The 72,089-nt window shown below is 37.6% G+C and overlaps 3 protein-coding genes across 5 annotated transcripts; 1 reads left to right on the top strand and 2 right to left on the bottom strand.

Annotated features, from left to right (window-relative positions):
- Positions 1 to 1,438: 1,438 nt before the first annotated feature.
- egf (epidermal growth factor) lies at positions 1,439 to 15,262 on the top strand. Its single transcript, XM_056770025.1, is given in 23 exon segments — positions 1,439 to 1,574; positions 3,149 to 3,348; positions 3,431 to 3,612; positions 4,552 to 4,779; positions 4,861 to 5,066; positions 5,521 to 5,634; positions 5,731 to 5,853; positions 7,136 to 7,258; positions 7,374 to 7,499; positions 7,626 to 7,762; positions 7,917 to 8,065; positions 8,156 to 8,260; positions 8,595 to 8,818; positions 9,042 to 9,341; positions 9,638 to 9,763; positions 9,864 to 9,980; positions 10,211 to 10,336; positions 10,444 to 10,566; positions 11,026 to 11,194; positions 11,483 to 11,647; positions 12,916 to 13,015; positions 13,100 to 13,202; positions 13,644 to 15,262. Coding segments are annotated over 23 exon segments (3,546 nt in total). The 3' UTR covers positions 13,808 to 15,262.
- A 5,603-nt stretch (positions 15,263 to 20,865) lies between these two features.
- elovl6 (ELOVL fatty acid elongase 6) lies at positions 20,866 to 36,477 on the bottom strand. The gene is made up of 4 exons (XM_056770322.1): positions 36,211 to 36,477; positions 28,879 to 29,010; positions 26,833 to 26,984; positions 20,866 to 22,585 (listed from the first exon to the last, which is right to left on the bottom strand). Exons 1-4 carry the CDS (start codon positions 36,291 to 36,293, stop codon positions 22,152 to 22,154), a joined length of 801 nt encoding a protein of 266 aa, XP_056626300.1. The 5' UTR covers positions 36,294 to 36,477; the 3' UTR covers positions 20,866 to 22,151.
- A 7,771-nt stretch (positions 36,478 to 44,248) lies between these two features.
- On the bottom strand, positions 44,249 to 54,430 carry pitx2 (paired-like homeodomain 2). 3 transcript variants are annotated; one of them, XM_056769777.1, is made up of 4 exons: positions 54,403 to 54,430; positions 50,325 to 50,393; positions 46,334 to 46,533; positions 44,249 to 45,410 (listed from the first exon to the last, which is right to left on the bottom strand). In XM_056769777.1, the coding sequence occupies exons 2-4, from the start codon at positions 50,368 to 50,370 to the stop codon at positions 44,847 to 44,849; spliced, it is 810 nt and encodes a 269-aa protein (XP_056625755.1). In that variant the 5' UTR covers positions 50,371 to 50,393; positions 54,403 to 54,430; the 3' UTR covers positions 44,249 to 44,846. The 3 variants fall into 3 exon arrangements, with proteins under 3 accessions (XP_056625755.1, XP_056625754.1, XP_056625752.1); XM_056769776.1 differs by lacking the exon at positions 54,403 to 54,430 and adding an exon at positions 52,445 to 52,781; XM_056769774.1 differs by lacking the exons at positions 50,325 to 50,393; positions 54,403 to 54,430 and adding an exon at positions 47,104 to 47,627.
- Between the last annotated feature and the right edge of the window lie 17,659 nt (positions 54,431 to 72,089).

Raw genomic sequence — 72,089 nt, forward strand, 5'->3', positions numbered from 1 at the left:
ATCTAAAAAAAGTTACAGATTGCATCATTAAAAAATGTATTACTATGTTAACAAATATCTAGCTTGACCAGTCATGACTTGATACTTGTGCAAACTATACTTGAAGTGGGGTTTGAGTTTAACTCTATCACATTTATATTTAGGCATTTGGCAGACACTTTTATCCTAAGTGACTTACATTACATTTGTTTCTGACTATGTGCAATCCCCTGGGATCGTACCCATGACCTTGGCAGTGCTAGTGTCATGGTCTAACCACTGAGCCACAGGATAGCCTATCAAGTTTAAATATCAGTTCAATTAGTTTGTGAATTTTGTCACGGGTGATGTCATCTCTGGTCCTATGAGTTTGTTTCAGAGCAGACATTGTGCTGCATTTCTTTCCCTGCTTAAGTACAACAGAGAATCTGTTGTGTCTGTACCTGCCACATTTTTCCCAGAGCAGCGTTTCTCATTCCTGTGACAATATGACAGTCATTCAGATAATAGGACAACATAATACATTTAGGAAACAGAGGTAAAACACTTACAAGCCCCACCCCTAAACCCAAGACCTATTTCTCATACTAGACAGAGACTATGCAGACACAACAGCACATTTGTGTAGAAAAGTAAAATAGTGCTCATAAACCAAACAAATAACATAATACTTTATAATTATGACAAAACGTTTGTGTGAGGGTTTACATTTAAGGTTAGAGGATATGAATGATCACTGTCCTGTTGTGGAAACAATATAAGTCTTTGAGATATCCTGACTAATATAATGAAACAAACATGTTTGTGTATGTATATGTGTGTGTGTGTGTGAGTTTGTGAGGGAGGGATGGGATGGGAGAAAATGTGTAAGGAGCATCTCATTACTCATGAACAGCACAAAAAAGCTATGGGCCTGATCTAATGACCACTCCCACCAAATATCTGTCTGACCAAATCACATGCACAGACTTCAGGACCAAGAAAGGCCAGGAGGTGAACTGGGCTGACCGAGGGCTATTCTTCTGAGCTGAAGCAGAGCAGTTTTTGTGTACCTTATGGACGATCTGAGTGTTCAGACTTTAGACATACACACTTTTACCAGGAAAAGCCTCTTTACAGCCGTGGCTGGTCTCACCATGTGTCAAATTTACCATGGGACTGTCAGGAATTTCATACTTTGCTTCCAAAACAGCTAGAGAGAAAGAGGGCTGGAGTGTGTGTGTGTCTCTGTGTGTGTGTCTCTGTCAGGGCTCTTCACAAACCTGGCTGTTCCTGTGGCTGTAACATCACTTTTAACCATTTGAAGAGGACGCCTCTGGGATGTAGACTGGGGAAACGTTTTGAATATTGTCTTGGTTGAAGCTATGTGTAAAATGCATGGATGTTATGGCTGCGTGGTATGGTGCCGTGTCCAAGGAAACACCTAAGAGACGAGAGCTGTAATAATTGGCACAAGATTATGTTTTGGGGGAGGATAGCAGCCACCTTTCAGCTGTGGTTCTGGATGGTGAGAATGGGCCCTGCTCACGCGTCTGCACAAAGAGCTTTATGTTGGGATGGACGTCCCTGGGCCACCGGTAACTTCAGCTGTGTGGGTAAGTGCATGTTGAGATCCTAAGGGTTTGAATGTGAGTGTGTGGACGTGATGAAGTTAAACAATTAAAGGACACACTTTGCTTATGACATCACATTGCTATTGTGGCTGATAATAGCATTATATTTGAAAGGTCAAGCAATATAGAAAGTTCACCTGTTTGCTTATTATGTAAAAGATTATGTGTGGCATTTAGATTGTTTCTTTAATATCAAATTGAAAAAGTTCAATCTGCAGAATTTGTATTTTCCAGAAAATATATAAATGTGAATGTAATATATGATGTTATATATAAATGTATAAACTTTTATTTACTTCATATAGTCAAATCTGAAAGAAATTGCATAAAAAAATATTAAATGCTTTTATCACATACCTTTGAAAGGTCTACAGCAAGAATGTTTTTTGCAACTTTTGTCAACAGCTGTTCCGCATCAAGAAACTTTAGTGATTCATAGTATTTATGCTGATCAGCATAAGTCTGTTAAATGTCTCTGTGAACAGAATATACTGTAAATGCATCCTGATACAGAATATAAAATTTGCCCTTGTTAAATAACATAACTAAAGTTTTGATCAACTTAAATCTTTCAGAATCTCTACAGAAACATTTGAGAATTTGTAACAAGAAATCAAACAACCCAAAGATCAAACCTGCATTTCTTTTACACTTCTAAATGTTTCCAGATCCCTGACTACTGATGGGAAACTGCGTCCCATCCTCATATTTAAAATGTTGTGTTATTTGCCCATCCTAGCAACATGTCCGCGTCTTTGTGCGATACACTTAAACATCCTGAGCTAGAAGGCCACTATTGTGGTGTGTTGCTAAGATACAGACACAGGCTTCTGTGAGGCATAGATCAGTGAACCCCTCCCATTATCGAATGAAAAGGCTTGGGTCACAAAACAACATTCATTTATTATTTGCATGACATTTTAGGTGCTAAACTGGTTTGGCAAGAAAAAGAAATAATTAGCAATTTTATGACCAAGAAAGAATGTATTTGTTGTCCGACAGGTCGTATTTATCAAATGCTTTGCTTTAGGGTCACACCACAGAGATTTAGGAAGAAACATAAACGCTACGGCTAATTCATTTGATTTATTAAAATACCATGAATGACACAATAAAATGAAAAACCAAAATTAAACCCATCACTTGTTCCTTAGGACCCTGCTTGCATATTGCGCATTGTTCAACGATATTCGATTTTTGAAGTTTAACAGAAAATAATGTTCACAGACTGATAAAATAAACACAGCACTCTGAAGGATTAAATAATAAATATAATAATAAATAAATAAATAAAAATCATTTATAGTTTCCCAATATCTCCATGAACACAAAATGTGATTAATTCAACCAAAGCATGTTTCTGATTCAACAACATTTGTTTTTTCTAAAACAAGGTTCCTCACTTAGAGGCTGGTGATTGGTTGATAGGAATGGTGTTTCATGAATGATATCTTTGGAATTTAAAATGTTTTTGTGAATATTTGATTTGAAAGATATTGAATGTATATATTTTAAATGTTTATACATGCATTTTGCTGCATTTTATCTCTTTAAAGATCCTGAGCCTTATCTGTTAACTGGCGTTGGAAACAACATTATCAAAATGAACTTGGATGGCAAAGACCAAAGAAGAATCGTGTCTGGTGTGGGAAGGTCCATCTTTCTGGACTTCCACTTAGGTGAGGGGACAGTGTTCTGGGCCGACACACATGCAGGACTAATAAACAGAGCAGGTCTGGATGGGACAAACAGACAGGTAGTATCCAGGTACCATCAATGACTATACGTGTTTGGTGTGTATATCAGCCTCTTATTGCAGGTTTGGTTGATTCTTTTAGAAGCTTCTCTCATCAGTAAAAGGAATCACAGGGCTGGCTGTGGACTGGATTGAAAACTCAGTGCTCTGGAGCGATGCGGAAAACGGAACGATATGGAGAGTGGACACAGATGGAAGAAACAAAAAGACTGTCCTGCAAGACCTGTCTCAGCCAAGCAGTGTTGTTGTTGATCCAAATGAGAGGTACAAAAATGACGCATATCTGAAGGAAGAACCTAAACAATTAAATTCAATGAAGATCTCTACATTTAAAAAAAATGGCACATCATGTTTTTATTATAATGAATAACAGAAGTGCATAATTATTATAAATAAGTGTATTATGATTGTATTGTTTTATTTAACTATATTTTATTTAATAAATGTGATAAAAACAGTACGGTGACACATTTAACAAATTCATATAGGCCTCAATAAAGATAGTATTTATAAAGTTTTTACCATTAAATATACAAAATGGCCAACACTTGAATAGAAACAGACATAGGAAAACAAATCTGGCTTGCGGAGCCAGAGGACAAAGCTTTGTGCCACAACAACATGTTTTAAAAAAAAATACGTTTTCCCTCAGCAGTGTGCTTATTAACTATAGGAGAGAGCAAGAATGACTAAAGGCTTTGTCACTTTCACATTTCTATTCAGGACTGTGTTGGTCAACTCCTAGTTTCCGTGCGAGCTATAAATGCTGAAGCATTCAGACGGTCACATTCTTTTAAACATGGCTGGCACATAGGTGTAATTCTGAGTGTTTCACAGAAGCACAGTGTCCTCACTTCTCTTTCAGAGGACCTGTCTGTCAAATCTAGCATTTAAACAGAGATAATGTAGCATTAGCACATATTTTCTAAGGAAAATAAACAATTTTCAGATTTTGTAAAAATATGTTTGTATTTTTTTGTATGTATTTGTATTTTATTTATTCCTTATTATTTTTTACATTTATTATTTATAAAAAAATAATTTAAATGATCACAGTATTTATTATGTGGTTGCATTAATAGACTAATTATATTTAAATTGTTTTAAATGAGAACATAAATAAGAACATTTGTTCCCGTATACATGTGTATTTCAATGTTTTTTTAAACAGAAATCCAAAGATGCTAACACTTTTTTTCCCAGATATATTTTCTGGTTATCAGATGGACCCACTCCCAGTATCCAGCGTTCAGACACCACAGGTGGTCAAAGGACAACATTGCTAAAAATTGCAGACAAACTAAAGGTTTTTACCATTGACCACAGGGACAGAAGACTGTTTTGGGTTGAACAAGGCATAAGACGTCACACTGCACTTGGGTCCTGCAATTATGATGGGAACATCATCAACGTCTTCAATCAACCCTTAAGGTAACATTAAATCAGCATTAGAGTACACATTATCTGCATTTTAACAGTATACATCAATGGTGAAGACCTTTCTACTCCTAGATCACAGTCTCTAAGGATTACAGTTTTCCTGGATTACGTGTATTTAACAGACTCAAAGTCAAAAAGCATAAAACGAGTAAACAAGTACATAGGGGGCCCAGGGGAGAATGTCAATTCCAAACGGATGCCACACCCCCCTGCTGATGTCAAAGTGGTACATCCCATCAATCAGCCGGTGGTGGAGAGTCCTGCATCTTTCACTTCAGGTTGGTAATTGAAATGGAAATAATGGAAAAATGAAATGTCATCGGTTCTCAGATGTCCTCCTTGAGGTCCTACACATCATTTTAATTGTTTAGGTATTTGATTACTTAATGAATAGTTATGGTACTTAAAGAGACAGTTCACCCCAAAATGAAAATGCTGACATCATTTACTCACACTTGTCATTTTAAACCTGCATGACTTTCCACAAAAAACAAAAGACGATTTTATAAAGAAAGTTAGTTACTGAACAGCAACGGTCTCACTGACTTCTATTGTATGACAACAAAACCAATGCAAGAAAATATGTACCAACATTCGGTTATCAATATTCTTCAAAATGTATTTTGTGTCCTGCAGAAGGTTTTAAATGACAATAGTAAATGATGACAGAAATTACTTTAATGTCAGAAAGCACGAGGTGAATGATATGAGATTTTGTGTATTGTTGTGCAGGTTGTAATCCACAGACAGAAGAGTGTTTAAAGGTCTGTTCCCATCACAGTGACACGGGTGTTTGCCGATGCAAGGTCGGTTTTTCTCTCAGTAAAGAAGGAAACTACTGTGAAGGTACAACTTCCATTTCCCTTTGAAACAAGCACAAGCAACAATAATCATCCAACAGAGGTATCATGAAGTTAACTTTTTCTTTGTCCTCTCTTTCAGATATAAATGAATGTGCCCTGTGGAATCACGGCTGCTCACTGGGGTGTGAGAACGTTCCGGGCTCTTACATTTGCACCTGTCCTAAAGGTTACCTGCTCTTGCCTGATATGAAAACCTGTCTTGGTAAGAATAGAGCATAAACGCATGAAAAACAAAGCGTATGTTTATATCACTCATATCACTTTGTATCTGAGTTTGGGAAGATGTAGGTCTCTGGACTTTATTGTTCTTGCTGTAACTGTGCAATGAGGCAAAGCTGGACCGGTGGCACAGTGATAAGATGATGAGGTGACATCAGTAATAAGGAACATATTTAGTCAGCAGCTTTGCCTTGCTAAGCAGGTCAAGAGCACATCCACAGCAAGATTAACTCTCAGTACAGTTCTCTCACTCGCAGACACACACATGCGTTCAAGTCTGTTCTTGTGTTTCCAGACAGAATAAGGAAATAAACATTATGATTCACAAATTTAAAATCTATTATTATGAAAGAGAGTATAAATTTGAATGCAAATAATGAATCTCAAACCATGTCTGACACTGAGAGTAATACGTCAGTATTATAAAGTAATCGTCTCTCAAGAACCACGGTATGAACAGTTGCATCCCAGATCATCACAAGCTGTCAGGCACTCGGAAGAAAGAGACCCATTTTGTACTTTCACCTTTGTGGGGGTGGGATTATGGCCGTGACATCATAATGGGATTGTTAATAGTGTCCTGCTAAAACGATTGTTTCCCACCAACCATCTGTGTTCTTCTTAATGGATTTTAGGACTGGTGTTTTGTAAATATCAGATGATTTGATTTGGGATTATTTGGTGTCAAAACAATGATTTTTGAAATACCACAGTGCAGAGATTTCTGTTATATTAGAGGTCAGAGTTAATCAACTGAGGACATGGAGTTTGGGACCTTAAAGATTGAGGCCAATAGCTTTAGAGTTGTCTGTGTTGTCTTGTCATCCTGTGGCATGTTGTTCAGCCAAACCACATGCACGGATTATTGAATGGGTCTGACCAGCAGGGGGCATAATGAGCTAACAACATGTTTTCTAGAACTGTGTTTTACTAAGACATTCTGTTTTATGTTGAATACTTTGCTGTTGGTATGACAGTTGTTGTCCTAACTATCAAACATCAATGAATAAAGATACTCAATGCTGAGGGGCGACAGATAACGAATAAATGAACTAAATAAATATATACATATAAAAACGTGTATCTTTAAAAATAAAATGTATAAAAGAGCACTTTTTGAATGGTTGTAAAATGTGATAACTAAAGTTTCAAAGCAAAGCTTATTTTGTCCTTTATGCTTTGTCAAATTTATGAATCTAGACCATTGTAAGAGATTTTCCTCAATTTACTATTATTTTTATGTCATACTGTATATGCCTTTACAGAAGCTAAACCATGTGTGGAGAATAAGACCATCTGTGATCATGCATGCGTCCATACAGCAGAAGGAGATGTGTGCTTGTGTCCAGAGGGATCAATACTAAAGGCAGATGGACGTTCATGCACAGGTGAGTTTATTTTTGTGAATCATATTATCAGTGCACATTTGCTTAGAAAAACACACCACTGTATGAAAACCAGTGTGTATGATAAAAAAAATATCACCGTCTGCGTGTGTTTCAGGCTGTTTGTCAGCTGATCGTGGAGGTTGCAGTCATATTTGTGTGACATTATTCCCGGGCAGGTGGGCATGTGAGTGCCTACCTGGATACCAACTACAGCCTGATGGAAAACACTGTGCTGCCACAGGCAAGTGACACTGCACAACCTATTTACCCCACTTACCTAGAGTTATTGGGTCAAGCGCGTTAATCGGTAAATTCATTTTAATTTTAATGACCTAGTCTGCAATCCTCTTTGCTTCGTTTCTAGCAGGGCCTCCACCATACCTGTTATTTGCCAATGTTGTGGATATAAGAAAGATGAACATAGATGGCACACAGAGCAAGAAACTCCTGGAGGAGGCAAGAGGCACTATTCTAGCTGTTGACTATGATCCAGTGGAAAACAAGGTGGGTGATCAGGTTGATGACGTCAATATAGTTATGATTGAGTGTATTATTGCCATCTAGTGTGCATGGGGTGTAAGCGCAAGATGTGGTGAGCAGTGGTCACTTTATGTATTTACTGCCACCTGGTGGCCACATCTTGATGTGTTTGTTTTAGGTGTATTTTGCAGATAAAGGGCTGAAACATATTGAGAGGGCTTCAATGGATGGAGGTTTGAGGGAGATGCTGTTCTCCACTGGATTAGATTCACCTGAGGGACTGGCTGTAGACTGGATCAATCGTAAACTGTACTGGACGGATAAAGGGTGCTGGGTTATAGACAATGTAGTATACAAATATGAACTTTCTGCTAAATATGCTGATTTACTCAATTGACTGAACATTGTTTATTTCAGATTATCTTCTATTTCCCGCAGTAGTTTAAATGGGCTTGATAGAGAAATCTTTTTAGATAAAGGAATCCAGAAACCCAGAGGCATTGCAGTACATCCTCAAGCACAGTAAGACCTTTCACATTTGAAATCATGTTCATATACAGCCTTACTGATAATGTCAATTTTATTTTTTTGTCATTATGTACTTGCCTTCTTGTTATTCCGAAGCTAAATCCATTGAATGTAATAATATGACATCACCAAAAATGATTGGCCATTGTTTGTCATATGAACAAACATCAAACCTACCCGAAACGTTACACTTCTGTGGTGTGACATTTGTCAAAAAATTAATAATGGCTTGCGGATTTTTTTTGCTGTTTCGTAAATCAACTTTTCTTGGCATGAAATAACCATACATGTAGACTCATGAATGTATTTTCTATGTGTATGTCTGGAGGAAGGTGTACTGGACAGATATGGGAAATCATCCAGTGGTGGAACGTTCAGGTTTGAACAGAGAGATGCGTGAGGTTGTCGTCAGCGCTGGACTGGTGTCTCCTAGTGGACTGTCTGTGGACCACGGCTCTCAGCGTCTGTTTTGGTGTGACCTGAGCAGTGGTCTGATTGAGTCGGCCAACCTGGACGGTTCTGATCGCCATGTACTAAGCGAGAACCAAGTAGGTGAGGCTTCTTTGCCAGATCACGCACAAACATTTATTTGGATTGCACAAATACATGATGTATGCATGGAGATGAGATTATACTGGCGCACGCAGAAAGAGACCAACAGTTGCTCCACTATGTTACAAATTGCTCTTAACCAAACCCTGACTCCACCATGATTCTCAGTGCTGTTTTAGGTCAGTGCAAGAAAATGAAATTCATCATCTCTGCTTTGGTTCAGGTCATCCTTTTGCTCTTGCGGTGTTTGAGAACATGCTCTGGGTCAGTGATCAGGAGAATCACCTTCTTTACCGGCTGGACATGAGAACTGGACAAAGCGCTGAGCGTCTGCAGGTCAAGTCAATTCAACCGGCTGCTCTAGCTGTTGTCCATCCTCTCACCAAACCAGGTGTGGTTTATTATTAACAAGATGGTACCGCTGATGACAAAAAACTCACATGTATTGTTGGTTCAAATAATGTGACTTTCAACAAACTGAGAAGTTCAAAAGTTCTTCAATCAAAATGAAATTTCTTTCATGGTTTACTCACCGTCATGTCATTCCAAACCTGCATGACTTTCTTCCTTCCACAGAGCAGAGAAGACGATATTTTTTAAAATCAGACTACATTGACTTTCATTGTGTGGAAACAAAACCCCTGAGACATTTCTCAAGACATATCTTGTGTTCCACAGAAAATCATGTTTTAAATGACATAAAGATAAACAAATGATGGCAGACTTTTTGGGGGGTTAACTATCCCATTATTTAAGATGGTATAGTGTAAAAGCATTTCCACATGTGCAATACAACTAATATTGTAATTTTTCACCTAGAGTCGGGTGACAATGCATTAAGTCTGAACAATAAAACACTGAATGATGAGAGCACACCGCTTGCCATATCAGACATCCATTCTGAAGGAGACCCGCCAGTGCTCATGACTGAAAAGATGGTGTCAGGTACAAGCGGATCCACCTGAATCCAATTCAACATCTGTTTCACAATTCTCCATTTCTCATAATCATCTCTACATAACTACTAAGATTTTTTCTCTCTCAGACCAGGATGATTGCTATTCTCTTAACTGCGGTGTGAATGCTCAGTGCACGCTGGAGGGAGGCAGAGCCATGTGTCAGTGTGTGAGAGGCTTCACTGCAGATGGGCGGCTGTGTGTGGGTGAGTTTAAGCATCTGTATGTGTTGACACTGAATGTCAAATGATTTTGATTAAGTATGGACTCAAACACATGCTCTGTGATGTATGTGTGAAGCTGAATTTCTGTGTGTGAGTATTGATGTGTGGGTAGAGTATTTGCTATTATTGGAAGTATTGATCAAGCTTTATGTAAATGCGGGTTTGTTTACATGTAGACCCACAGTATTGACAGTATGTGTGTGTTTGTGCAGATATTGATGAATGCACAGAAGGCCTGGCGGAGTGTAGCAGCTCTCATTCTCACTGTGTGAACACAGCAGGTGGATATTTCTGCCAGTGCAAAACTGGATTTAGCAGAGATGGTCAAATCTGTATTGGTGAGACAAAACACATATCTGGAGCCAAAAACACAAAGGAGCATAATGGAAATTAAATTAAACATTTTTCATACTGTTAATATTGTTTGTGTGTCTTTATATTGTAGATATAGATGAGTGTCGATTGGATATGCATGACTGTGATGTTAACGCCGAGTGCTTGAATACAGTTGGAAAATATCAATGTAAATGTCGGTCCGGCTACACGGGCAATGGATTCAGCTGTCAGGGTAAGATTCACCTCAAATAATGTTTTGTGGCCATTTTAAAGGGAAAGTTCACACAGAAAAATCTCTGTCAGCATTTATTGAGCCTTATGTCATTCGTTTCTTTTCTTCTGTGGAACACAAAAGAAAATACTCTAAGAAATCCTTGCGGTTTTGTATCCATGCAATGGAAGTCACAGGTATTTGTTCACCCACGTTTTTCAGCTTCTTTTGGGTTCTGAACAAAAACCTCATATAGGTTTGGAATGACATGAGGGTGAGTAAACGCGGAAAGAATTTTCATTTTTGAATGAACTATCCCTTTAAGTTCTGTGTTGTTCTGTGTTGGTGTGTGTTGTGCTTGACACCATGAGAAGTTGCATTATAACGTGAGTCATAATGCGCTGACATTTATCAAACAATGCGTGATACAACATGATGTGGCACAGTGACCCCATTTTCATGCTCTGTTTCCTGTTACAGAGGAGTTTAAGGGCGCCTCCTCCTGGCTGAGTACAGGTAGTCCGATTGATGTGACATCACCATGGCAACGCAACAACTCTGTGAAGAGCTGTCCTTCCACACATGACTCCTACTGTCTGTATGAAGGGGTCTGCTTCTATTTCCCCGAGATGGAGTCTTATGCCTGCAAGCAAGTGTCTGCACTTTAGCTTTGCCAGAATATTGCACACTTTTATTTTTGGATTTTCTCAATATTAGTCCCTGGATGCTGGACAATGTTCTTAATTTTCTCAAATCTCAAGTCTACTGTATGGCAGTGTAGTACCTTATAAGGTTTGCTGTTATTAAGCATTGGACTTTGATGAAAAAGACACACTAAACGTGTTCTGCAGACTATTTTATTCTCTTTTTCCATGTTCTGTATGCCCTGGCAGGATGTACTGAATATTACTTTTGATGTGTTTTTGTGATTTTGCAGTTGTGTATCAGGGTACTTGGGGGAACGCTGTCAGTTCAGTGATCTGGAGTGGTGGGAACTGCAGCAGGCCGAACAAGAGAAGAAGAGAAACGTGGCTATAGCCGTGTGTATTGTGCTGCTTGTTACTCTGCTCTCCATTGCTGCCTGCGTCACATACTGCTATGGGTGAGAGTCAAAGAAGCAATTGTTAACATTTTCATCGAAATTATACTTGGTAATATTCAACAACCTTAAAATATAATTCAAATAATAGTTGATGCCAAACAATAGGTGCAATTTTTTTAGGATTCAACACATCCTTCAAATCCCAATTCATCATAAAATCATTAATAAATTCATTTCTGCTTGTCTAGGTTTATTTCCTTCCTTATCAGGTGAACAGCAGGTAGAAGTGGCATTAAATTGTTTATTTGGAGAGGGTGGCTGGACCCAAAGCCAATGAAAGATTTAGATAATGTTGTTTTTGCCTTGAGCATGTTGAAAAAGACTTTAAACACACACACACACACACACACAATGCACTCCTCTTCAAAATCTAATTCTGTATGCCAGTGTTTGGAAGGCTTAGTGGCATTGAGCAGCGGTGTGGTGATATCTTATAGTCTTAAAGCAGCATACTTATAGGGTTTCTCTCACTCCAGGCGCCTCAATACAGCAGTTGCACGCTTTCAATTACATGCTTGGTTTAGCTTGTACTACAGCAATTACCCAGCAAAATAGGTCATTCCTACAGCCCAAAATGGACCCGGTGATCTATAACATTATTTAAAAGCTACACGAGCGGCAATTTCTCTCTCTAAAATTGCGTTTTTCACTTGGTTACTTGTGTTTACGCGACCGTAATTTTTTCGGTATTTTTCTATCTATATCAAGTTTTCACGCACTGTAGCCCGCACGCTAATACACGCACACACAAACGCAAAATTGGTTTATTCCAAAGCCCATTATTGCCCCAGGTGTCAAGTTGAGACACATCAGATACACGTGTTTGTAATAATGCTACTTATCATACCTTCACGACTCGCTGCCATTCGCCGTATTTCATTCCTTCTCGACAGATTGGTTTTGCCCTCTGTGTTAGTGTCGGAGGATTCAGATCCATGAACAGAGAAAAACCTCAGCGTATTATTTACATAGATATGAGAGTTATGTAAACCCTTTCATATGAGCAAGTTCAATGACATTTACATTTAGCCTTTCAAGAACAAAAAGGATCTATTGAAAGGTCTTTTTTAATGGTATATTGAGGTTGCATGACCAATGTCAGGTTCAATAAAACTTTACATTAGATATGTTAGATTAGAGACATAGACTACTGTGTCTCAAGTGTTTCACTGATTTGAATACCCAAAAATTGCTAAATAGGTTTTGCACTTATGATTAAATATTGTAATGTATTATATTTCATGGAAATACATAATGTTTTTTGTCAGGTTTAAACAACATTTTGGAGCGTGTCTCTCTGATGATGATGTGGGTGACATGAGCATTAGTGAGGACAGCATGACTGAGACAACAACAACCGCCCCACAGGTAGCGTAATATTTCCCAGTCTGTAATGTGATTTGCATGCTTTTCTTTTAAAATATTGTGTATTTGCACTTTTTCTTTGTGCAGATCTATGTAGTTGTGGACACTAGACCCTGTGGTGATGAAAGGGTTATTCATGTTGTGGGGTGTCCAAGAAGAACAGTATGCCACTCTTGTTCCTCAATAGCAGGTACGGATTAAATTTTCTGACTTCTCATATTTTTTTATGCCAGTATTAGGGCTGTCAAACGATTAATTACATGCAGAATAAAATTTTGTGTTTGCATAATTTATGTCTGTGTACTATGCATATTAATGTTGTATTTATAAACACATAAGCATGCATGTATACATATATAGGATATTTTTACATATATTTATTTATATTTACCAATAATTTAAATGATATATACATTTATTTATAACGTTCTTAAATGTATGCATGTGTGTCTATATTATAAATACAACATTAATATGCACGGTACACAGATATATATTATGTAAACACAATTTATTTTCGATTTCTATTTTTGACAGCCCTATAGTCAGAATAGATACTGGCTTTCTCACTCAAGATTATCTTTGCCACGTGTAGTGGTGATTTGTTGAATCATGATTTTTTTTTTATTAGGAGCAAGTATTGCTTCAGTTGAGTCTGGAACACTTCAGAAAAACAAACATGACCTGGACGCTGCCAACTGCTCTGTGTCCTGCAACACAGACACGCTGTTGCTTACAATGGAGACCACTGATAACTTAATATCTCTAGAAGACTCTCTGTCAACACCCCACTGATTCACCCGAAAGCCTTGTTCAGAGGCTGGTCCGTGAACTGCTAATGTGAATATGTTAAATGTAAAATTCAATGTCATTGTGTAGATGAAATACATTCAAAATGAGGTTACAAGAAACAAGCTTACAGGTTCGTAGCACCAGTGATTTGTCAGCAGATTTAATTAAAAAAAACGGTCACTCCTATTCATCTAAAAACCAGTGCACACCTTACAAATGCTTTAATGCAATTCAACAGGAGCTTTAGAATGTATTGAGATCATTTAATCTGACAAGGTCATCTGAAGAGTGCTAGAGATTCAACTGTAGTGAAGGTTGCTGTTTGTTCTACTCTTCGAGTCATAAGACATGCTAGACGTAGTATAAAACTATAGTATAACACTCCTTGTGTTGAGTATTTTCTGTATATAGTAAATGAAATGCATAGAGCATATTTTGCAGGATTATATTGAATTTAAACCTAAATACAACATGATGGAGTTGTAATTTTGTAGTAGTTTAACAATTTTTGGTTTGAGCATGCATGGAGGGAAAAATCCAGCGTAATGATCAAAAAACATGTTTCTGACCTTTTTGTTTGATTTAGCTATAACAGACTCAGGATGAATCTAATTGTTTTTATTGTCTAATTGTTTTATTGCCCGGATTATATATATTTATCAGCAATTAAATTAGACCTTAATCATACATCACAGCTCCTATGATATTCAAATTCATGGGGAAATAGTAATGTTTTTGCAGCAAGCCTATATATATATATATATATATATATATATACAAATGTATCTGTTCTACCAACAGATAATATATAAATACCGGGATTATAGGGTTTTAACCTACTTCTGCCGTCTGAATCTAAAGTCCAGAACAATAAAGGATAACGTTAGATAGTTTAAACAAATCTGACGACGCTTTTAGCTCTCCTATTATCTTTCTTATTTTTTCTTGTAACTGATGTGACTCATGGACTATTATATATAAATCAAACGTATATACACCAAAACAATACTTTTGTAAATTTAATGAGGTCACTGTTTATCATGTGCCACAGCCGATCATTTTATATGGTCTAAAATGTAATATTCAGATGAAAAATCCATCACATTCCAATTTTCATTTGAAACTATGTTCATCCTGCTCCTTATGTCTGCTTCTGATAGCTACAGCTGCAATATTGATGCAATATGTATGTCTTTTGCAACTGATAAAGATTAATGAATAATGTAAAGGACGAGAAATGGATTGAGATTGTTGTAAAAGTCATTCACTGTTTTCCTTAGTGATTTTTTATCCCCAGAAAATCAGTCAAATGTCAGAGTGCTAGAGATTCTTACACAAAATATACGAGGTGAGAACTCTAAAAAATGTGCTAGATTTCAAATTTATTGTTTCCACAAAGTATATGTTGTTTTTACTGAGGTCAACTGTCTGTTGGCTAACCTTTGTTTAAAGGGAGGAACAGACCACCCATTATTCTCTCTCTTTCTCTTTCTCTCTCTCTCTTTTAATCTCTTTCTTTACCGTCACTGACCCACATCTATTGATTTTTTGAGATGGTCCACTTATCTATATATTGCTGTCTGATATGATGAGCAGTGCAGTCTGGGTTGCACTTCAAACTGGGGAGATGGAGCCTGTAATAAAGATAAAATTGAACCTGCGTCAATTTCTCTGATAATACAAAAGCCAAGAGACTCTAAAATGAGTGGACATGTTGTCTTTAACCTCTCAGCATTTTGCCACTTTTAGTTTTTCATGGTACACACTCCAAAGGCAAAGGGCATTTGTTTCATATTTGTTCCCAGTAAATTCTTGTATTCACTGTAACTTTTTTATCTGTGTGGTGGTGGTGGGTTAAATAGAATTGTATCTCTGTGGGTTTTTTGTTTTCATCACATTTTACATTTTTGAAGCTCATGATGCCTCAATACTACATACTGACAAGAAAGTGCTTGGAGGAGATTACAAGAAATAACAACATATCGCTCCTTATTATAATAACTTCAGTATGTTCTGGAAGGAATCACGCTTTTCCACTTTTTCCGTATGATGAAATGTGATTCAGGATCTGAAACAATCTGGCCACGCTCCCTCTCTCAGCTGTAGGGAATTAAAATGGGGGGATCAAAGGATGAGAGAGCTAATCCACCTGTGAGTGGAAGAGAAAGATGACGATAAAGAGGAAATGTGTGAACAAAGGTGTTTGCAGTTGCCCTCCTTTTCATCGTTTTTTCCCCTGCATTTTCCCTCTCATCAGACAGGAAGCAGTTGGTCTGGGGAGACTCCAAAAGGTGCACAGATGAGAGGACTAAATAAGGCATTAGATGCCCACTCAAAGGCTTTGTTGCTTATCCTCCAGGTCAGCGCACAGCCACTGTGGCCTGTGACCTGCTCAGAGCCACGCTGCTTTCTAGGCTTTGAGTAGATTTAGCGCAAGGGATAATGCACGAATTTGGGCACAGGCACATGTGCTTAAGGCTCAATTTTATCGACGGGAACGCTTGTCGGTGGCCTAATAGAGCTGTCAGACAGAAGGGGAGAACTGTGTAAGGCCGCGATGCTGCACATATTGTATTAATATAAAGGAATATTCCACATTCATTTTTAAACTTGTTTTACGTGTATTACACATTTTGCACTGGATTCAATTGCATTATAGGATTTACGGAAATGTCCGTAAAATAAAGGAAAATGTGCTGGTAATTTTCTGCCAGTACTTTATCCGTTTTTTACGTATTTTTCTTACAGTGTGCATGTTGGATTTGAGCTTTTTATTGATCAATGCATATTCAAATTATATTGTGAAGATGTGGCATGAATGATTATGAAGTGTAAACTTCAAGCGTGATTATACTATCTTGGTGTAACCTAGAGCTTCTTTCTAAAAATATCTACCAACAAAAATAAAAACACTTATTTTGAAATGATTTAATTGAATATGCTGCAGTTTACTCCATTGTGCATAAACTAGCATTTACTTGATTATATGTCATATGTGCGTCTAAGTTTGTGTTCACAGTTACCACTCTGTGGAAGGAAAATATACATATAACACTGCCAATAAAATACTTGCAACTGCAAATATATATATTAAAGGGATAGATGTTTTTTCTTGATTTATTCTTTTTCGAGCGAGCTAACACTTTAATCCTCACCAGTACATAAAGCCTGTGTATCTGTCACCTGTCCAGTAGGGGGCGATGATAAACAGCAAAAGGAAGTTACACACCAGCGGATATGCAACTCAGCACTGAGAATGATGTGAACAGGTAGATATGAAACATATGTTTATCCTGTTATTTCACACACACCAAAAGCCTTTAATTATGTGACTCAACCTGCAGTCTCAGAAGCTGTTCACACCAGTTTCAGGCATGGCAACAGATCATTGTCTTCTGTTTGTTTTGAATTGTGACTGTTTGAAGCTTTTTGATGACAGAATTTGTTGTCTGTCTGAACAAATGCAATTATTCTCATAACCACAAATTTACTTTGTCTATCAAAATCGGCGTTCCTAGTTTTGAAATAGTTATTTGTTTCCATAAATTGTTGTTATTGCTGATGTGAATATGAAAAGTTACATTCGGAGTAGACACCCACAAAATCTCTAAACGCTGTGGAAATGCAAAGCTCAAATACAAATCTATATATGTGACCTGGACAACAAAACCAGTCTTATGGGTAAATTTTTCGAAATTGAGCTTTTGAAATAATCTGAAAGCTGAATAAATATGCTTTCTATTGATGTATGAGTTATTAGAATTTGATCATATCTGGATGAGATACAATCATTAAAACTCAGGTATCTGAGAGTGCAAAAAAATCTAAATATTGAGAAAATCGCCTTTGAAGTTGTGAATCAGAGGCACTGTGGCGGGCCATCCAGTCTCAAAAGAAATAAAGTTTCGTATATTTACGGTAGGAAATTAACAAAATTTCTTCATGGAACATGATCTTTACTTAATATCCTAATGATTTTTGGCATAAATGAAAAATCAATAATTTTGACCCATACAATGTACTTTTGTATTTTACTAAAAATGTTCTTGTGCTACTTAAGACCTGGGTCAGATATGTCTGAATTGTTAGGTTATGTAAAATTTGAATGTTTGAGTATGGTTCTGTTGCATTAGAATTTCTGTGATGTTTTTTTCCAGTAGAGTTGTGTGTTCATTAATGTCTGGAGGTGATATAACTCGTAATACAACTAAATTAGGACCATTTCACATTTACCAACTGTAGCCTAGATTGTGTGGACTCTTTCAGCATGATAACTGATGTTTTATGAGTCTCACCTGATCTGATTCGTAGCATTCTCCACAGGGCTGAGACTTTTAAATCATGCTTAATTAAAATCAAGATTATTGCTTTATGTGTGACTGTTATGAGAAGATAATGAAATATACTTTCAATTGGAAGTTGGAACCATGCTATGACATAACTAGTTATCAAACATTTTCAGTTGGCATGAATACAATACATCCTAAAATTAAATAAGCATGCAAACGCCTGAGGTCAATGTCCAAATGTAGAAATTCCACACAATATGTGTCCCAGTCTGTGGTAACCAGGCTAAAGTCTTCAATTATGAAACAATGAGCATCAAAGTTTGATTTCGATAAGAAGGTTATATTTTTACATAATGTTGTTAAAATTATGTAGGATGATTTGATGTGGAAAATAGTAAAACAATCACACACTTAAAGTAATAGTTGATCTCAAAGTAATAGTTCACCCCCAAATAAAAAATAAAGACACAAGATAGGCCGCGAGGGCATGGCGCAGATCTTGGTGGTAGTAGCAGCAAATATTCTAACGATAGCTTTGAAGGCCGAAGTGGAGAAGGGTTCCATGTGAACAGCAGTTGAACATGGGTCAGTCAGTCCTAATAAGGGATGGGTGATCGAAAGGGAGTCGGGTTCAGATCCGGGACCCGGAGTGGCAGAGATGGCGGGTGCTGCGAGACATTTTGTGCGGTAAACCAAAAGAACCCATAGAAGTCGGCCTGAATGCCAGGGTAAAGGTTCTCTCTTCTCCGTGAATGGCAGGGCGCCCTGGAATGGGTCTCCCCCTTCTGTCATTATTTACTCACCATCGAGTTGTTCCAAATCTGTATAAATGTCTTTGTTCTGATGAACGCATTGAAAGATATCTGGAAGAATGGTTATAACCAGACAGATTCTGCCCCCCATTGACTCCCATAGCTATAACCAGACAGATTTTGCCCCCCATTGACTCCCATAGCTATCACCAGACAGATTTCCACCCCCCATTGACTCCCATAGCTAAAAAAATAGTATGATTACAGAACTTTAATTTTTGGGTGAAATATCCCTTTAAGTAAGCCATTGAACTCTGTATAGCCTTGATGGGGTGAAATATGGACACAAAAGTTATTTTTGTGAATCCTTTTAGTTTGGATTCTGTGTTGGCTGTAGTTAGTCTGGGCCTCAGCATAGAAATCCAGGTTCCATGTTGTTTGTACAGCTTGTCTGGTGTGAAGTACTTTAAATCACTGGAATCATTTAGAACAAAAGAGTAAGTGTCGTTTTGTTTTCTCGTAACCACTGACTGGCTGAATAAGTGTTTTTAAACAATCCTCCAGGGTTGAAGATTCATCATAACAGCTACTGTTTTTCTTTCTCACCAGTTTTTTCTTATCTTTGGAGCGATCGGTATGACTGCATTCACAAAAGAGTTAAACTATACATCTGCAAAGCCATTCCTGATCATTCATGTGAACATCAACATACCGAAACAACATTCCGAAAGTGTAGGAAGGGCAGTGATTAACAAACTCTGTTCCGTTTCAGCGAGTTGACTTGTTGAACATTATGCTGTTACAGTCAAAATTAGTTATACAGTCATCTCAGTTTACTAGATTTATCTTATAGGTTACTTAAAGGGAAACCCCTAACTCCACACAAAAATGAAAAATCTGTCACTTATTAACCCCCCCCCAAATTGTTCCAAACCGGTATAAATGTCTATGTCACTAAGAAAGATATTTGGAAAAATGTTAGCGACTCACATTTCCGGGACATCATTTACTATCCTAGTAGTTACAATTATTGAATAATTTTTGTTTGTTCTGTTGAACACAAAATAATGTTTTACTAACAAAGTCCAGTAGGTGCACGTGCAAATAATCTACTTCACCTGGCACCTGTCCTATCAGCTCAAGAGCAAGCTCTATAAATAGCTTAACCGCCTTACCTTCATTCTCTCTACTATTTCGCAGCACCCTGACTCCTCACCATCAGCCTATTTCTACCTCAGTATAACGGGGGAGCACTTTAGGTTTGGGCAAATACTGACCTCGGGGACCTCTCCCTGGATGGCACGCCACATATGCCTACTATTCATTCATCCCACTTTATTTATTTGCTACGGCTAACTCGTGAAATTATATACTTGGAAGAATTTAGTAAAGCAAAAGTTCTAGGGCACATTTGAATACCATTTCATTTTGGGGTGGAGTATCCCTTTAATGTTTAAAATGTTTTCGTCTCATTTGTTTTGTTTAAATGGGATCAGTTGTTTATCCATAAATCTGATGCTGTCTGTTTATGTTAAGGTGTATAATTGATTTTGTTATGTTTAACACTGCTAAAAGCACTTATAAAATAGATGGCAATCCTAATGTTATATATACCTATTTATCACTATGAACACTTGGTGTTTTGAGGTTAGTGTCTGTAAATAGAGTGTTCTACAAAACTGGTTTTATAAAACATGCTTTATAGTTATTTGTGTTTGTAATGTCCTAAACTTGTAGAACCCCTATAGACTTCAGCTTAGGATCTGAACATGGTTGTATGTGAAAAGTCACTTAATTCAATGCAAACCCACAATATGTTATAAATTATCATCTTTATGCAACTATGAGATTTCCAGAGGGTGTGACTTGTGCTCCAAATGTCCATTTAATCATACTTTCAATAGATCCATAATTTCTACAAGGCTTAAAATGTCTCGTAGAATAATTTCTGTCACACTTACTCGAAAACACATTCACAACCATATCCCTTCAGGCATGCACAACCCACCGCTTAGTGTGGCTTAAAAAACAAGGACAGTCTGAACGTATGCCTTATGTCAGTGTAAGTGAGGTGATAGTGCTTCCATCTGGCATGCTGCCGAGCCTGTTCAGAGCAAGACTGATAGTTCGAGCAAAATATGTACCAGAAATATTGCATGCTTCTCCGTGTAAGAAGTAATGAAACTTTTTTTGTTGTTGTAAAATTTATACAAATAAAAACAGAAACATCATTATTTTAGCACTTTTGGCTCTTTGTTAAAATTTCTATAGATGCTTTACATGTATACAGTGCAAATGCACAAGAGTACAATGGACACCAGTGACAGGTTTTTTTAATTTGATACAGCAAATATAGACACGTTGCATTTCGTGTACATTTTGGCTAGACTCTACGATGTTGGTCTTTGGACTGAATGAAGGTAATAATAACCTAAAGCCGTCATAAGAAGGCCAGGCCCAGAACTCAGCACGGCCCAATGATTCATATTTCACAAAACACTCGAGGTGGATCACTTGGCCTGAATGTCCTCTCAATATTGACCATCATTGGTCTCTTTTCCCTTTTGTATACTTGTGTGGCTGCTGTTTCAATGAAAGCTTATTTTATAGTGTTAACATTTCAAGCCTTTTTAACTACGTTGACTATTTTGCCCTTTTTTTTCCTTCTAAAATGATATGCACATCATATGGAAAACGCGAAGACCTGAGAGAATTTTGGTGCCGCGATGCTGAACACGGAACACACTGTGGCATTTCTTGCTCAAGATGGACCAGTCATCCATTAACATGGCTTTCGTACAAAACTACCGTACACGCTCTAGTATCTATTCGATAAAAAATGGAACGGAAACATTTATGTTTAAACAATTTGTAGACATCATCACGCAATTCTATTCATATAACTTCCTCTGAATTTAAAATTCTCTTTTCCTTCAAAATGTCATTTCAACTTCTCCTCCTTAATTCTTTTAAAGTTTAATCACCCCTTTTTATCTCTACACATCTTTTTTAAATACATAGGATTGGGCACATAAACATCACAAAAAAGACACATTTTTGTTGAACTGATATCATATGGTAATGACTTCTCAGTGCAGATCAATAGAGCTCCCCTAGCGGGGGGGAGGTTAAACTCCATACTTTAGTAGTTCATTATGCACAAGCCTTAAAAGTAGACCCTCACTGTCTTCACTTCCTTCAAGTTCATAACAGTAAAGCCCTAACAGTAAAGACTCTTATTCATTGGTCCACTTTTCTATTCTTCCCCATCTCTTGTTGATTATGTGATTAATTGAATCTTTTGCTTTATTGGCTTTTCTTGGCTGCATTGGATTTGGTCTTGGTGACGTAGGCTTCTAAGAAGAACTGACAGAAGAGCACAAAGTAGCTGAGGTACATGAGGGATGACCATACAATGTTATGCACATGCGACCGGCACTCTTGGCCTTGCTGCATCCCCGAATACACCAGGTAGTTGACCACGCAACCCATCACCATCTGAGTGATCTGCGTCAGAGTGATGAACATGGCAAACTTGCGGGAGATTTTGAAGCCGGCGGCCCTCAGAGCGTAGTAAGAATACATAACGGCATGGACCAGGTAATTCATGGTCATGAACCAGCCACCGCCGGCTACCATGTCCTTGTAGGAGTACCAGGAATACAGCAATACTGTGATGTGGTGATACCAATGCAGGAAGATTAGCTTCTGTTTGCGTAGCACAATGAACATTGTGTCTCCTGAAAGTATAATAAACAGAAACAGTATGAGATATAGATGGAGAATCATCTGCTTAACTGTAGTAATCAGTTATTTTTGTTTCAAGTAAAACCACAATTTTACCATGATTTTAATAGAGCAACCCCAGTTTAACCTTGATATATGTAGTGAAATTATGGCTATACAAATGGTAAGCAATCAACCAACTTGTACTTCACTTTCACAATAATAAAACTAAAGTCTGGTTCATTTCCTAATGTGTGTGCTGGAAAGATTACGATAAACTTATTTGTGAAATGGGAGTGTTAGAGAAAAATAAATCTTGGATTGTAATAAATAGTTTAGCACTTAACAAAAGTTTAAAACAAAAACACCAGTCTTTAATTTTTTTAGATATCCTTATCTTTTCTATTTTTTCTACATGGTCCGTGACAACAGATAGATTGTAAAATTATTGATGTTGTGACGTGCACTGTACAGATTAAATGAACCGTCCTTGAATATTTTCAGTATCTAACCAGAGCAAAGTTTATCAATGCAAAGCATTGATAAAGACAAAAGACAAAGCATACAATTAAGATTTCATAAACCCTTGTGTAAACACTATTACCTTGTAGAATTAATAAGGATGGGACAGTCAATAAAATACAATTACCGCCGTTTAAGTTTGTAAGTCAGACATTATGTCATTAAATGTGCAGCGTGTGATTTTACAGTTAACAACTTTGACTGAAGGTGTGACTTTAATAACCTGCGTCCAAACAATGGAAGATGAGGTGTTTGGCATAAGAAAACTGGAAATTGATTTGGCACTGAGTTGGAGGTTGAAGGCTAACTTGAATAAGTATAGCCTTTGACTGCTTTTTACTTTTTGAATTAGTTTCACATTTGCCCTTCATAACCTTTAAGTTTATCATGAGACGGTAAATGTGTGTTTCAGACGGTCAAAAGTCCATGTACGTTGGCATGTCCCCTGCTGTATATCAAAGACCTCATGAGTCATTATTCTTGGCCTGACTCTTAATGGACGTTAAGGGTCATCACATTCTCTCAATATTGTTGTTTTATTTACAAACAGGCCAGTAGCCCCCTAACCGCCAGGACACAGCAAACACAATAGACCCAGGCAGGCGAAAATAGAACCAATGTTCCAGATCTTTAGACTCAGGGTTATACTGCAAGGTTCACGCTAACAATAAATTCTGTTACGGTTTCATAACTCGGACAGATGAACACTAGACTCTCTCCAGTGCTTTGTAGCTGAAATTTTAGTCTGAACACATTTAACAAAAAGCTGGATTTTTCAATGCTTGTGTTAAGGGATTACTGTTGCTTGAAAGGGGTTTGGAATTTGGGACCTCTGTAAAAGTGGCTGTAACCATTCTGGGGCTAGATATTTACATAAAAAATTACACTGGACCAGTTTCAGTCCAACAAAGCAAGAATGTTGTCCAATTGCAAAACTGTAAAATGTAATCTGAAGATCTGAGAAGGTTTGTTCAAAAGTTGTGTTATGAGAATTCAGCCTTGATAAGAAACAACGTGGGTATTCCAGAGAGCAGGTTAACTTACCTTCAGCTAAACCCTGAACTCTGGGTGGATCAACCCTCAACCCTAAGAAACCTTTCTTACTCGGGTATGTCAGTTCCAGAACACGTTTGAAGGGTAAGTTTAATCAACCTCACGAAAGATACCCAGAGTTATTACACGGCTCATTTGAATGCTTGATTCTGATTGGCCAGTCGCGACATTCCAAGGGTTGTTATTTTCAAATAACAACCGCTCAAAATTAATAACACCCGGATGCTCCAAATCATTTTGAGAGGGGCAGTTTAATATTACACAAAAAATAATTATAAATATGTCTTTTAATAACATTTAAGATATTATATTTTACAAATGATTAAACCAATTTGCTTGTTCTTTACGTTATAACGTCGTTTCTATAAAAACCGGCTACCTGTACATTGTCCCTTTCTTAACGTGCACTCACAGAAACAACATGAAGACATTGTCAATGGGTCTCAGAGTTCACGAGTCACCATGAAAACAGCAGGGAATCATAAAGTTTTTCACTGTAAAACAAGGTTATAAATCATAGTTTTTTTTCACCAGAGGCTTAAATTTGCATCATTGTATAAAAAACATTATATGTTAAACGCCTTAAATTAATTAATAAATATATAATTAGTATTAATATATGTACTATTTTTATAGTGAAATAATTAAAATATATAATCATCATGGCTATCTTTGTTACATAAAGTGTAGATTTGTTGAGATGTTTGTGATTAATTTTAATATGTCTACCACGGTATTTTACCACAATTGTGTTGTGTATGTATTTTATTACATTTCTAATTTATAGGCTGTATTAAACCTCTATTTTTGTTCCTTCCATGTATGTTTCTTAAAAAATCGACCTTTATTGTGTTTTCTGAAAACTAACTTTGTATTGTATCAGCTTTACATTCAACTGCCATATTAATTAAAAAATATGTTTTAATTGTAGAAACTGCTACAGTTGTCATAATTTTGGAAAAACATGTGTGATGCGTTTCAGTACACTACACTATGTATGATTATTAAGTTGTAAAGTAGAGGCTGTAGGTCTGCTGTGACCGAGTTAGAGGTTTAAAATGTAAGGCCCATTCACATTTACGCCTAATATATATCCCTTTCAAATACATATACATTTTCTTTTTTGTTTTCTAATAGGCCATGGCTTTCCACATGTTAAATGAGGTGTAAAAGACCTATCTTTAAAGACAAATAACAAATTGTAATTTGGAGTAAGGCCTTTCAATACGGCAGAGGAGGCTGATGATAAGAAAAACATTATTAGGAAATACAGATAATATGAAAACACTAAGAGGTATTTTAATGTAACTTATTATGTATCTGAATTAAAGTGATAAAGGGACATTCAATCTGTAAACCCTATGCCATAGGTGATAACCAAATTAAACTTTTCCTGGGAATCAGGATTGCCATGATGGGAATCAAACCTGCAACCTCTGGGTTATAAGTCCCATTACATCACAACTGCCCGGAGATGCGTCAAATATGATATAGTTAGTATAGTTAGTGGGGAAGGATAATGAGATGCAAATTCTTAATAAATTGTTAATAAAAAAGCCTTAATAAAAGTTACAAGGCGTGCATACTATTTAAGCATCCAATCGTATTTGGAGATTTAATAATAAACCTAATTAAAAGTGTGTACCGTATTCAATGTAATCCTTACATTTATTAAAAACAGTTCACATTATTTTATTTAAAGATTTTTTTTTTAAAGGTTACAAATCATAAAATTAGCATAAAATCAGTTATGAATGCTCAATCGCAACGGGTATGACTGAAAATGTAATTCTAGTAATACTGTAAAAATCTAATATATAATAGGCTACCTAATCTGTACTTCCACAGATCAAAAGCGCACGCATATGCAGACAACCCTTGAAGCTCAGTAACATTTCCTTGAAATGAACTAACCCTGGAACCCAATCTCCTCTGGATCAGGTTATCTTCAGAAAGTGAGTTGCTATAGTTACTTGCATACCCTGAAACTTATCTCTGTTTTTGGAACAGAAAGTTGAGCTTATCAGCTAACTAAACCTTATCCAGGTATGTCACATAACCAGCTTTCTGTAATATCCCCTGGGGTACATTTTGTGTTGTGTGTTTCATAATATCAAAAACACTTTTAAGGTGCTGTCTGTAGTTTTTGTAGTATCTATTGACAGAAATGCAATACAACATTAATAAACAATGTCTTCAGATGTGTATAAAGATCTTCCATAATGACACGTTAGGTTTTCATTATCCTAGAAAGCCATTTCTATCCACATACACCACGGGTCCCCTTACATAGAATTGCCATGTTGTTTCTCCAGTAGCCCTAAACTGCTCAACAAAGCGTGTTTCGTTAATGTTAACTCCTTCGGCAAAGAATCGAAAACTTGATGACATCTTTGTCCTATGACAGCCACCATAGATCTTTGAATGGAAGGGGGAGCCGTTGGTTCCAATTTGCAACCAAATTTAATACACCGGTCCTTTAAGTCAAGCATATCTCCCAATGTGACATCTCATAAGTGCTCATATATGTTGCGGATAAATTTAATTCTGATAAATACTGATTTGTTACGTGGTTACAATCTAGGCTCATACCTCTTTGACACACAAACACACAAATAGCAACAACAAGAGCAGCTTAACTAAACCGAAACCCATGAAATTTAAATAGAGCATCACATAATCTCACCTAGTTCAGGAGCCTTACTGAGAACAAACGCATAAGCCCAGAACTTGCTGACTGGTCCGTTGTAGAAGCTCTGATCGCACACCGACTGCTGTAGGCCCTTGGTCATCAAGATGTTCACCATGTATCCGCCAGTTCTGACCGCACCAAATATACTAACAGACGGAGATACGGAAACAAAAGAGAATATATTTTTATATCAGATACATTGAGCTTTTAAATGAATAAAAACATCTTATGATTGACAGCTTTAGAAGAAAATTCTTCCACTCCTAACATGTAGATGAATGAACCGGAGCGACATTTACAAAGTAACCCAATTCCACTGGAAAGCCGCAGACTTGGCAACAAAGACTAGCTCGAACCGCTCCAATAAGGCGGACGACTTGCATAAAGAGGGTATGGACGTGTCGCCAAAGCACGCCCTCGTGGGTGGCAAAACTTTTAGCCTTACAAAATCAGGATACGCAATTTCATGCAACATTTCAGTGTCCAGGAACACCGTATTCCTTTGTATGTCATAGGGAAATGGTAAGGATCTCCGTCTAGTCCAGCTGCTTGTAATTGCAGCAAATAATTGCGTGTTTTAGTTCCGGTTTCTTTGTTTCCCCTATTCCCCTCATTCATTTTGATGGGTGTTATGCCACCCAGGGGAGCGTGTCCCAGGGCATATCCCGACATGTGCACGTGGGGAAGTTACGTCAATGCATACCCCCTATATTGGCCCACAGAAACAGTTACTAATGCGGCATCTAGTTTTGATATGGTTGTGGCTAGAAGGGATACAACAAGTGAAAAAAAATTCTCGCTATAAAATTATAATAAATGACATTAGTTTACGCCTACACCTACCCCAACCCTAAACCTAACCTTCAATAATAATAAAATAGTAATTAATTGATGTTAGCGTGATAAAAATTATGTAGTATTGAAGTGCCTATGCCCAGTGGAGGTACCTGAATCCCTTCTAGCCATCACCCTACATTGAAAATAGTTCTTCTATGTCCCATTTTGTGAGTTTCTGTGCGAGAGCGCCCTCTGGCTTTCTGAGCTTTTCTGGCTTTATTCTCATTGGCTGCGTTTATTGATTGACAGTCTGTAGCATTGGGTGGGTGGGTCAAGTTTCTAGTTTCTAGTGGCTGAATCGATGTGTTAGATGTTGGAGTTTGCGTAATGTCTATTCTACTGTTACTTGAGTGCTGATGTTTATAGATAGAGGAGTGGGTGACAGTGTTATGATGTAACATGAGTTAGATGAGATTAGATGTAAACTCGAAATGTATCATTTATATGCAGGTCTCTGATATACCTTATTTGCCGGTCTTTATGAAGTAACTTGGAACGAGGAAGTGGCTTGTTTACTGCCTATAATGCACACCATTAATCTTGTAAAACATAAACTATTTATGAATACACAGTATACCCGTCACATTATGCGTTTCTCTTTCCCAGGTGCAAAAAGTGCACATTTAAACACACTAATTTTGTACTAAATATACAAAACATGTATTTAGTAGATAAACTTAATAAGCTATAAGAGTACTCAACTGTGGTATTTTGAGAAAGTATATTTTGACTAAAGACTATACTTAAGTATATTAATTAAAATCTGTGAAAATGGAGCACTTTAGTGTAATTAAATAAAGTGTTTTTTAGTGCACTTTTTTTGGGTTGTGTGCCTCTCCAGAGGAAAGTGCCCTGCAATGACTGAGAAATACTGTATTAAACCTTAATTTAAACTAACAGAGGTCCTAAAAAATATCCTTTATCATAATATAAAATATTCTTTGTTGCATTTGCTGTATGACATTCGCTGCATCAACAATACAGCAACTTTTATTGTATTTGTTAATACCATCACCTTCTGTAGCCCAGGCATCTGTTTTTTCATTTTTACATAATGTCATTTCTGTCACTCCTCCCACAGCAATGTTTTAAATAGTTGTGAGTTTTAGAATCGGTAGGTGCTGTGACCCCCTATAGGTCTGTTGAGAGAGAGTTGTTTGGTATCAGACAGTTAGTTTATTATATACCTAATGGCATAATTACCTGAAGACGGCGAGTGTTAAAGACCATAGTACCAGTGGTTTCCTCAATTCAAACTTCTCCCTTTGCTTCATTAAACGCCGCCCACCGAGTATGCACGCAGCGTAGAGCGCTGAGAACAGGAAAGATTTCTTCCTGTGGGGAGAGAGATGGTAAAAAATGAATTAGTAAAGACAAAGGAAATTTTGTATCTATTATAACAACCTTCAGCATGACCATCTGTTCACAACATATTCTTAGTCTTTAATTATGATCATATACATGATAATTATTCATATTTGAAGCTGTGGACCTTAGGGTTATACTGATGTGTCAATTGAGTGAGGTGATATATGCAACATAAATAAAAAATGTATCCGATTTCTTAGTCTCATAGAGAAAATGTCCATTTACAGATGACAGCTTGAAAACATCAAGCTGGTGTAGATAAAAGCTTCTGGTAAATGCATCAATTTAACATAAATTGCTTTAATATAATCCAGATATGTAGCTGATGTCAAAATCAAGAGGGAAGTCTTTTATAGTGGGTGCATCTCGGAAACGGAGATATTGAGTTAAAAAACGGATTTAAATTTCGGATTTAAATGTATACTGTGATCTTTGTTATAAAAACATCGAAATCTGTTTGTTGTTCTATCACATTAAATCCTGACCTCAGAATCTAATTCAATTGGCTCAGCACATTTCGCTGCTTGAAGTGGTGCTGTCCAAACGCATCAAACATTACATAAATATGTCATTGTATTTCTTAAAGCCTATACTCATCACTTCTCTCTTGCCAAAGTGAAAGGAAATAAACTGTTGTTGGAGCTTTTCATCACAAACAGATTATTGGGCTTATTCTGACAGCTTGCATTGCTTTTAAGATCTTATGATATCTGGCAGAGCTGAAGTCCATTAATCTCATAGCTGGAAACATCCACAGTGCGGTCTGATTCAGTTTCGAGGGCACTTTTATCCTGCTAAATCTGATTTGCAATAAATTTGTTTCTCTTCCGTGCCGTCTAGAATGTTGTTGAGAAACTAAATGAATATAGCTAATTCTGGTTAACAGCGAGAGTTCACTAAAAATGATTTGTTGATTTTACTTAAAAAAGATGTCCACCATTTTTGCATCATGGTTTTTAAATCAATTCAACTTAAATATTTTCTTGTTATTTTGACTTGAAATCTCTTTGTTGCGTTTACACGGATATATGAGTTCACAAGGCCTTCATTAACTTAAAAAAAGAAGTAGCACAAGCTCAATCACTTAACAGTGCTCATGTAGTGTGTACTTGAAAAGCAAACACAAATCACCTGGATGGTAACTTCACAGAAAACGATTATTCAGAGATGAAACAACATCAATAATACTAAATACATCGACAAATTTCGTTATACATTTTATTATCATCTATACAAATGCCCCAGAAGTGGTTATTATTTAAAACCTTATGGGTATTCCTCACAGCATTTGTACTGATAATATTAAGCTCATTGCACTGGAAATGTATGTTAGATTTACTTAATTTTAACTCTAGTTTGCACAACTCAAATATTTCCATTCACTGTATGCATACTTTTGAGCTTTTCTTGTCATTTATATTGTATATTTATAAAAATGTGTTTATTTTTAAGTTGAAGCTACTTAGCATAATACAATATGGTGGTTAAGACAAAAAATACCAAAATGGATTACCTTGAATCTATTAATAATATTCAACTAAACAGTAGCTATAAAACAGTCCACTGCTGTCCTTCTGAAACCTCGCATCTCCATATTTTGTGGTTTTTATTTAGTCATAAATCATTATTATTAGTCACCCTTTATGTTTCTCACTGGGTTTTGCAAATATCTAACCAATAAAAAGTATTTAAAAGTCCTTGGCAACGTTGACAACTAACTATGTAATCATATAAAAAGTACAGTGTTTTTCCAATTTCTAAAAACGGCAAATTTGGACAGAGTATTATTAATGATCAAAGAGACAGTTACAGGATGAGGGTGCATTTACTGTAAAGACACATGTCTAGAGCTGATGTCTTCGACATAACATTAATACCAGGCCAAGACATGTAGCCACTTGTGAATCAGAGCACTCGAGTTTATTTTTATCACAAGTCTCCACCAACAGACCTAGTTTTATAATTTATTTAAACCTACCACACTTTAACCTTTTATATACAATGATGGTTGTTTTTATGTCAGAAGTAAACCAGAAGGGAGCTTTGCCAGGCCAGCAGTCAGGGACACGTCTCTCCCTGCCACTATCATATCCTGGATGATGTGTCTGACTTGATTCTCTTTCGAGGAACTACAGTAAATTCCACGGACATGCCGTCCCAGAGGCTCAGCGGGGGTCCGATTACTGATCTGTATGGGTATTGTCATTGTATATTTTGACTTCCCTCAATAGTATTTAATTAATTAATTTAGCATTGTCTGAGTGTGTGTACTGTTGATTTATGCATGACCTCTACAGGCATCGTGTGAAGAACAGAAGGGTGTAGGTTGTAAAGGCTCGCTGGCTGTCATTTTATTTTTCTGCCCACTTGATGTGAGAAACACTGACCTCACTCTGCTCAGAACAGCGAGTCTATTCTATGCATTGTATACAGCCTCCTCCAACCTTGGATTGTCATTGCATTGTTCTCTGTGTACATGGGGAGGCTGCGCAGCATGCGCACATTTTATAGGGACGATTTATCGGTTTTATTGGAAGTCTGATTTTGGTATTGGGGTAAACACGCTGAATGGGATTTAAACGAGACATTTTGTTTGCAGTTGCAGCTGAGAACCTTGTACTTAACAAAACGGCTTGTGATGCTGCTAACAGTCATCTGTTATAACATCTGTTTGCATATCATGAAGTATTTCTTCAGAACCACATGATCATATGTCACGAATGAATAACCTTTATTAGAATTCGCTGATTTTTGGGGCGTTACTGAGCTGTGCTGCAGTGAATGACAAAGCAATATCAAGTTAAGAAGACACATTATAGCTGCACATTCAGAGTACATGAGCATCAAAGGGGTCATCTTATTCTGTTTGCCTAAGAGATCAAGGAGAGATGGTTTAATCATATGCCATGTAGCTTTATTAAAGCCCTGCCCCCAATAATAACCACCCAATCGTAAAGCGCCTGAAGTTTCCCATGAGGCCTTGCTGCGTTGTTACCATGTCAGAAAAGCAGAGCTTCATGAGCTTGTGCATCCGCAGCAAAAATGTTCTAGAAGACTGTAGTGAGATGTGTTCCTAAACAACAAACAAACCTGCAACAACCGATTCAGGTCTTGCATCATCATCTCAAAGTAGGTCTATGCATTGCAAGACCATCGAGTCCTTGATCTGCACTTTTTTTGTCTATGCTCTCCGTTTTTCAGCTGAGTGCATCAAACCTGCAGCGGACAGTGACTAATGTTGAAGGTACCTGCAGTGGATCACATCTGGCTAACACTGTGTGTGTGCGCTTCCGAAGTAACTTATATCAGCTAAATAAACCAGATCTGCAGACTTCTAGCAGTTTTAGACTAATGACGATTGCAAAATGTGTTCTGCTAGATTCAGTGATTTTTAACCAAGTGCAGCAAAATCCACAGAAGGTTGACAGAATTTACAGGACAAGCAAAATGAGCTCTGCAATGATTTTCTGTCGGTTCGATACGTGGACATGCAAATCAGTCAAATTATACTGAAATACTGTTCTTGCATGAGTATGTCTGAATACTGTAGATCTGCGTGCGTAGATACAGATATAGCTAAAGGACCCCGACGCTGATGTAATAATCTATGACTTGTTGAACAAGGCTTTAGCCAGAGGTTCCTCTACTGCTGTCTCTAACCATCACAAGCAATCTCTTCTGCAGGGTTACTCATAGTGAAAATAGAAACAAGGTCATTGTTCTTTCACAGGTCAAAATTTAAATGCGTTTTAATGTATTCTCGTGTTCATGCTGTGGTGGGTGGCGGAAGCTTTGAGGTCTGTTAAAGACCTTTTAGACTCAAATTTTGACCTTAAAAAGAAAGGTGCCTTAAAGGTTTTTCCACAATCAAGCCATAGAAGAACCATTTTTGTTTCATCAAAGAACCATCTATTCCTTACCTTATTATAATCGGAAGAAGCTTTTCTTCTCCACAAAGAAACTTTTGAAAAGCAGAAAAGAGTTCTTTGGATGTTAATGGTTCTTTATTGGAACCATTTAAACAAAACGTCAATGAGCAGGTAAAGCTTATAGTATTTCTAAAGATAATCTATCAAGGGTAGTGTCAATATTTTGATGAGACTGGATCTTCCAGTGTGTGCGGGTTTTTGTAAGATTGTTTACAGCAACATTTCATGCAATGGATCAGTCTGATGGTGCCAGGAAAGTCTCAACAAGAAGGAACTGTAGTTCCACTGTTACGTAAGGCTGGCAGTCCATGTCAGGATTCAGTGTACATTTACGTGGTCCTACATTTTGTGGATTTCATGAGCTGCAGGGTTCCAGATTGCGACCACATTTTTTGCTTGCGCTTCTAAAAAGTTCAGTCAGGGGCTACAGTGCTCCTAGTACAAAAGGTTAGTCTGGAGCCCTGAGCTGGTCTCTTATTTTGAGAGACTGACTATGTTAGAATAAGAGAGGTCTTGTTAAATCAACTTTTGAGCAGTGCAATGAGGTGAGAACAGAAGATAGAAATACACCCAGATTAGAGATTGACCTGTGGCTACCTGTATATCCTTTGGCTAATTCATTCCTGCTAAACCGGACCCACATGCAACATGATGCAATCTATGGGTACTATGCTGAAAATCAGGCATGGAAAATGGACTGAATGAAATGTACCTAATGCACTTCCTGATCTAAATTAAATATTTTGTATTCCAAAACTTTATCTTTTATGTATACGTAGATACAGGTTGATGTACTGATGTACAATCTAAATATATCTATACACGCTGACTGACCCAAGATTTATAATGGCTTTGCTATGTGCCCAGTCTTGCTCGAGATTTGCAAAACATGTTCATGTTAAAAATCATGTATGTGTGCTACATACACTGCATTTGTGAGTACCAACTGACTGTACCAGAAATGCAGTAGTACCTGTTGGAGTCAGATGTTCAGAGAATTTTAAATATGTTGTGCGTTTCATATGACAGTCCTATGTAGTTAATGAAGAACATCGCTCTGAAAAGTCACTTATGAAGAGTCTCACTGCCCCTCATACACTTAATTTATATCTATGCACCATTTGTTTCAAAAGTGTACTCCATGTGATCTTTTTTAAGCTTTTGTTATATGTAACATAAATAATCAAATGTAGCATAAATAATAAAAAAAAAATCAAAGCTGACTTTCTGTTCCCCTAATAATCAGGAAGTACATAAAATAATTATTAAAACATTAATTCCTCCATAACAGATATGTCTGAAAAATGACTACTGATACTCCAAAAACAAGGGGAATTTCGTAGGTATGTTTTTTCAAGCAAATGTTTACTTTCTATTTCTCATGAAATGCAAACGTGGCAATTACACTATGTAAATTGACCAGATCAATAGCCACAGAAACTGCTGATTAACGTAATACGGGTACAGGTAATTGTTATTTAACCCCCCTTTCATCCACAGAATCACAAGGTGAAATGCAACACATCTGTATAATAATGAATCTTAGGCTGTAAACAGAAAGCAAACTTTTTCTCAAACTCTATTCAACCCTGTTTGTACATCCCTGGTATATTCGGCCGGGAATCTTCAAAACCACACCTGTCCTGCAGTGCCAAACATCACCTTTGATCTTTATTGTATATAGACGCTACAGAAAAATAGGCTAGTGACCGTATAGTTTAATTATGATGCTACGTCCAAGTCAAATCTGTTCTCAGGTTTGAGGTAAAAATCTGTTAAATTTTTGGGTCAGGTTTGATTTGATGTGTCGCTATAATAAAGCTTAACTGTTCCTTCCAAAAGTATGGACAACCAATCCACCAAATGCCCACGTTAAACTATTGTAAGAAGAAATGCCACAACATAAGTATTATGGAATCATAGAAATTGTAACGACAGCGTGTAAACTAAATCCCTGGAGGCAGGAATGGTTTATGAGCCTGTGTTGGATAGAGCTTTATGATTTATGCTGCATGATTTAATGGGTTCCCAGTTTGACTCTAAGGTGTTAGATGCCTACATGTGTGTGTTTTGCATTTATACAGGCATGACAGTGTTAGCATTAACTGGCATGGGCAAACAGCACATTAAGATTCCACATATTTTACATTAAATACTACATCAAAAAATAAACAGAAAGATGCTGCAGCTCACAACTAGCTACACTGACATTGTGTCACTGAGAAAGTAACCACAAGATTCAGATTCTCGGCTCTCTACCCAGGAGGAAACAAAGTGGTAAATGTGTGCAAGCAACCCTGCCCGAGACGTGGGCACAGTTATGCTGAAACGTGATTGGTCGGATTTCTGTCAGCAGACATCAAAAGCCACCTCCCATTGGTCGGTCGATATGAATCTAAAGAAGCCTGATGTCCGTGTCTCTCCACGCGCTGCATCACACTGAAGCGTGAAATTGATACACGCGAGTAATCGTGTCGATGTTACATTGTGTCAGCTTTGTTTCTCAACATGCAGAATGCGCGATTATCACCCAAATTGCCAATAAACAAATTATAGGATACATCTGGAACACGTGCTGCAACTAATGACGCTACATTTTATATCCCTCGCTAAATTTAGTTTCATTTCATACCGATACTCGTGTAAGAGAGGCACCGCACATAGTTTTATGTTTTAGATTTGGGTAGGCTAGTCTTGGGAGGATAAACAGCTATTTGAAACGCAACATTGTTATGATGTTTTAAAAAAGGCTGATTGCATGTATTTCTTGTATAAAGTGAGCATATGATAGCCTATGTACCATATCGTCTTTCTAAAGGATGAAAGTTGCTCTTATCATGAAGGACACACGCAGAGCATCACACTGAACAGGCTGAATCTGATTAGAAAGCAGTGACGCTTCAAATATAGACCCACTCGTTACATGCAGATCAGTTGAGATCTTCAAAATAACGCAATGCTGAAACCACACTGCTGCCACATTATTGGTCTTTCGAAGGTGGAAAACGATGCTGCTTGTCTAAAAGGAAGCCTATGACTTTCAAAAGTCCCTGACGATTTACAAACAGCATCTCCGGCTAATGCATGGTTAAAATGTTTTATTCCCAACCCCCTGCAAAGACTGTACACTAATCTACGCACTAGGTGCATTATAATATTGAATACCATACGGACGATGCAAGTGATTTGAATTCTACTGTAGTTGATCACGTTTGATCATGAAACAAGGCTACTGTACCAGTTCTCTTGCATCCATCGAATGGCTTCATCTTCGTTGAACTGCCTCTCGAATTCGTACTCTTGCAGCGCAAGCACCGACATGATTTCCCCGTCGGCTTCCTTTAAACGCGTAGAGAGCTTTGCTTTCTAGACTAAATGAGTACAGTTGCGCGGATTTCCTGATTTATTTCTGTCGCAGACTCCAGCCTCGCCCTCGCATCGCTCTTAGCGTCCCAGCACGCTCGCTAAGCTCTTGTCTTATGTCAGCCTGTATGTCTCTGAGACCGTGCCGGCATACGCCCTCCTCTCTGTCTCCTGTGAAGAAGAGGAGCGCAAGGTCCTAATGCCGCAGCGCTGATGCATCCTCCTGTGCTGGCGTCGTTCATAACTGCAGTGACCTTTGGCATAGATTTAGAAATTATACGTTTTAATAGATGTTTGCAAGGTACCATCGTTATTAGGTGAATATATTGATTGTATAGCTTACGTTGAATGTATTTCGAGTGGGTTGGTTGTCACCGAGTTGCCTTGTTTGACAGCTCATCTATTGAAGAGCAAAATATCTTATAGGATTATTTATTACTTAGTTTAGTCATTTTTTGTACATCGTTTACACGAATTGTCGAAAAACAAAGAAATAACGATTGATTATTGATGTTTGCCAGAGAAAGGTTATACGTTATCAGTATCTTTTATGTGGCCTATGATGCGGGTTGTCCTAATTGGTGCTTTGTGTTGTCATAGAAAAACAGATCTTCCCACCTTTGCCCGGCTTTAGTTAAATTTCCACAATAGGTCAGTCACAAAAGAGTACATGTGTTGACTGATTCATTAATTGATTTCCTGAAACACAACTTCCTGTCCCTCTGTTGTAAAGGTTGTGCAGGTGCGCTATAGTAGCGGCTAAAGATAAAACGATCTGAGCCAACACCTGGTTGAATTAAAAAAAATAAGCTACCTTTTTAAAATGTCAATGAACTCGGCCTTAGCAATCCAAAACAAAGTCTACAGGTTTCCATCTCTGTCACAACTGCTGTGGTTTCATAATCGCCCCATGATGTTCTTTAGTCTCTGGGTCAATGGCACTCACCAGCCCTTATTAACTTTTTCGAGACTCCTCTAAGGACCTCCAGTCGCTTCTTATTTCAGCTCTGGGGACAGTAGTTGTATTGATTTTAGGAACTGTAATTGATTCAATGGACCACAATCTTCCCTGCACGTGGGGAAGCAAGTTTGAAATCAAGTTAACTGATTTGTAGATTGAGAATGTTTCAAAATAAGAACACAAGGTGAGCTGAAAAGCTTCATGGAGGGTTACTACTTTGAAAACAGTCAAAGGGTGTGGCAGACAGAATGTGACAATAGACCAGAGAGGGTGTACAGCATTTATGTTCCTCGTCCTTGCATTTAATGAAAAATTATTTAAGGTAATAGGTAAGAAAATAGATAGCTATTTAATTTATGTTCTTGTGTTTGTTGTAATACGGTGTTTGCTTAGAAAAGGCCAGCATCTCCTGCACTGACACATTAATTAACTAGGCTATAGAAGTTCTTTCTATCAAAAATGTTGCGGATGTTTAATGTTGCATGAAGCACAATCCTTATTTGTCATCCTAAATTATGACTTGTCTGATCATGTAGGTTGTTAAGTAAGATTGTTTGAAATTCAGCCAAAGCGGTTTGATGTGGTGGTTTGTGTGTTCACCTGCATTGCATTTCTCTGTAAAGATTAACGGTTACTTGTCAAATGCATTAAGTAGAATAATTACAGTGAAATTGAATTACAGTATGGATGAGGCGATTACATAAATTAGTAATCCAGGACTGTAATATAGTCAAGATTTATGTTGACAATATTACACAGATCAATGAATGATGTTTACTTGTCTACTATACTGTCTACAGTTTTTCATTTTGACTGACACTTTTACTGTAGCTTAGTCACCAAACTTTAATGGAGACATTCACATTTTAGAAGGGCATGAACGCTAAACATTAAACTACGCCCTGTCTGTCATGTGGCGAATTTATATGAGAACTTTTAGAACTAGATTTTTTATTTATGTTTTGTCAGTTATTTAAGTTATTTATAAATACTGTTTTTTATGGGTGTGTTGCATTAATACACTTTTATTGCCTAGTGCATGAACAATACTACATTACTTATTCACCAATTATTTATTTTTGGTGGTCCTAATAGTGTTTTAAAAGTGTTTCAGGCTTGTTCATCTGCTTTCTCATCTTACTTATTGGTGCGCCATCTAGTGGTCATATACTGAAACAACTGTTCCTTGCATAATCGCTTTAGTTTGTACAGCAATAACCATAATATAAAAGTGTTCTTTACAGTAGCTGCTGTTATATCTTATTAGCATGGTGATTCGTCTCCTAAATATTTACCCTTTTCATCACCCTTCTTAACTATTTTGTTATTGGGTGAAAAATTATTTACACATCCTAAGCATTTATTGATTATAGGCCTAATGTTAAAGAACCAACAATGTGTACTCTGAATACAAATTTTATTCGAAATGCCATTCAATATTTAACAAATAAGGATTTAAGATTTAAGGGCAACGATATGATAGTATTCTCTGCATTGTAGATATCTGCCGTTAATTTAATTCGTTCTACTGACCTCTGTTGGACATAAAGGTATATAGCACGTTAAACAAAACTTTTCAGTTGTGCTTCAGGCATTTAGGTTTTTGCTAGGTGTGTCTCATGAGGTTATGAATATATTATGTAGAATAGTTTACATGCATTCAATAGCAGTACAGTAATTCAGACCTGCTGTATGTCATGCCAAAGCACAAGGATAAGTGCACCTGCTGCAGTAAGAAGTTGGAAAGTCAGTTGACAAGCAAGTGCAGTTTATCGAACCATTATGAAGACACACAAAGAAGCAGAGCTGACAGACAGACAGAGACAGAATAGCCTGCCTCACTCCTCACTTACTCGGATTGTGTGTATCATACACTTCTACATCTACAGAGCATTAATGTTGATCAGCTTATGTCATCTTTCTGCTGAGATTACTATGACTTGGAAATGCAAACTGTGGCACGTAATAAGGAGGATGTTTGAAAAAGAATAGCAGATTGCTTTCCCTGGTTTATTAGGCTGCCTACGGGTTCCAACATGTCTCTTATGAAAGATTAAAACGTCAGATGAAGTCTGCTATGCAAGTATTAAATGTCTTCAAACGGAAATTTGCTCTTTTTCTTTTCAATTTCATTTAATTTCTCTTTAGAAAATTACACTTCCAAGATTTGTTTACAGTTGAAATTTTGATTATGTTGCAGTCCGCGATTTTCTCATAGTTAGTTACAGTGTACAGTTGTCTCGCTTGAGGCTTCATGCTTCTCACCTTTTCACAACTGATGGGTTGAGGCTTAAGCTATTGATGATGTTAAAGTTTTTGAAAGGTAATGAGGCCAAGAGAGCTGGAGTTTCTTGTTACTGTTAACAGCGTCACCATTCTGTCTTTTATTATCTTCTTACCTTTCCCTTAATTCTTTAGGCACTGCAGACACTAATTCACATTTGCACCTACATTTTTTAAATGTGTCCTCTGTTTGCGTAGTAAACACAGGGTTCACAGGACAACAGAGAAAACAGTGTTTATTTAAAGACTATGTAGAACTGTATGTAAATGATGTTCTGTTTTAGGGCGTGATCCTCCCAGCTATGACTAGTTCCTTTTGCATTGTTCATGGGAATGACCAAGACTTATTCACTTTAAACAATAAAGTTGTCTACTTGTGTAACTTGTCTCAACGTTTTCAAGATTGATGGCTTTTTTGATGTGAAAGTGCAAGCATTTTTATGTAGTGTTGTAATATTTTAGCTGCAAATATGTAGCATATTTATACATCATGACATTATAATAAATAATATTTACGATACTGAAAATATGTCTGTATCCCCCTGCATTTAAAATAAGACGTGTTTGCAGTCTTGACAACTTGTAGGCTCTATTTAAGCATTGCATTACATCATCAGTGCTCCGTCACAAGCCTTCCACTTCAGTCTAATAGAGAGGTTGCGACAGACTAGATGCTATCTGATTACACGCAAATCCATTCAGCATTGCTGATTTTTTCGTGCGTGGAACCCCTTTTCGATTTTTGGAATACAAACAATCAAGTTGTTTCTTTTTAATATAAGTTAAGAAAGCAGGAAATGTGTGAGTCATGGAAGTTTATTCCATCTCTGTGCGTTCACACGCTCCCTCACTAGCAAACGCCTGCGGCCAGAGGAGCCATCCTGGCCTCACTCAGCTCATCAAAGACAGGGCCATGTCAGACGCACACACACCCCAATACACAATAAAGAACACTCAAGCATGTCAAGGGATTGGATATATACAAATGCACACAAGCTCTGGCACATCCTAAGCGAGGTATACGCACACTTTGACCCATAATACACAATAAGCATGTCAGAAGAAAGTGTAGACATGTTAGCAATATGCCAGCACATTTTCCAAATGCAACAAAACATGCGCACACAAAGCTGGAACGTAAGAGAGAAGGGGCGCATGCACAGATGCAGGTACAGACACATAGGTACAGTTTAGAAAGCATTTAAACAAGTTTACTTTTCCGCATAATGGTCTGATCCAAACTCCAGGCTGTGACATGTGAGGTTTTCCATACACACACTTCCACACCCATAATCCTCAGATACATTTATTGCAGCCATTCAAACTCACCCTGTTGTGTTTGCTCACTCTTTAGAAAACATCAGTCAGTGTGTCTACATACACAAATAACTGCAAGAGTCTCTAAAGAGTAATTCTTGGTGCGCCAGTGACTGACTACTTTTGTCAGATATCTGCTGATCTGTGTCAAGTTTTATAAACTCAAGTTTTTATAAACTTTGACTGATAAAAGGAAACAATTTCAAATCCCATTCACATTATTATATTTTGATTAAAAAAAAGTCAAAGACGAGAAGCTAAAGGTTTGTGGTTGACCGATATGGCTTTAATGATGCTGTTACAAACGGGGCCCATTGCCATTAGAATGCAATTCAATAGTTCATTTTTTACAAAAAAATCATGTTGCTTAAATAAACACTCAAGAAATGTACTAAAAAGTTATTTACTTAATTGATTTATTAGGGTTGCATTGACCATGATGTAGATTTTGAAACAGATGCAAGGCCAAGCTCAGATGGCTAGTGCACAATTCCAATGATATTGTGAAAATGTAACTGCTAGCATTATTAACACATCCTTAGTCTATAGGGTATATTGTGAGATGTAACAAGGTTCTATACAATTTAATCGCTAGCATGAAACTTAGATTAAGGCCAATGAGACAAGTCAACAGTTGTTTATTTATTGGTCCATGATTATGGAAATAAGTGCCCCCCTCTGTTTTACTACATTTTTGAAACATGTTGCATGTCAGACAGTGTAATTTTTCATGGAGAACTAGGTAAGCGCGAGAATGCACGAGGTCATCACGCCCGACCTCGTCCTGAATATCTTCAGTGTGATTGGACAATATGTGCTTTCGCTGACATGGAGTGGTAACACAACAGAGCCGTCCAATTTATTGAGGCCAATAGACTACTCGAACAGAGACTCCAACAGAGGTCAATGAAACCTTTCGTTTTTATGTTCTAGTATGATGCATTTAACGGGACATGGCTTGGACGGATGAGTTATTAGGCAAAGATGCGCAAGTTAAAATTTGTCTCGGGCACACATCTCTATCCGTTATGTTAAAATGGCATTGACGGTAAATTACATTGGCGAACAAAAGACAAAGAACATTTTCCTTAGTAAAATAACAAGGAATCTAATTGGTTATTTGCGTTTATTTATAAATTCGTTTACACAAGCTAATGGTAAACAATAACTTAACATGTACAATTAAACTAACAGGTGAAATCTGAATTGGACTAATCCACAATTAATTCCTATTGTGGAAATGTGTAAAGGTATTATTTAATGCAGCCATCTATTTATTAAAATGAATAAATAAGATCTCTCTAACGATGCATTTTAACGGTATGAATGGACATACTACAATTGAATACAAATAATTGATCATGTTAACAGAAATTGTCACAGCTATGTTACATTAATACAATAAATACAATAACAAATAGTTGGGGAAATAACTGATTCTAACAGACGTAAAAGAAACGCATTGAAAAAAGTATTTTACATTATTTTGAAAAGACTTGAGGAGTATAGTAATTATAAAGAAAAATACAAAAATAAGACAAAATAAGTATATTTCATTAATCCAAATGAACAGCAATACTTACAAAAGCATGCATGCACAAAGAAGGATAATAACAAACAACACAAAATAACATGGCGCGCAATACTGAAGCCTCTTGAGTGACTTTTGTGAGGCCCTCTCAAATAGCACACAATTCAATACAAGCTTTTTATCACAACGTCAAAAGTGAAACGATGGAGGAAGATCTTTTTGTTTCAGCACATAAAATAAACAAGGACACGGAAAGACAATAGTCTGCTCTAAAAAGAAAACTCGAATTAGAAATGAATGCAAACTTTTGGCCCTTCTCTCAGTCACGCAAGGGAATGTTTTTAGTTTTCTGCAGATAATGTGCATTAAAATGCCTTACCTTTAATGCAGTCTTAGGAATAGAAGGAGAAGCTTTCTCGGCTGTATTTGGGTCGACTGAAGGGTTCCTCTGAAGCTGTTCAGTATTGCTCCCGTGGGCCCCCCGCTCTCAGTGTTTATTGAGATGTGTATTGGGACCCCAGACCGTGATGTTGCTGGGAATGAATAATTTAGGCCTGGTTAGACTGAAAGCTCTTAACTAGGAGAATCCACCTGAAAAGGGATGGTTTATGATCTGGATCTCTGACAAACATTTGTTTTCTTAATTGGCGCGTAAAATTGCTCGGATGTTTCACTTTTGTTTAATAGTCATAATTAACACTTTCTTAAATAATTAACAGTAATCCCTGTATTTTATAGTTCCCTGCACGCTTGTTCTGTCTCGTTTATCATCACTTCATGAGCGCAGTGAACATTTTGATGCATTCAGTTTTGACATTTAGTGAACATATTACACAGCATGTCTGTTTTCCAGCATCTTGCAGCATGACAGCAAGGTAAATGTTCACTCATTGTGTTCGGTACGCGCTGTGACATGACTTTCATGGATAGATACACATTAGCAAACGCCTTTGTCTCTGCTGCATACCTGACTTTGGGAATACTCTTATATAAATAAAAGTATCTGTATGCTTCATTGTAGTTAATGATGGACGACGAAGACCACCGGTCGAGACCTCACAGAAGGGCTGTTGATAATTCCCGAGAATCTAATGAATGATATGTTAATTAAAATGAACACGCTTGTCACTTTATAATAGCAATTATTTAATATTAGTTTGACATGGGTCATTTCGCCATCAATTCAACTCTCTTTGTTTATTGTCAAGCATTTTCAATTGATATGAGGCTGCGAGCGTTCTTTGTTTACAAACAGCCAGTCCATCGACACTTGGTCAGTTTAATTATATGTGAAAACAGGCATACTGTCAACCTGATAAAAATACACAGTAGTGTTTGCACAGTGGGGTGCCTCTTTATATTAGAGGTAATGCATAATTTATTTGCGCATGAACCTTATTTTCAACACGGTCTGATCTCTTGCTGTTGGATCGTCATGTAGGCTATCACTTTATATTTTATTTGCTTAAATAGAGCTGGAAGATGGTTCAGTGTTGTGTGGTCCGGGTCTCACTGATCTTATTGCAATGTTATTTCAAGCGTCGCTGATCATGGAGGCCCAGACTCAGTCAGTCTTGTATATTCGACTCTTTTAATCAGCTCGGGACATCTCGCCCTCCTTACCCGACTTCTCATGTCGCGTTTATGTGTATTAGATGGCATTTTTTCCTCCCTCTATATAAACTTTAGACCACAAACCAACCCGTGAGTTATCCGCGTAAAGGCTATACCTGTAACCAGACGAAATTATGAGAGGTCAATAATTGTCAGGAAAACGTTTTGAAATGTTTTGGAACAATATATTTACTTCCATTAAATAAAACACAATAGTTTATTTTTGGGATGTTGAAAAACGAAACAAAAATTCGTACCAAATTGTATACACAGAGTAAAACCAAGTTCATTTCGCAGAAACATTTGCGTATAATTACCCAAGTTGCTATTCTAGATCTATATTCACACAGACATTTAATAATAAATTTATAATATAACACACGACTGGTGCGTTTAGTATGTACATTCCCTTGTTCGCAAGCAAGACATGATTCCGGTACGTTTTTCCACATGCTGTTGTTAAACTGATTTTTTTTTCTGAAAATGCAGTTAGAGTCAGAGCTTTCGCCTCTACAAACTGGAGATGATATTAAGATATATATAGTCTATATACAACCGTTCAGTCAATTAATGTCCAAAAATTCAAATCGTCAAAATAAAGGTTTTTAAATATCATCATACGGTCTACACTTGCTAGTGTAAAGCACAAATCTTATTAGAAATGGCACGATTGCTTCCGTTTCCGACCGACATTCCATCACAGGATTTGACGTGTTTCAGTGGTTTAATCTTGTAGTGCCCTTTAAACAAAAAAAATGTAGTCTTTCGTTCCTGGGATTCGAGATGTAAACTCTGCAATCGTCTCTCACACCGGTCTATCCACTGCGTACTGGCACGCGCTGAGATTGGAGGCTGGGTTCTGCACACTCGCGTATCCAAAACTCGAGTGCTGCTTGGCTTTCAGTCTCAGACTGGCAAGGCTGGAGTTACAAGTGTCCCGGTAAACATACGGAGGTGTCGGTGGGGCGTAAGGGCACGCCGGCGTAGGAACTCCAGAATTTAGAGAGGGGTTGCTCAGGTTATTCAAGTTATTGAGACTGTTTAAGCTTGACCCGTGCACGCCGGTGACAGCAGACGGAACCATACTGGAGGACATGCTCATTGAAGAAATGGAGTTAGGTGGGGAGAACATGGCTTGAGACGACAGCGGATTTACGTTCATGGAATTAAAAAAGGGGAAGCTTTTGGTAGACAGAGAGGCCGACGTGAGCCCCTTTGCCGCCCAGTTGTTGTAGGTATAGCTTGGGTACATGTCATCGTACGGCTGCATAAGTCCATTAAATTGCGGGCCGAAACCATTTTTGCACAGCTCGGCCTGTTGGTTCCTCTCCCTTTTCCTCCACTTTGCCCGCCGGTTCTTGAACCACACCTGGAACAAATGTAGGAAATACATAAATAAATGACAAAAAATGAATAGCCTACGTCCAAATAACTTTAACATAGAAATAAGAACAAAGTGATTCAACACGATAATAGTGATGCAATATGTCGGTCTGTTTTAGTAGATAAATGATGAGTGACACTGTGGGACTGTGTTCGGTTGCCTAATTGAGTTCCTTATTATCTGCCACCCAGAATCTTGTCTGATTCCACAGGAATCCCAATACACATACAATCGCATAGCGGTCATTGGGCCGTCCGGCGCTTCAAATGTGTATTCCGCCTAAACAGGCGGAGACACGCTTACACCAAGGACAAAACACGAGAATGACAACCGCAAAATACAAGATTTGCACCTCTTCTACAGCGAGTGTGTGACTCAATAAGGGTCTGTCATCGGTCCGGCGTCACTTGTGTTGATAACTAACAATTTCTATCACCCATAGTTAGCCTCTCGCCAAACAGTCACATTTGTGACGATGTCAAGTTAAATTTAGCATTTAATTTAAAGTCAATGGTATCACTTAACTAGTAGGCTATAGCAAGCGCCATAATTTACCAAATACAATAATACAAACGTTTTTATATTAATTAAACATGGTTAACATATATAATATATAATAGATTAAGATTCTAAAAATTGGTAGTTTTAAAAATATATAATGTTTGTGCAACGGGACTGTACAGGCAAACACGTTGAAATAATTGATAAAACATTTTAGGAAAGGTAGGCATTTAACGTGTTTGCCTGTAAAGTTTTAAACTAATTCAGAATGAGTTTAAAAAAGCTTCTTAGAAATTTTCTAATCATCAATTTTTTGATAAATCTAAAAGATCATATTTTACATAACGTTATTTAATTGTTTTAGTGTTGCTATTATTAATATTAATATTATTCATATTCAGACTTACTCGGACTCTGGCCTCAGTTAAATTTGTCCAAACGGCGATCTCTTCTCTAGTGGACATGTCCGGGTAGCGGTTCCGCTGAAAAGTGGCCTCCAACTCCTGGAGCTGTTGGCTAGTAAAATGCGTTCGTTGCCGCCTCTGCCTCTTCTTTTTCGACGGGTCATCGGACGAATCTTCATTTTTACTTTGTCCCTTTTCTTTCTCTGAAATGGAAAGACAACATAATAAAAAAATTGGTATAGAAGAAAAAACTAAAAACAATTTTAGTTTCAAGCTTTTGAGATAACAAGAAATTATGAATATGAAAAAAATATATAAATGTTGTGTTCAGGAAACAAAGGTCAGTGTTTAACACTTCTCTGACAAAACTTCTAATCGTTAAATTTTAAAATTTAGTGTATAAAATCAAGACTAAAACAAGATTATTTTAATCACATTTGACCCACATCTATACTACACTATAAGAAAACGGGGCTTGCTAGGGAATATTTACATTGTTCATTACAAAAAGTCTTTGTCACAATGTAAACATTTGTGTGAAGCCCACGTTTTTAGACAAAAAAATAAGCAAATAAAGTCCCGTCAAAGGGCATGATTTATTTAGCCTTCTTCAATAACCTCATGAATAAACTAACTGCCGTTTCGGTATTTTTGCATGCCACATACTGTAACTTCCCCTGCTTTCAATTAAAACAAAGTTAAGACACAGCAGACCTTAGAGCCCAGAGCCAAATCACTCCAGTTAAGCATCTATTCAGAAAACCACGGCTTACCTACGGACTCTGGACTGGAGGTGTCTGATACCGTGTGCACCTCCAGCTTGTGCTTCGAGTCCACAGACCGCTGGAGCGGCTGCAGACTAGAGGCCATCGTAAGCGGCGTGTGTTTACTTCCGATAATGTGGTGATGGTGGTCCAAACTCAACGGATCCTTCATAGAGGTCATGGATAACAGAAACGTTTTACGCGGGGCTCGCAAACAGCTTTGAATGCCTCAGAAAAGTTCACAAAAACGAAGCATAAATTAAGACGGGGGGAAAAATGAAGGAAACGAAATTGTCCGGCTATATGCAAGCGTAGCAGGGTTTACAGGAACTGTGTTGCTTTCGCAATTAAATCACTTAAAGCGACACTCACAAACGGCTTTAATCGTCGTAAAATAAACCCATCGCTCAAGAAAGTTAAAGTTTTTTCTATCGGCTGGGAAAAAACAAATCTCGATTTAATTCCGAGAGCTGCAAGAAGAGCCAGAGTGACAGGGACAGGTATGTGATATTATATCCACTCGCATACACACACACTCTTCTGCACATTACAGCTCTCGCTCTTCATTTCAGCTGTCCTTCCAGCCGTCCAACCAATGCACACTGACGTCACACGCTCCGCCCCCAATCTGACGGAACGTTAGACTCTACACATGACAAGTTTTTTGGCCAACCGACTGTGAAACGGCCCTAAAAATGATAAAACCTCTACTGTGCAGATCTCTTTTTTTTATCATAAAAGCATGGGAAGAAAGGCGCACTGTATTTATATGTAGAAAAGGTGAATAAGAAAAAAACGATTTGTACACACCCTGAGCTTGGAACAGTATTCGAAAAGTGATGCTTAAACTTTTGACAGAAGACATTAACATCATACACAGTGGGTTATCTCAAGGACATTTTTTTTGTCATATTAAAATAAAATAGGCGCGAATGGCACAGCCATGTCAATTAGGTGAGAATGTACTCACAATCATGACGTTCAAATATTCTCAGTTGACATTTTCATTTCAGGATTCAGAGACAGTAATTTAACATCAGTGTAAGATCACGTGCTTACGCCTATTAAATCGCCTTTCAAATAATGGCAAATCCATAACAATTGACATATCTGTAATATCTAAAATATTTTGTTTCTAATTTTATTCTTGGGTGTGTTATTTAATTTAGAGGTCAATTGTGCTCCGCCTCTGCCCGTCATTATTATATTTGTTATATCTTCAAAGGCTGTTATCGTAAAAAGTCCACTCCGTCAGCCTAAACCGCCTATTTCATTTTATTCAACGCTATGTTTAAAATAATCGAAAAGTCACAATGTTTAATATAAGAATTCCTGGGGGAGAGTACACGTATTTTGTTTAATTTTCGTATGGATAAATGATGGAAATCATCTGCGTCTTTAAAAAAATATTTACCACAAATCCTCAGATTCTATAAAAATTAGATCGATTTTACTTACTGCTTTTTACGTTATTCCCATCCACTTTAAGACTTTCCCGAATTGCTACCAATGCGCTCCCGTAAAATTACCCGAAACGCTACATGAATTAGACTTAGAAGCATCCCCGAAATAAATGTGCGAAAGTGACAAACGACGAATAGTGTGAGATGCCTTCATTCACACATTGCTTGTAATGAGAATAACCCGACAAACGCATCAATTACTTACTTCAGTTTAGGCCTAACTAACGATGTGGGGATTAATGATATAGCGCGATAAAAAATCTTCTGAATTAATTGTGACATTCAATGGATTTGTGTTCAAGGTGCGTTCAGACACCACATAAAAGACGCGGTTATTTGCGTTTTATTTTTATATGCTTCCATTTTGAAAACTGGGGCTATTGCTGTTCAAATTACTTCACCACGAATATGTGGTAGTATTATTTTCAAGATCCGAATTTACACAAATAATTATTATATTAATGCAATTTCTAATTCGAACTTCAATTTGTCTAAAATCACAAATGGGTGGGAAAAGATTTTGATTCTCAAAGGTCGTAAAAGTGGCAGAGTCCGGTTCTTGTTTAACGCAGTGATATATGTGGACTAAATTATTGTTCTGTATTTATTTTGGACCCTCAAAATGCTTCAGAGTGCTCTTAATGCCTGCTGTGGATTACTGGCCATGGTGTACCACAGAGCCATTAATTACCAATTCAGTCAATATAAGGGAGAGGACAAAGCCTTTTCCATAGGATTAAGAGGACATTAGATTCTTCCATTAGTATATTCCTCATCACGAGGAGGCTTTCATTACACATTTACTTTCCCCCGAGTCTATCTAACAAGCGCCGCATATATTACCGCGCAGGAGACGAGCTTGTCGGTAATCAAGTCACTCGAGTGTCTTTTCCCTCTTACTTTGCTCTTTGCATTTTTATGCTCATTTTCTCCTTTATCTCTTATCTGCTGTGATGCATCCATAGGTTCATTTGTCATTTGAACCCACAGTAACGCCCACCTATTGTCATTTAGTATTTACTAAGTAAACCTATTTGATTTAACAACAAGAGTTGTGTTTTCTTTTTGTTTTCAGGGTGCTTTAATTAGCCTAATGAAGGTGCCAGATGATAGGAAGACGAATCGGATATCTGTCCGCTGTTTTTTAACAGTTGTCTGTGTGTACGGCATGCCGTAGATTGCAGAAAATAAGATACCATCTTATATTAGGCTATACTAAAATACACTTTATAATTTATGATTATTTGAACACATTATTTACATATAGTTTCGTACTGGACGTAAGTGATCACTGCAAAAAACATTATCGATAAGCTCTCTAAAATCAGATAAGCATGTTGTTTGACCAAATGCAGTTTATTTTAGAGATCATAGACCTGTTCAAGGGGTCAGACTGATCACATAGACTATAAAAACTAAGACCCTGTGAGGAGCTGCTACGCGGTAGAAGGGAGAATCGTACATTTACTTGCGTATGATCATGTCCTACCACCAGATGTCCACCTTCGACTATAAACCACACGGCATTCTCTATAAGTCAAACACCAAAGGTCTTTTGCTCAAGCTTTACTTTACCCTATTATTTCTATTAATCGCAAATACTAGTTTATGATGTGACTAAATTAGTTCGAGGGGGCTGAAAAATGAGACCAGACCTAATTCACGAAAAATTGTTAAGCTTGAAGGTTGATTAAACTACACTAAAAAGTAATAAAACCGGACCTTCTCAAGGAGGGGGTCACTTGTCATTCACCAAGATGATCTTACCTAATTGAGCACAGGTTGATGCAAGTTTGCGGCAGTGGGAGTCCATTTAATAGATTATAGGTTGAGGATCTGTGGAAAAACGAAAAAAAATCCATAAAACATTTATGTAATATCAAAAATACTTGTGAGTGAACTTTGTAAAAAAAATTGTATCACTTTTCATACGTGTCCATCACTTCAAACATCCATATAAAGGTTCTCATCATGGCCGGATGGCCAACTCAATACCGATATATTTCAAATCCATTATTATATATTGGATAGTTCCTGTCTGTAATAGGATGTGCACATTCCTCATCATTTGTTTTGAAATCCCTTAGCGCTCGCTCTAGTCCCACCTAATTAAGACCCGCGTCTCGAAACGCACATGAAAACAACGCACAAAGAGGAGAGACAATGCCGTGTGTTTGTGTGTATGTGAGTGTGTGTGTGTGTGTGTTTGTCAGTGGGAGAAAGAGAGCGCAGTGTGAGCGCTAGAAGTTGAGTGATTCCGCTGTAAAATCAAGGGATTAGTGTCTGATTGAGATGTCTGTCGCTTGGATATTACAAAATTCATTATCGCAGCTCTATACTAACCCGATATGAAGTAACACAGATGGGCCTTTATTAGCCCAGGCTTCTGCTGTTTGCTTATGATAATTTTCGACGGAAATTTGCATGCAATCCTGCTGTTAACCGTTTTCCCTCTCCATTTTTGTCTTTCCGAATGCAACGCTTTACTTTAGCCCTCCCTTTATATCACCTGTCTCGCATCTGGGCCTTTAGTCAAGGCTTGAAATACTGGAAATTAAATTTGTGTGCGTTTCTTTGTATATGTCTATCCAGTAATATTCAATTCTCTTGACTTAGACTAAAGTCATTAAATCAAATACTATTTTGAGATTCTAGTACAAACAACGCATTCTTACATCGTTGTTTTAAAAAAGTGATCATATTTATTTGTCTCTCAATCATGGGCGACTGATTTTTCCCTCGTTCAATAAATGTTTTGATTGTAAACAGTTTTTTTATATTTATAATATATCATATTTAATATATTTAATTTAGTACATTGTACATGTAGTACATAGAAATGTAATATATTTAAATTGTCTACTATAATAATAATAATTAAATTTCTTTGAGTTTTTTCAATATATTGTTTTATTTGACCGTTTTGATTTAAAATTCAAGCAGGAAAGTGATGCAAAAATATATTACAGTACTTATGGACGTGACAAAATAAACAATATTTTCAAGAATAAAATCAACACTCCCTCAGAGCAAGTTGCAATACCTAATAAAATTAAAGAAGGAAAATATGAAATTACTTAACATGTATGCAGAATTTTGTAATGTATTTTTGATTTAATTTAGTTTTGTTTATTTACAAGTTTTACAACTGAACTTCAGCGACATAATACAATTAATAAAATCATTAATTATTGAAACACAATTATAATAATTATAGAGTCATTTTTAGCTTATTTTCTTTTATTCAATTTGTCACGTGTTGTCACAATCACCGCTTATTAATATATTAATTTAAAGGATAATTCTAATACCATTTAACACATAAACCAATTAATTTTATTTATTCGATTATTATTTTGCGTTGTATGGGTGCGTTTAAATTACATTTAAATAAACATAGAGCAATGAATAGCCTAGTATGTAATAGATTAGTTTACCAATAAGGACAAGGGTTCCTTTTCCTAAACATTCTTAGAAGATATAAGTGCATTATAATGTATAGGAATTTTCAGTAATTTAATTTCACACACACACATACATATATAATATGTATATATGTATATATATAAATGTCTGTTACTGTGAGTTTTTTAGCAAATTTCGTTGGCATGATATATTTCTGCTGATGTTAGCCAGTCATACACGTGTTAATGTTAATTACACGCTCAAATTATAAAGTTGTTTTTATCCGGTTTGCCTCTCAGTGTTAACAATATATAATTTATAACAGCGAAACCAAGGTGAGACCTGCCAAAACATCACTTATCATCCCTCTCCATCTAACAACACTAAAGCTGAAGTTCAACCATGGCTTGCAACCCTGAAGTGGAACGAATTCCTTCACTTGCATTATCTCACATTCAAGATAGGGTGTCATGTGAACTTACCAGTGGTTGTTTAACAGCGGCGTTTTGCAGCCTTGCCAGTCTTGATTTTCTTTGCAAAAAGATAAATTCCACACCTCCGAACAAGCTTATCTTAGCCCTTGCTGAAGTCCGGTTGGATAAACTGTTGCTACCAGTTCCAAAACGAACGTAACCTCTTCCACCTCAATGAAAATGTTTGGGGATGTCTCTGGGTTATTGCAGAAACTCGAAAATGGTCCTGTGTTACCTTCAGATTAAAATGTCATGAGCTACAAACTAGTAAATTGCTTTAGTAGCTCATTCTCTGCAGAAGCTCCACGACTACAACTTTTTCCGCACAAAGACGCAGAGAGTGGTGCATTTCTCCCTCTGACTGGCTCTGACTGTCAGCGCGTGGGCGTGCGTGAGTTTGTGTGTATAAGCGCGTGCGTGTGCATGCGTGCCACAGTGGGTGTGTTTGTATGCACAAATGACACGCAGTGTGTGAAAGGGGTGAACTAATGCTAAACTGAGTTAGTCTGGTCTCTGAGTTAGGCTATAATAGATTTGACCAATTAACTATTAAAACACGTAATGTCAATCCAACTAACAAATGTCCCCCGGAGAACATTTTATGAATAATTTAGAGTCTGCTAAATGACAAAATAATTTTACTTTATTCATTTTTAACATTTTAACTGGCTCCCAATACACATTTTTAAATTGGTCACTAGGCTATAATTGGTCTGATTATCTCATGCTGTTACAAAGGCGGCTAAATACAAATTGATATGATTACATGAAAAAATAAACCTTTCCACGTTTTTAACCTTTTTCGTTACGATCATCATAAAGTTGAATTTCCTCCATATTTTTTTTATTCTTTTGTATCCGTTTTTGTGTATAACAAATGCTAATATTATATAGTCTCATTATTAAGATAGATAGGCCACAGTCAGACAAAAATGTTTAGAATATTATACTCATTGGTTAATAAATAATCATTTGTTAATAAATTAGACAGCAATGTCGTTATTGTATTTGTCCTATTTGTGCCATTGCAATATAGAGCAAACAGCAGACAAGACTGTCTGTAGACTTGCGTGTTGGTTTTTCCAAAACCGAGAAGGTTTTTGTGGCGACTAACATAATGAGCAGGTTTATATGTGCAATGTTAAAATTATTATTATTGTGATTAATATTATTAGGCTATAATTAATATTTTACAGCACACTATATTTGATTACTAGAATAAAATAAGTAATAAGATATGGCTGTTTCTTCTGTTCTGTTTAAGTGTGTGTGTGTGTTTAACTGTCGGTTAGGTCTAGAAATGAAGTGAACAGCTGGCTTGGATGCAAATGATCTTTAAAGATCCGCGTGCACCGGACTGATTTCCATCCACATCTCACGCGAGCAAAGCAGACCGGACGAAGGTTTCAGGCGTCTAATCCGTTTTTTACATTGTGGGTCATACACCTATTAAGCGAGTAATTAATGCGCTCGGCCATGAGGGAATTCCCAGGCTTGCGCGCACCCGGGCTGCTTGTGCTGGAATACCCCACTCACTCTGTCACAGCTTTAATAGGCCCGTGAGCCTAAAAATGACATGCATGTTTAACTATAATTCTGCACGCAGACAGCTGTTATTATATACTGCAATTACCTCGCATATGATAGAAATACGAAAATCCAAATACCACAATCCAGTTTTTTCCCATCCATCCGTTTACAAAATGCAATCAGACATTGAAATTTGTTTCATACAAAATATTTTAAAGTATTTGTAGTACCTGACTTTTTTCTCAAATCAATAAGAATTAATAAGAAAATACTATAAACAACACAAGGCATAAGAATGCATTCTTTCTCGTGTTTTTTGCTCCCGCCTTCATTTTCAGAGAGAGAAAGCGCAGCAGCACTATAAATCTGCTTTAGGACCTATAATGTCCATCTCTACTGTCTTCTGTGGGAGAGATGCGTCCGTGCGCTCTTCTTACCTTTCTCTTGCAGCAGCTGAGCCTCGTTTTCTCACGCTGGAAAAGACTGCAATGGAATGCCCAAAGTTCAGAAAAAGGGGTCGCTCGAAGATCTTCATGCCTCGGGGGCAGACCGGCGGCTTCTTTTCATTTCTGGCTCCTTATCGATTCGCTGTTGTCATCTTTGGCATCATAGAAGGACACTTGAAAGAATATCGTAAAGGGCTCTGATGTTCAGTCTGAAATGACCTGAGCAAAAGTCTGTTCAAAGGCTTCACAGACTCATGCACCTCTCTACGGCAGAAAGAAGGAGTAGTGATCATATAAATGCTGAATAAATAGAGTATAAAGGTTTTAATTAATAAAGGATGTGAGGAGGCTTGAATGCTATAGAATTCGCTAGAATTCCCATCAGTATCTGAACTAATATAATAAGTTAAATGCAATATATGTTTAGCAATTTGTGTGGCTTGCCTCTTGAGAAGTTTTGTTGTCTACTTTTGTATTTTTGGTTCATTTTAGTAATTGAAAGCTTGTCAATCACGCTCAATTTTAGTCATGTCTGAGTCTGACATCTTATTTCTTATAAAATAATTCAACAATAGTCTGATTTAAATAACAATGTCTTGGTTGTCAGCATTGTTCCTGAAAACAACGCCTTGACTAATATTGGTTAAGTCATAATGTGTGAAAGATCTATTTCTATCACAGTGTAGACTCTCTGACATACTGGTTGATTGCTTCAGTACAACAAATTATTTTTGCTTTGTTCAGTTTAGGGTGAACTACGTTTCACATAAGGACTCAATTAAATATGACTTAGTATGTCAGGCTATGGACACAAGAGATCAATGCATGTTTCATTACGATGGCATTCGACACATAACCAGCAAACTGCTGAATTGTCATATACAGTTTGGCATATTTTTGATGTGTTTATTATTAATGTAATATTTTATATCAACATATTATTAATGTAACTTTGTTATAATAACAATGTTGCAAAAAGATATCCTTAATACAATATATGATGCCCAGCGAGTCACTATAAACGGTGGCTGTCAGACTCTATATTTACCAAAAAAATACTTTGTAGAAACCATTCAACAAATAATTCTATGTGCTTCTAATATGTTAGACCAGAAGTATTACAAAAGAAAGAGACTTTATTGTGGGTGAGTTACTTATTTGATTATTTATTTACCATTTTGCCAAAGTAAGATGGTCCAGGACGGGAGGGATGGAAAAGTGCATACGTGGGAGGCACCGACAGGGAGAGAAAATCTCAGAATCTGTGTATTTCTACTTGGCAAATTGATTTGTAAGCCTAGCTTATAGTCACAAGAGCTCTTGATGAGACTGATGGCTGTTTTGCGGACAGTTAGCAAAATATCTATATGTTTTTTTAGATAGCTTCTGTGAAACATCACTCAGATTCTGGAAAGCATGATGCTATCAAAGACATACAGTTCTGTGGTTAACATTTACTGTCATAGCCTATGGACAGATATAGCAAGCAGCAGAAGTCTATACACTGTACATGCTCACACATACAAACTGAACTCAATGAAGCTGTAGTATATATTTAAAAAACGCTTACATTTTGCCACTGGCCTATATACTCTGGTTCAGTAGCAGAAACTCCTGATGTAATGTGGTTGACTTTGAATGTTAAATGATTCTCCAGTTTAATGCAGTGGACGATGCCTGATCATTCAAAGAGAATCTACAATATATACATTAATGACAGACCATTGTCTAAATATGTCCAGAAAATATAAACGTGGGCGCATAGCTTAATTATAGATGCAGTGGTGCCAATAAACAGCTGGAGCGAGCTCTCTGATCGCTGACAGGAGTGGTTAACTGCGGTGATGCCCCTGGGCTGCCGGAGGGAAAATTGTCCAAGAATGAAATGGAGGTAATGAGACAAACATGATGGACGCCAGCGCCCGGTCATCAGCTGAAGAGATCAGATGGCTAGTGAAGCATTGACAACTACTGCTCAGGTGTTTCACAAACCTCCACTAGAGTCAGCTTAGCATTTAATTGGTCCGCTGTGACTTAGACGGAGGCAGGCACACAGCGAAAAGAACTAGAGAAAGGTCATGTTATAAGTACTAAAAATCCAATATTGATTGTTTTTAATTTTTTACAATTTTCTTGTAAATTTAATGCTGAAATGTATACAATATAAATCCATTATCATGTTACGTTCATCCTTGTGTGGGTACTTTGGGACAAGCAAATCAGATTTGCTGTTTGGCCGTGTGCTAATCCTTGGGTGAGACATAGAGTGTTTGTGTATGAAAGGCTAGAAAGACACTGTTTTAGTGCTTAATCCAGTCCCTACGTAAAACTGTTGACATTTGTGCCTTTTTTCTTCATTATGTGCCTGTGTCTGTTTTTTGCTGGATTAGCCCCAAATCTTCCATGCAGCACGTTCAGCATGCCACTAGTTTAATTTCATCAATAATGGATGAAGAGATTGTGATCTAAAAGGATAAAGGAATGGGTGAAAGAGAGAGACTGGTGCAGTTTTTATTTCAAGTCTACCTCCAAATTGATGATCGCAACTACAATCATTTCTCGTGGCTTGGTCGTTTTTGCCGATCGATACGTGCAATATGGCTGTGGAAGTGACTGTGGACAGTGCAGTGGGTGGCAGGAGGGAAAGTGTGCTGTGTGTTCATGTGTGTGTTCATCTTTGTCAGAGTGTGTATCTTGCCTGTGTGTGCTGTACTGTTTCTCATTGATTGTGTTTACTCAAGCTTCTCATTGCTGCCTATTACTGGAGACAGGGAGACACGCCCTGGCTTGATGCGAGGATAAAGGGGATTAACACACACACATGGAGAGAGAGACAGAAAGAAAGAGAGATCAATCTTCAGTCTCAAATAATGACACATCAGTGATTTGTGTCATTTTGTAAGCATCAGATTATTCTCTGTAGAATATTTGTGTTTTGTCAGATGCCCTAGAAGTCGAGAGGATGTTCATACCTTTATTGGCTCAGATTTTAAACATTTATTATTAAGATGCTACCTGTCATTGGTACTTAGCTGGTAAACTTTATTTTATGGCTTTGTGAAGCACCTTTATATTTAACAGACCTTTGGATAAAAGTTGATTGAAATAATTTGGGTATTTTAAAGTGATAGTTCACCCAAAAATGATAATTCTGTCATCATTAACTCACCCTCTTGTCATGTCAAACCTGTATGAGTTTCTTATTTCCGCAGAACACAAAAAAATACATTTAAAAAAATGTTGTTGACCGAACAGCAATGTCAGCCATTCACTTGCATTGGTTTTGTGTCCAACAGAAAGTCAATGGCTGCCACCGCTGTTCGGTTATCAACATTCTTCAAAATATCTTCTTTTGGGTTCTGCAGAAGAAAGAGAGCCATACAGGTCTGAAATGTTAATGATAATTTACTGATAAAATGATAATATTAAGCTACATCTGTAGTGCAATGCCCAAAACATAAAATAAAATGAAGTAATAAAAAGTGTTCTTTTATATGATCTGGGGTTATTTTGGCTTTTCCAATTTGTGACAAAATAGGATAATAATTTTATGTTTTTTTATATACATATAAGGACCTGTAAAAGCCTGCACATAATTGCGCACACAAATGCTTACACATGCAAACACTATTTATTGTTAATGCACTTCTAGAACACAAACTGTACACATGTACAGCAGCACACAGATCTCATCACCATACAGTAATGTACAATATTCCAAATTCACCAAACCGAAATTGTGCCAAGGGCCCGTATGTATAGTGTCTTAGACTAAGGCACTCGGATTCTGAGACGCTTAGTACAAATAAGCATCGGTCACTAAGATTAGATGAGGTTGTGATGATTTCACAAGACTCCTGTACCTCAGCCATCAAAGCCACTTTACTGCGGATCAAAGCCTTTGCACTTTTTTGTGTGTGTGTATTGTGTGTGCTCGATGGAAAGCTGAAGTCGCGTCCATTTCAGCAGAGGCCAGGGTTAAGCATCATTCAGACTTTAATCTAGCATGGCCTGCTCCTCTGAGCCTGCTCATTGTTGGTATGATGTTTCACTCACAAACTACCACAATACGTTTGAAGCAGCTGACCCATTTATGTGCTTGTAGTTGAATTGTTTTCAGCTTTGCCTAATTGTGGAAGGACATTTTAATAACATTGCTGAAGTGTATGGATACTTTTACCAGCACTGTTTTGTCAGTTTCCTTAGTTTTATTTATAAGATAAGGGGATTTATAAGATAAATGGCACGGTTGTTTCTGTGTCTTTTATTTGGAGTTGAAGAAAACAAACAATATAATCAAATCGATGGAAGTTTTCATTGTGATCTGTTCATCTCGGTCAACCTCAAAGACATAAGATGCACTGGTCCAGTATGAAGATCCACAAAGCCACTATAAATATCAGAACCCGAGATGTTTTTCTTGGCACAGTGCTGCTCACTAAAGATACAAGCTTGTTGGCAGAATGCATTACGCTTAGTAGCATGTTCCTGTCTAAGTTTAAACATAGGCTTGCTCATTCAGATCAGTATATTACGCTGCCACAGAAGTTGGAAACGCTGCAAGCCTATAGAATACTCCACTTGGTTTACTTGACGTTTTCTGTTTTAATGTTTAACAGAAGAATAAGCACTGTTGCTGAACCAAAGATACTACCTTGCCACTGTACGGTCATATTTATTTTAACTTAAAACTTTGTTGATGATTAACAAAATTAAAATGGACCCACTGTGTGTCAACTACCCATGTTATCCTTACGCTTTGGGAATCATAAATTCTAAAATTGACTCTTCTAGAAATAATGCACAGTATAGATTTTTGTCTTTAATTTAACACTTTCATTCAAGTTCACTCAAACAATTATCATCACTATACTAGCCAAACTTCAAAGATCTAAAAACACACCATTGCCATTTAATGCACGGCAAAAGCATTGCAGTTTTATTGCTGTTATGCAAGGATGGCGACGGGCGTCATTAATCCTTGTCTGACCGTTCGTGATTTGTTGAGTGCTACATACTTCTGAATAAGTGCCTAATGGGCCAAGCTTAAGCGTTATCATAATTTACTTTGGTGGCAGAAGCTGACCTTGTAAATTTTGCTTAAAATAAAATGTTTCCAATGGGTCTCTATGGCACTTCGCTCTCCCGCGTGGCAAGCAACCACCCCTGGCATGTACCAAATGTAGCCAAACATAAGAGGGGATTTCCGAAGCTGGAGTACAAACTGTACTCCCGAATTTAGGAGTAAGTTTTCATGGACTTTTAACTCCAATGGTATGTTTTTAAGATGGATCATCTGAAAATGGCATGTGTTATATTTAAACACGTTCTTGTGCTAAACAAGACGTTGACATTTGACTTAAGTTCAATCAGTTTCATCAGTCAGAACTAGTTTTAACAAAAGAAAAATCAGGTTATGTTTTAACCTGACTGCTTGATGAAAACGTCATCTATTAACAATAATCCTCATTGAGAATGTGTTTTGTCATGCTCCGCTATTAATCTGTCATTTATCATCTATCAAACAATACTCCTGAATTGGATAGTCTGTAAATAAAGGGCAACACTGCTGAGTTCAAAGCCACATCTGCTGTTCCCTAAGTGGACTAAGATCCTGCAGAGAGAACTTTGGCAAGCACAGCTTCTCTCTGATTGGTGGATGTCAATACGATGCTCAAGGCTACTTTGCAGGGTATTTAGTCAACTCCATGTGTGTGGCAATATCGTAATGTACATTGTCACAAAACGTTACTAAGCTTACAGGAACAAGTTCTGCTTAGAACTTGGAGAGATGACACTTGTAATTCAGTGTTTTACATACCAAAAGTGTGTGTGGCTCTTTGGACAAAATTGCATCCATTTGTGGGTTCCTTATGTCACACGTGTCTTTATGCAGCAGTGATTTGCTGCAGACATTTAGAATTATTACCTTCTCAAAGGTGTAGTTCCTTGGCCAAATAACAGCTTTATTAAGTTACAATTGGGATGAACTTTCCTTTTAAGGTCCATTTGTGTAAAAAATGACTTCATATTGCATGTCTGGATGAGGGTTAAAGGTTTTGGCTTAGACCACAGTCACCCCCTGTGGGACTTTTTTGTGTGTCCATTCTGTTATGTGATGAATAAGTCCCTGACAAGGGAAGAAATTTCATTATTGTCATTATTTGTTCTTATTGCTTAACATTCTTGCGGCATGAGTCTGAGCAGCAGTCAGGCCTTTGAAATCACCTTGTGTATCTTGACGGAGTTATCTGGACAGTGAGGGGTATTTGTAAGGAGGAGGATTTCTCTGATATTTCTGGCCTCATCTTACTGTGCTTATGTTGCAGATGAATGGCTCTTTACTGATTTTAAGGCCAAAATTCAACCTCACCCAGTCTTCGGCTCGTAATTAAGTTTGTTCTCAATGCACATCCCTGTTGTTTTCTTTTACAAAGCAAAAATAATGTATTAAACATTGAATTCCAAATTAAAGGCATATTGCAAGCTGTAATTGGATCCCTTTTCTTGTATGTAATTTAACGTCTATGTAATTTTTCATTTTTATAGATGCTCGGCTTAATTGTTGTAAATGAAAACTCATTCAGCATGTTGAAAAATTTCTTATTTAAAAGACCTATTTTCAATGACACATCACCAAGATTTACAACATTGTACAGTATATCCCATTTAATATATTTCATGTCTATCCCTCAGTCACATTTTACTTGCTAAAGAATTATATGCGTTTTGTGTTTCTCATACACAAAATAGATTTTTGAGTGCATTTTGTGGGTAGCGTAAAGCTTTTTAAATCTAGAATTTTTATATTACCCCGGGCCTGATGACCCCGGTTTTGTGGCATGGATTTGTAAATCCCTCAGGTTGTGGATGACTTGGTTGTGTTGTTGGGTGCTGTATGACCTCTGACCCCTCTCTCATGGGTTGATTGCTGAAGGATGGAGGCCAGTTGTGACACCAGCAGGGTCATTTTGGAGGCCTGAATCAGTAGCCTCAGCACAATTTCATCCAGAGACGAAGCCAATCGATCAAATGTTTTCTGCATTGAGAAATTGGCAGCTGACAATTGGCAAAACAGTGAAGCTGGTTGATAAAAAAATATTTGGATTATAAAAATACAAATCATAATCTGTTTATTTGATTATATGATACAATTTAAGACCTTAAATATTGCTTAAGACGATTGCAGTTATCTAAGCAATTAAAGTAAAAGTCAAACATTAGATGATTGGATGTCTGGTTTCGTACTCAAATGCTTTTGTTTCTCTTTAGGCTTTGTTTTTCTTTTCTTTTACACATTAGTTTCTGTCTGCTTTGTTGTTCCACTTCATCTTAGTCGAGACACAGCGAGTACCCCTGCTGACCTGAGAAACTGGCCGGACAGTAATGGCGCCATGACAACATGCTGATGACATGGGGGGGCTAGACTGGCATTTGTTGGACACACTGCCTTCCTCCATTTTCTTTGCTCTCCCATCTTTCAAGCAACACACTCCTCTTAAAGTGCTTTACAAGGTGTGAAGAGCCTAAACCACAACAATTGAAATCTGAGATAAACTGTCAGCTGTAGTCATCAATCATACTTCAATCAATCATTGTCGCCCCTGCTGCTCAGCAAGCCCGGCCAGCCATCCCGCCACTAAGAATGTTGGGTAATGAGGGCTAGAATCATCCTGACACCTGACTCATCCATGAGGGCTTGAAAATACTGTATGCTAACTTTGCACCGATGGCAAGATAAAAGCTTTCCTACAGCTAGCTCTTAGAACACTAACAACGGCAAGGTCGTAAGTTTGTTTTCTAGTATAAATTCGATCAAATGTATATTGTAAGAATCAAAACGTATACTGTGGGAATGTCACATGTGGTATGCTACGAGTGTAAAAATGAATGCTTGCTTGAAAGAATGTAAAATGACTTATGGTTAATTTTTCTGCAAGCTTTTTAAGCCTTTACTTGTGACTAATAGTTAGACTAAAGGATTCCACATTTCTTGATTAGAATGCTCACACGGAGGAGAGACTGGCCAAAAGATACACAAAAATATGAATTTAGTTCATGATCTAACTCAAGTATGAAGGGCGGGAAGCTATTAAAGATGTGTCTAAAACAGACATTTTGCACAAGTGACCAGTAGAAAATGGCTTTTTCTACAAAACCCTGGAAATGTTATAAAATCATATCTAGAAATGTCGGAATCGTATCTAAAAACATGTTGAAGTCTTGTGTGCTTGGTTTAATTTGTGGTGCCGTTGGTGATTGTGAGAAATCTCTGTGCCGCCAGATAAGCGGATACTGTTGAAAAGGACACCACATTAAATGAACCGTAATCCTCAGTGCTGGAAAAACGTCTACCCAGCAAATGGGAATTCCATCAGAAATTTCAGCATCATTTATTATTTATTGTGTCCCTATGATGACTTGAGTATAGGAAATGCAGGAACGAAATTTTGGAAATGGAAGTATATCACAAGTGATTACTTTCGAAGCTGTTAGGATCAGTCAAGTAGAAATACAAGGTTTGGGAAATATTTGTCATGCGTAAGTTAAAAAATTAAATGCATTTTCCATAATGATCTTGCCAGTTACTCACGGGAATTTGTGACTATTTTAAGAGGTAGCTAAATTCAGATGACGTCGTGTGATGTGAATTGTATAAAAACGTACTATTATTAGGAACTCTGAAGCCCCTCCCTTAACCCCACCCTTAAACCGAACATCACTTGCGAAATCTTACAATGTACGAATGATAACGAAATTCTATGAATAAGCCACCTTGTAAAATACAAATCTACAAATTCCAGTGAGATTGTGCATATATATATATATATATATATATATATATATATATTTATATTTGTTAAACTGCTCAGCTACATTGTCTTTATTTGAAAGCCCTACCTCGCACGTTTGTGAGATTTATTGTAAACTACGATTTTTAACCTGAAATCCAAAGCAATTGTCTCTTGATCACCATCTCTGTTTGAAACATACAATTACATGTTAATTTAAATGGGTTGAGGTCAAATGACATCGAAATTGAGGTACTATACATGTTTTACTTACTTACTCAAAAACATTTAAATCAATAAAAAAACAATAAAATGTTCATAAGATTCTCAAAGACATTCGCCAGTTACCCATTTGGAGGCAAAAACAACACTCAAGTTTGGAAGCTTCGACTCGATTTAGATCTCTTCCTGGTTTGGAACACAGCTCTTGTGGTTTGGGAGATCTGCTTGTCTGGGATGCCGTTTTCCCAACGTTTAGCCAGGTTTAGAGCATCCCTAGTTTATGAGGCCATGTCACATTTTTATTTTTTGGTATGTCTGCCTTTGATGTCGTGGTAGCCTTGAAGGTTTCGGTGAACCGTCACAAGGATTCTGTCTGTCTAGTCCCATTTTATAGGCCTATGGTATTCATCACTCTCAGCTTTTCTGAACCGCCTCTGCCAGCTAGTCCAACTTACTTCCCAGGAATGTGCTGTCCTCCACTCTTTCCTTCTATATCTTCTTGTACTCTGTGGCAAGACAGCGTGTACTTTTATCAGACTTCAGGCATTCATTTTTAATTAAATTTAAAATGTGACTGGAAATGACCTTCTCTTATCTGTCGTTTTTGTTATTCTCCAGTTTATTCCCGTCTGCAGTTAAAGGTACACGGGACACGTTTCAAGGAAACACATTTGATTACCAGTCATTTAGTTTTCTGGAACCTATTAAAAAAGTATATGAAGTGCGTTCCCACACAGTGTGATTTGTAGGAACTTTAACCCCTAACTAGTATCAAGACATTGGTGGATGCAGAACTCTGACAGGAAAGCGCAAGCTTGGATTGAGAAATGTTAATGTTATTGTTTTTGGCATCAAACTGTTTCCTCAGCCTCACAGTGATAGTCTCTTTCTCTAAAGCGTTAATATGCACTACATTCATTTCAAAACCTCCACAGGCGACATTTAGCATTGCAGTAATATCATCTACCCAACACAAGAATATCTGTTAAACAACCTGCTTTAAATTCATTAACTCGGGGCTTATGGCCAAACATATTACAAAGATGCTGAAAAGCTACAGACTTGAAGAGTAAATGATACCTCACGTTATAGGGAGGGGCGTACACACCCAAAGAGTTACACCAAGATACACAAGGCTTTACATCAGTAGGAGATGTGTGTATTGTGACAGGCGGCTGCTTTGTCTGCATAAACAGAGGCTGGGCTTGTGGGTAAAAGAGCTTTGGGCCCAGTCGAGTGTTGACAACTCCAGCTGTCTGTGGCGTGAAGGAGAGATCAGACACTGCGGAGAGAGATACCAGCAGGGCAGGAGGCCAGAAAACATGAGAAGGATACCTTATTCTCACTCTCACCAACTTTCTCTCATCTCCATTTTCTTTGTTTCTTCCCGCTTCACTTTGACCCTCTTCTACATGTTTGATCTTTACCCATTATCCACCGTCTCTGCCAAATCAAACCGTGGAGGTCAGAGAGGCACTGGCAGTCTCTTCTCCTCTCGTTTTAAGCTTCAGTAGCTGTTGATCGTCCCCTGGTTCCTCCTCCACTTTTCTTCTGAGTGCTCCTTACTTTTCTTAACTGCTCTGCAGCTTTGGGGAAGTTACAAAAAGTGTTGATTGTGCGGAAAGGGAAAAGGAGTGATGCCGTATCTGAACTTCATGGCCAGGGAATTTTTATTATTTTCCATATAATCCCAGATTCTGCAGTTTAACCTTTACATTCTTGAAGTCTCACAGTTTTAAAAAGAAGAGTGTCTGTTTACTTTTCTTGTATGGGCTACAGCAAGTGTGATGAGCTGGTTAAGCATATCAAAAAAGATGAGAAGCCCAAAAAAGTGTGTCTCTAAAAGTCATATCTTTTTATTTCAATCTGATATGCCGACCGTGAAATCGCTAACTGTATGTTACAAGACGATTTCACCAGTTGTCATTCACGCCGCAACATCTTGTGCAGCCGTGTTCCTCGCCGAACGCTGCCAAAGTAAACTGGTCAAAATTGAGCATATAAAACATGAAAAGAGCAGAACATTTCATCCATAAATTCGCTGCTGAAAGATGCCAGCTTTTTTTCAGATCGTTCCTCAGTCTGTTAGTGGACAGAAGTTGCCAGACGGCTCAATCAGAAACGCTCATACGCAATTAATTTGTAGAGCGTCTGCAAAAGTGCAGTGAAGGCAGTTTGCCGGCTGAGCGAGAGAGTGCTGTGGCATTTTTAAACTTGAGATGTCTGTAATCTTAGCCCACAGCCTGTGCTCTGCAGACCAGAAGACTTCGTCATTTCAAATTAGCCTTCGTGTCTTGCCAGGAAACATTTTCGTTTTCTCATGCAGAGGTGCTTGAACATGGTGGCATTGTCTGTGGTAATTTTTTCAATTGCATCATGTTTAGAAATTAAAATGTCCGTTTGTAAACATAACTGCCCTAAAGGAATACAAGTTCACTTTTAACTTTTACATTTTCAGTTTTGTTCAGATTGACAGTTTGGCAATAGCAGATGATGAAAGATATATTTCTGCATGCACATACATTTTTATTAGTCTTGAACCTAGACAGCATAGTCTGCTTTCAGTTTTCCTTGAGAACAAGTTGTTCATAAAGGTCCAGTGTATGAAATTTAGTTGTATCTATTGGTGAGGATGCGAAATTCAACAAGCGACTCACCCCTAAAATATCGTCAGGTTTTTGCTATTTTGCCTGAGGAGATAACTTCATTACGAAAGGCGCTCTGTAGAGCAGTTTGTCTGTTTATGGCTACTAACATGGTTTTTATACACCTCTGAGGAAAAAGTTATGTATTTTATATTGCAATTCTGTCAATAGTTCCTCAAAAAAATTACACATTGGACCTTTAAAACACTCTCTCTCTCTCTCTCTCTCTTTTTCTCTCTTTCTTTCTGTTTTCCATTGAACGAGGTGTCACTTTCACTTTAATAGGAGTGAAACGTAACATTGCTCACAAAATAGACTCCGCAGTGTACCTCTGGGATTACAGTATGTGTAAGAACTTCCCTCAGATGTCATTTTGGGAAAAGTGCTGATGTTTCAGGCGAAAGATGTGAAAAAGAGAAAAGGAACAAAAACACACAGTGGCGGTTCACAGCCAGTTTTCTGTGGTCAATCAACAACCCACCATATCAGAGTTATAGAAGCTGTTCCAAGAGTCCTACTGTTTCCTCCTCCTCAATGTTTCCTCTCTCTTCTGCTCTTAGCTGTTCTTTTATAGATCCCTCATTCTTTTCCTTCTCCAAGCGTGGGTTCATTTTGAGCTGAATCAGTTCGCGCTAGGTGGAGTTGAATATGTTTGCAATTTGCATAACATAAGCTTCCCTTTGTTCTCCTCAGTGCCAAACATAGTGATACTGACCCCATTCTATCCTTGAATCAACACGCTGCCTTCTAGGAACTGCAGCTACAACTTTCACATAGAATCACCACACGCTTGCTTTACAAAATGACACCATTGCCGCTGTCAAGCCAAATCTTAGTTACACCGTGTACCCTGGGTGAGTTTCATGAGAATGGAAGATTCTCTGTGAGGATGGTGAGCAGAACAAGAGCACGGAGCTGTCGGCCAGAAGAAGAGAGTGTTTATGACTACCTAGTAATTCTGCCTCCTAATAAAGTTGATAGTAATCCATTGGCTAAACAGTCATCATTCTCCGATTATCATTAAGGTTCAACTCTTTAAAGAACAAGAACAAGGTGCAGCTTCATATTGTAAATACATTTTTGTAAATATCTGCCATTTTTAATAAGTTGCTAGGATCATGTTTCGTTTCCTTAATTTTTCCATGTCTCTGTAAGATACACTTTGTAGCAAAAAGACATTATCCACATTAGTGTGGGCTTTTATATTAACTACACCCTGCAGACATAACTCTAGAATCAGACTCGGAACAGATGTGTACTTTCTCGAATGTTATATTTAAAGTTTATTAGTCAGCGACCTGGAAAGAAATACCTGTTGACTGGTAATCACAGCAAATTCTGAAGAGAAAATAAAATTACCGTAAAGCTTTTTTTAATGTTTACGTACATGTAGTGGGAGGAGGAGTGTAATTGTGTGGGTTGCCAAGTCTCCAGGATTCCTCCTCCGTCTCAGCAGGGTTTGTGTTCTCTGGAGTCGTGCCTGTTCCAGATGTTTCTTTTTGAGCCACTGTAAGCGATACCTCCTAACGCAGTGTAGTTTTTCAGAGCCAGACTCAACACCCACACAACACCTTGTTTCTATAAGCAGAATCAATACGGATTTGAAGTGATATTCCATCTTTTATGATTCATTGAATGCTCCACTTCATCTCAATCGCGTCAATAAATTATAGCAGGCAGGGTGATATTTTACGTGTGAAGGCTTATGTTTATACTGTATAGACAAACAACAATAGCATTAGACAGTCAGATAATGTGCCTTTATCAGCTCTCTCCCATTAACTCAGTTTTACTATAAGCGTAGTTTTTTTCCTACAAAATGATAAATCATACATTGTTATTTCGTCTTAATTTGTGTGCATAACATAGTGAGATTGCATTTAGAATGAACTTCAAAATCTAAACCTCTGAATAAACAAATATTGTACATGTTACATGATAAAAACAGAGAAAGAAAAATACAAATGAGATGTGGCAGGAAAGTTTAGAGATCCAACTGTCACAATGAAAATGTTGGAGCTTGCAAGAATGACCATTTGAGGACCTGTGGCATAGTTTGTATAAGCAGCTAAAAATAAGCGGCATGGATAGCTTTGAAACAATGCAGCACGAGCGGCTCCTCTTAGCTTGTTGTTTGGACGAGGTTTCATTCAGCAATCGATATTTGTCATGACACTGGGAGAGAGATGCAGGCTTGCCATTAAAAACATGCCGGCGACATGACGGGCTGAAGTTATGGCTTTCTTAATGGGTCAATCTCTCTGTCATAATAAATAAGGGAGCGTTTCGTTTGAATGTTTGCCAAAGTTTCTTTGAGATTAATTTATGTGCATCTCAGGTTTCCTCCTCAACTCCAACTCTCTCTCTCTCTCTCTCTCTTTCACACACACACACATTCAAAACACGTAAAAAAAATACATAGTACAGAATATGAAAATCAGAACAACAGCCTACAAAAACACACACATATCAAGTAACATTTAAAGCTCGCCCCGGGACATTGGTTTTGCCTAAACTGTTTTGCCAACACTTATCTGTGGGTTTAGTGTGGTGGGAGCCCTGGAGGCATCCCTGGCATATGGTGGAGATCATAGTCGTTCCATTGTGATAGAGTCAACCCTTGCATTGTTCGGCACGGACGCTCTGGTCTTTAAATAGTGCTCTGGTGTAATCCTGCCATTGTTCCAACAGCGGACAGTCACATCACCCAACATACAGAGAGTCGAGTGCAGTGCAACTTTTCCCGTCATATGTTCCCATCCTACTGTCAATGCAGGGATGACTCACCTCACGACAGGGGTCCACTGGCGACCGTTTAGAGTTTCCAATAAAACCAATCAATGTCAAACAGACTCCTTAAGAAATGGGAAGAATGAGGAAAAAGATACTTTGTGGAACACAAAGATCCTTTTTTTTTCATTGAGAAATATCTCAGTGGTTTTGTGTTTATAAAATGGAAATCAACGGGATCCAATGTTGTTTAGCTACCAACATTGTTCAAACGTCTACTTTTGTACTTTAACATTATCACAGTGAGGAGGGTTCCACTCAGCCAAGACATGGTGGATGAAGTTTCCATATTCCTGTTTAATGTCTCCATTGCAGGTGGTTTTATAGACCCCATGCCACAGCCACACCACGGCATCCCGTCTCTGCAACAACAGGTGGGTGAGAGCGGCTCTCTCTTCTGTTTTATGATGTTCCTCCTTTCTGTCTGGGAGGCAACACGAGACGTCGAATGTGCCCTTTGCAAGAGCAATAAATAGAGGTGGAGCAATGAGGCAGGAGGAAGCCACATGCCGTGGCGTTTTTGGTCTATTTAATAATTTACCATGCAGTGATGAAATATAATCTACACTACAAATAGTTCGCATCTCACTATAAACAAAGTATTTGTGCATTTGACGTAGGCCTACTTGATATAGAATTACGTAACTAAAGAGTTTTCATAACATGTTCAGGAAATCTGGACTTCCGGCAGTGATTCGAAAGCCAGCTGGCCAAATTGTTAAAAGGATAAGATTGTAAAAGGTTTAATTTCTAATTAAACAAGAGTTTGCCGTTGAGGGATTTATCATTTCATCCTTCTTGACACATGATCGGTTTAATAATGATTTGGTCTGTTCTTAAACTAGTCCTAATCTGCGGAACGTAAGCCATATTTAGGCCTGATTTGGAGCTTCAGGCTGCCTTTGCGAGACAGTGCGGACCGCAGCGAGAAAGATGGGTTATTACCGCATGAGAGTAAAAAGGCAGAAGGTCTTCACATCCCCATTTCATGGCAAAGAGTAATAAAAAAAAAATTGAAGATCAGTTCTGTCAGGTGTTTGCCAGTTTCTGGAGAGGAATTTGAAGCATCCTCTTTATTTTCACAGTGATGAAGAGTTTCGTCAGGCAGAAGAATGCAACGTCATGGTAATTAAAGAAGCCAGCAAGCGGCTTGAGATATTCTGAATTCTCCCTTATTAACAAGTTGGAAATCAGATGAGAGTAGGGGCCAAAAAGAGAGTTGAAGGAGGAGGAGCAGGGGAAGCTAAAGGACGTTTAGTTGCTAAATGACAGATACTTTACGCCCTGCCGCAGGACTTCTCGGCACAGTTAGTCTGAGGAAGGTGGGCAACGGCTGAGTGAACGGCCAAAGCTCAGGTAATCCCGTCCAAACTGGACGGAAAATAAAGCCATGGCATAGAAAAACATACTCTGATCTGAAGATGAATTCCTCAAATATATCATCTTCACTGTTATATGAGCAGGAAAGACGAAAAGAGAAAATTATTCAAATAAAAATAATGCTGCAAATATAAAACAGACTAATATAAACTTGTATATGATAAGCTACCATTTCGCAAATACTTTTATTGATATTATTTTCAAACTTTTATTGTTCACTGTAAAAAAACTTCAGCCGAAACCACACAAACAAATTTATTAAAATAACACATATTTAAATTTTCGAACAATGCACATAATTGTTATATAATTAATTGTTTATTTAAATTCACATCAGTGTCAAATAGATTCTTTCAGTAGTGACAAGCAACACATCCATCCGTCAAAGTGAAAGGTAATCTCTCCACATGTCACAAAATTTCCATATACTTAAATTTTCCGCTTGCTTTAACCGTCCCACGAAATGTTAGAGGTGCATCTCTGTGCATCCACTTCGCCAATTAGATTATCACACAAAAGTGCTAATCATTTTTTTCTGCACGCAGGCCAACTTTTAATTAGACCAAAGTAGGGCGCATTCTCAGGTGGCGTGTCTTACCCTCTCTGCTATTCAGAGCCTTGACTCACAAACTCTCAGCCTCTCTGAGCCTGATTGGGGCTTAGCGGCTGTTTTCCCCCTGTCGGAGAGAGCAGAGGGTGAGATGCGGATGAGTAAACATCCCTCGTTTTTATTTAGGGGTTCAAATCCTCTTCGCAGGATAAGTGGATGTGCTTTAGCTATTTTAGGGTAGTGTGCTTGTGTGAGCAGTGGGGACACTAAAGAGCACGGTGCTTGTTAGTGTTGTTCTGGTACCTAAAAATAAAAGACCTCTTTCTCCTTCTCTATAGCCTGTTACTTTCCATAACATACCAGCTGTGAATTTGAATACTTGCACAAGTGAGTGATGGTATTTATTCCTCCGATGATGTGCAGTGTGTGTAGACATTTGTGTGTACGTGTAGAACTCTTCGCACAGCGCATACACACACATTTGGTAGAGAGTGCCTTGTGGTTGTCTGCATGCGTGTGTAGTGAGATCCAAAAGTCTGAGACCACCAATGCAATGGCTTCTGTTTTACATTCTTCTGATAAATTTGACAATTTATATTAATGAGAATAACAATATGGGAAAGTTGAACTAATGTCATTGAAAATAAATAAATAACTTAAATTGGTTCCCAAGACTTTGTCTTCAGTTTGATCGCAGACTGTTGGACCCCGTTGTATGGCCACGTGCGCTGAAGTGCGTGTGTGTGTAGACAGGGTCTCTGGGCCAGTAAGAGACAGCTGTAAGGGTTGTGGATTGTGAAGGTTATGATCACAGTGCTCTCATAAGGACTTCATTTCAGCTCTGCCCAGCCCCCCTCAGTCCACAGACAGGTGGGCCTTGGGTCTAGTTTCAGAACTTTTCCCCCTCCCCCTTTGCCTTTTTCCGTCTCTTTTCATTTCATGTAACTGCCTCCACAAACTGAAGTAATCAAAAGAACAGCTTAATATGCGGACGCCCCGCTGTGATGGGCAATAGGTGGGCCGGTCTGTCAATCATTTAATATTTCCTCTCTGGTAAATCAACACGTTCAGCCTTTCACCATCACGGTCCTGTTGTAACAATGTATGGGAATGATTTGGATGATTTAGATAGTGTTCTGTGCGTGTACACATGCCAGCATTTGTTTTTGTGGGGAGGCATGTTTTTGCTTAGGCTTCTGCAGACTCTGCGTGTGTGGGGTGGGTTTTTGTCACTGATCTTTTCCCAAACATCCTCCTGAGTGAAATTAAGGCAACCAGGGACATATAGACTTTTTAGAA

The sequence above is a fragment of the Triplophysa dalaica genome, chromosome 16 (genome assembly GCF_015846415.1).
Source record: "Triplophysa dalaica isolate WHDGS20190420 chromosome 16, ASM1584641v1, whole genome shotgun sequence".
Classification (NCBI taxonomy): domain Eukaryota; kingdom Metazoa; phylum Chordata; class Actinopteri; order Cypriniformes; family Nemacheilidae; genus Triplophysa; species Triplophysa dalaica.

Bases quoted from the DNA above. Each gene is read 5' to 3' on its own strand.
- elovl6 (XM_056770322.1), bottom strand. From the start codon at position 36,293: ATGTCGGTGCTTGCGCTGCAAGAGTACGAATTCGAGAGGCAGTTCAAC. The intron at 29,011-36,210 runs GTACAGTAGCCT...CTCTCCCCACAG, and splicing joins CGATGGATGCAAGAGAACTG to GAAGAAATCTTTCCTGTTCT. The intron at 22,586-26,832 runs GTGAGATTATGT...TTATACTTTCAG, and splicing joins CAGTAAGGCTCCTGAACTAG to GAGACACAATGTTCATTGTG.
- pitx2 (XM_056769774.1), bottom strand. From the start codon at position 47,275: ATGACCTCTATGAAGGATCCGTTGAGTTTGGACCACCATCACCACATT. The intron at 46,534-47,103 runs GTAAGCCGTGGT...TTTCCATTTCAG, and splicing joins CTCCAGTCCAGAGTCCGTAG to AGAAAGAAAAGGGACAAAGT. The intron at 45,411-46,333 runs GTAAGTCTGAAT...CATTTGTTCCAG, and splicing joins TAACTGAGGCCAGAGTCCGA to GTGTGGTTCAAGAACCGGCG.